Source organism: Hyperolius riggenbachi, chromosome 2 (assembly GCF_040937935.1).
Source record: "Hyperolius riggenbachi isolate aHypRig1 chromosome 2, aHypRig1.pri, whole genome shotgun sequence".
NCBI lineage: Eukaryota > Metazoa > Chordata > Amphibia > Anura > Hyperoliidae > Hyperolius > Hyperolius riggenbachi.
Window position 1 is genome coordinate 564,668,058 of NC_090647.1, and position 72,089 is coordinate 564,740,146.

Below are 72,089 nucleotides of genomic sequence, written 5' to 3' on the forward strand. Positions count from 1 at the left end.
GAGGAAGATAGATTCCGAACTGAAGAAATCTTACGTTTCGTCAGGAAGTGCTTGCAAACCCGCAGTGGCACTAACAGCGGTGGCAGAGGCCTTAAGGGGCTGGACAGAGAACATTGAGGAAGCCTTAAGATCGGACGCAGATAAAGAGATGATCATCGCAGCTCTTGACGATTTTAAGCTAACAGCCGACTTTGTTGGAGAGGCAGCGGTGGATATTCTCCGTTGCTCGTCGAGATTAATGTTGCATTCGGTGGTGTCTAAGAGGGCCTTATGGCTCAGACATTGGTCGGCTGACCAAGGATCCAAGCAGGATTGGTGTAAGATTCCTTACGACAGCAGGAACCTTTTTGGACAAGCTATGGATTCTGCCATCAGTAGGGTAACTGGAGGAAAGTCCGGAATGATTCCTCAGGACCGCAGGGGCAGAAAAACAACCTTAACGCAAAGACCATCTTATCAGCAGAGCAGATTCAGAGCTACTACCGGATATAGAACATCTGTGTAACGATTGTGGAATTCTCTCCATGATCAGCGCACAAGACGTGCGCTGACACTGCGGAAATCCTCCACAAGCGTATAATTTGCGGGAACCCAGCAAAAAAATTCCTGTCGACAGGGGGAGCTGTGGAGTGCAGAGGAACATCCTCTGCCCTACCACACATGCCAGACAGGAATTGTACGAAGGGCAGAAACGCAGGGCAAGATAGCCCTGACAGAGAGAGATCAAAGCGACAGAGGGTATGGGTGTTCACCAAACTAGTCGCCACCCTGCGACGATGAACACACAACCATGAAGACAAAGTGAGAAGGCGATCGCCAGAGATGGCGATTGCTAACAGAGACACAAGACCGAATAAGCACAGGTGAGGTATGTATGTATGTCCCCCAATCTAGCCGCCAACCTGCGACGGTGGACACACAACAGAAGAAACCAAGTGAGAACGCAATCGCAAGAGAAGCGATTGCGGAAGAGAATGAGCACAGGGACAGATTGTATGTGTGTGCACCAAACTTAGTCGCCAACCCGCGACGGTGCATACACAACAGCAGATATGAAGTAGGAACGCAATCGCGTGAGAGGCGATTGCCAGAGGTGACACAAGGCTACAGCAAGGCAGAGCACGAAAGTAGCAAAGGCACAGCAAATCATACAATGAGGAGATACGGAAAATAACAAACGCTAGCTAGACGCGAACACCGCACTCATTCGCAACAGTGCACGCGTTTATGCGTGGTCTCCACGTGATAAGCACAATAGAGACAAGCACGCCTAACTAACCACCAACAGACAAACATGAAACAGAGGACGCGAGCACTTGCTTAACGGTTACTTCAACGAGCCTCCAGCAAGCGTTCGCAGCAGACAAGACAGACACACGAAAACATGAACAAGCGAGAGATAGGATCCACAGCACTAGCGAAAGTGGCTAGTGCGATCCAGGAAGACAGAACAGAAGGATCCACAGCGCTAGCGCAAGATGCTAGTGCGATCCAAGTACAGCAAAAATCAATTAACCCTTCGCACACTCACATGCAAATGTTCAAACAAATGCAGAGTTAGGACACCTATGTTTACCTGGGTACTTCTACGCAGTATAGGTGACTAAGCATAAGAATGCATTCTTCTGTGAACTAAAACCCTGGCTTTTAATTTAGCTGTAGGGATAACAGTTGTGCCTGGATGAGTAAATCTATGAATGCATTTGTTTGAACATTTGCATGTGAGTGTGCGAAGGGTTAATTGATTTTTGCTGTTTCTAGCCACACCCCCTTCAGCACCTCCCTTTCCTTAATAATTTGTTTAATGTCCTAACTAGAGGCGATGTGCCTGGATATATGTATGTTTGTTCTTATCGTTGACCCCTGTGGCTAGGGTCCAATTCGGTGCACTCCCCCCTTCCCCTGTGTGTTTGTCAGCATGCAGACAGCTTATGCTGCTGTATGCGCATGGTGCACATGGACACATAACATTAGCTCCCTTGTGTGATTGGTAAGATGCACTGTCTTTCCCAGGAGAGGAAGTTAGGATGTGTGCTCCTAATCCATTGATAGGTTTGATGCAATGAATGTGTTTGCATGTCTGCACTATGCATGTTACAGGGCCAGAGTTAGGACACCTATGTTTACCTGGGTACTTCTACGCAGTATAGGTGACTAAGCATAAGAATGCATTCTTCTGTGAACTAAAACCCTGGCTTTTAATTTAGCTGTAGGGATAACAGTTGTGCCTGGATGAGTAAATCTATGAATGCATTTGTTTGAACATTTGCATGTGAGTGTGCGAAGGGTTAATTGATTTTTGCTGTTTCTAGCCACACCCCCTTCAGCACCTCCCTTTCCTTAATAATTTGTTTAATGTCCTAACTAGAGGCGATGTGCCTGGATATATGTATGTTCGATCCAAGTACAGAGTAGCAGACCAGAAGGATCCACAGCACTAGCGCAAGAGGCTGGTGCGATCCAGGAAAACAGATCAGAGGGGGCTACCAGTAACAACCGCTGTTCCGGTTAGCACCCAGACATACAGAACGATTTCCTGTCGACCACCGCTGGGACAGGACAATCGCAACAGACAAACAAAACAGATAAGCAATCCTAACTGCACTAGGGAAACCTGCCTAGTGCAGTCCCAGGAATTACTCTAGGCTAATCTTCAAACAAAGAGCAAGGCTGACACTCCAGGCGAGTGTTCCACAGGACTAACTCTTATGACCAGCAACTTACTGTGGGAAACATAGCTCTTTATAGAGCAAGCCCACAAGGGATGTGGCTAGGCAATCTGCATGACAAACGTATGCAAATTTCTCAGCAGCAAGCTGCACAACTGACAAAAGGTCCCTCTTCCAGAGACCTGCAGAATGCAGACCTGAACAGTGGTCAAAAGGCTGCCTGCCTGCGCAGGCAGCCACGCAGATCCTCACAATCTGGACGCTTCAAACGAAATTGGCAGAGCTCACAGACAACCTTGCAAAGACTAAATAAGCAGAAAAAGACCAACCAGGGGTCCAGCCAGCAAAAGTCTTTATGATGTTCAGACCGCTCAGGCATTGCCAGTAGGCGGAAGGCTTCAGGCCTTTGCGAATGTCTGGGCGGACAACATCAAGGAACCATGGGTGGTACAGACCGTAAAGTATGGGCATCAGTGGAAGTTCACCACCACGAATATTCAAATCCACAAACATTCCGGTGTCTCAGGAAAAGAGACACATTCTGATGGACTACATTCAGGGTCTACTAGCCAAGAATGCGATCATTCAGGTTCCTCAAGCAGAGAGAGGAAGGGGCGTCTATTCCCCACTGTTCTTTGTAAAGAAGAAATCTGGAGACCTTCGCCCAGTAATGGATCTAGCAGATTAAACAGACACATCAAGCTAACAAAGTACAAGATGGAAACACTACAGACAATTACAAGGGTTATCCTAAAGAACTATTGGGCCCTCTCTATAGATCTAGAGGATGCCTATCTGCACATTATGATCCACCCTCATTACCAGATATTCCTCACGTTTGCCATTGGCAACCTTCATTTTCAATTTCGCTGTCTACCTTTTGGAATCTGTACAGCGCCAAGAACATTTTCGAAAATACTGCTGTCTCTAGAAGAAATCCTGAGAATACAGGGACTCAGATTGTTCCACTATCGGGACGATCTACTGCTTTTAGAACAAGACAGAGATCAAATTCTACAACACAGACAGACACTATTGTTTCAACTAGAAAACTTCGGGTGGAGAGTAAATCTAATGAGCCAACTAAAGCCGTCCAGGAGGATTGTATTCTTAGGGGCCTTGTTCCAGACTCACTTGAACACTTTAAGTCTTCCTGTGGAGAAACAGGAAAAACTCACCCAGAAGGTGCGGAACATGATCTGTTTATCAGCAGCGTCAGCTACTCAGTGCCTAAGTTTACTTGGAACGATGACATCTACGATCCCAATGGTTCGGTGGGCTCAGTGGCATTGCAGAATGTGGCAGGTTGGATTCCTGGCACAGTGGCACAGCAGGAAAATTTCACAGCAGGTGGTGATATCACAGACAATGAGGAGCAGTCTGTTCTGGTGGACGCACAGGGGAAATCTTTCAGTTCCGTTACAGATCTGTCCACCCTCACCGATCATAGTTACCACAGACGCCAGCCAATCGGGTTGGGGAGGTCACCTCTCAGGAGAGGTGTCGCAAGGTGTCTGGGGTCATCAGGATGCCAGCCTCCCGGCAAACATACTGGAAATACGAGCGGCCTATTTAGTCCTACAGAAGTTCAAAGCACGCCTCAAAGGGAAGCAGGTTCTACTACGGATGGACAATCGCACCGCGGTAGCCTATGTCAAGGCTCCAGGAGACTGCTGCAAGAAGTTGCCCCAATATTCAATCTAGCGGAGGGCCATCTGCTCAACCTGACGGCAACACACATCCCGGGTCTGGAAAATATACAAGCGGATTTTCTAAGCAGAAATTGTCTGGACAACAACGAATGGTCTCTCAACGACAGCATATTTCAAAACATCTGCAGCCAGATAGGAAGGCCAGAAGTGGACCTGATGGCAACCTCAAAGAACACAAAATGCAAGGTTTTCATGTCCAGATGGCAATCCAGGAAAAGCAATAGCAACAGATGCTCTGCTGGCGGAGTGGAACTTCACAGTGGGGTATGTATTTCCCCCAGTGCCGTTAATTCAGAGGCTACTGCTGAGATTACTCAGGGAACCAGTCACTTTAATAGCGGTGATTCCCTTCTGGCCAAGGAGACCTTGGTTTCCGTTACTATGGCGACTGAAAACGAATCAGCCGGTAAGACTCCCACAATGCCGCAGTCTGCTACACCAAGGACCGATCCTCCACCCCAACCCAGACAAACTGGAACTGGCAGTATGGACATTGAGAGGAGGAAGTTGGAGTCGTTTAGACCTCCCAGACTCAGTCATTGACACCATACTGAAAGCCCGGAAACCGTCTACAAAAACATCCTATCAGAATATCTGGCATAGATTTATCACATTTATGAATCAACTACAACTGGACCTCCTCAAGCCTCAGGTGAAGGAGATACTTCATTTTTTACAGACGGGATTAGATAAGGGACTAGGGTATCATTCCCTAAGGGTCCAAGTTTCGGTTTAGTCAGCACTCACGGATTCCAGGTGGGCCCTGCACCCCCTTGTCATATAGTTTCTTAGAGGAGTGATGAAACAGAAACCTCCCAGAAGGAATTTCTTTCCTAAGTGGGACTTACCCCTAGTACTGGAGGTACTATCAGAACCACCATTTACACCAGTTAAAGACTGTGACCTCACACATTTATCATACAAAGCGGTGTTTCTCGTGGCCATAGCATCGGCTAGACGAGTTTCAGAAATTCAAGCTTTAGGTTCGGCTGAATTATCCTTAACTTTCTTTCCAGACAGGATAATTCTGAGACCAATCCAGCAGTTTATTCCAAATGTTGCAACTCTATATCATTTCAACCAAGACTGGACCATACCAACACTGTGGCAGGAGGAAAACACGGTTCCACACGCTCTAGATGTGGGAGCTACCTTGAAAGAATATATTTCAAGGACCGCCTCTCTAAGAAAGTCAGAGAGACTCTTTGTCATATCAGCTGGATATAGAAAGGGCCTCCCAGCATCATCTAGGACGATAGCCAATTGGTTGGTTAAGACTATCCAGGAGGCGTATAGGATACGTAATCTAGTCCCTCCGGAGCAGATCTGTGCACATTCAACAAGGGGACTGGCTGCCTCTTGGGCGGTATTCACTAAGGTGTCACCCGAAAAGATATGTCAAGCCGCAAATTGGAGTTCAATTAACACCTTTATGAGTTCCTCTGTACAATTTGGTACTAAAGTTCTAACTGTAAATACTGTGTGATTGTCATTAAAACTTCTGAATTGCACCTCATCCCTCCCTATGTATTTATTGTCTAGTTATCTCCCTATCATGCTGCCATGGAAACATATGGAATTAGGAAAATTGGATATTTACCTGCCGGTAATTTTCCTTTCCAGATGTGTCCATGGCAGCACGGGGCTCCCTCCCTAGATTCGGTGATTCCGAGTTACAAGACCGGGGAGGGACGCTTAAGGGATTCAATTTATTCATTATTGGTCCTATGGGGTGAAGTGGGTGGGACTTAACCCTATAGTGCTGCCATGGACACATCTGGAAAAGAAAATTACCGGCAGGTAAGTATCCAATTTTTCCCTAAATAGGTTATATAAGGGATGTGCGACGTCACTCTGCCCTGACATATACCATTCAGATTTCAGACTAGGGAAGTATCTCAGGTCTGATCATCCATAGAGGACGCTCTGAGCACGCTGATTGGCTGCGGGGACCACACTGGCCCATTCACTAATGCTGGAGAGCGTACTGACGTCACAATGCTGAGTAATGCTGAGTGATCATCTCTTGCTACATTCTATAACTGCCAACTCCGCCTATCCCGAGCGCTTGTCCCGCCCCCCACAGTGCGGACCCATCAGTGAGCTCCGGCCACGCCCCCATCCGACCGTCTGCAATGGAGAGTCCCCGCCCCGCCTGTCCTAATAGGTCTCCGCCCCACACGGAGGGCACGCCCAGTGCAAAGAGTTTTACGGTGGGAGCGGTGGATTGGTCAGAGCGGAGGGGGCGGAGCAGATTCCTGGCCGCGGAGGCCCTTAGCAGGCTGAGTATACAGGTTCCCTGGCTCCGATCACAGACAGAGGGGCTTCTTCCATCAGCTTCCGCCGTGAGGAGAGGAGTCACTTACCGCTGTTGCATCCCTGTTCCCGGACTCCAGGACTGAGGTCTCCCCTCTATACCAGGACTCTGATCTCTATATACAGGGACCCCCAGGACTGATCTCCATATACAGGACTCTGATCTCCATATACAGGGACCCCAGGACTAATCTCTATATACAGGACTCTGATCTCCATATACAGGGACCCCAAGACTATACAGGGACCCCCAGGACTCTGATCTCTATATACAGGGACCCCCCGGACTGATCTCTATATACAGGGACCCCCAGGACTGGTCTCTATATACAGGACTCTGATCTCCATATACAGGACTCTGATCTCCATATACAGGGACCCCAAGACTATACAGGGACCCCCAGGACTCTGATCTCTATATACAGGGACCCCAGGACTGATCTCTATATACAGGACCCTGATCTCCATATACAGGGACCCCCAGGACTCTGATCTCTATATACAGGGACCCCAGGACTGATCTCTATATACAGGACTCTGATCTCCATATACAGGACCCAAAGACTATACAGGGACCCACAGGACTCTGATCTCTATATACAGGGACCCCCAGGACTCTGATCTCTATATACAGGACCCTGATCTCTATACACAGGTCTCTGATCTCTATATACAGGGACCTCAGGACTGATCTCTATATACAGGGACCCCAAGACTATACAGGACTCTGATCTCTATATACAGGTCTCTGATATCTATATACAGGGGCCCCAAGACTATACAGGACCCCAGGACTCTGATCTCTATATACAGGATCCCCAGGACTCTGATCTCTATATACAGGCTTCTGATTGCTATATACAGGGACCCCCAGGACCATACAGAGACCCCGGAAGTCCTCCTTTTCTCTGTTTTGTACAATCTGCATTCTCTTAGTTTGAGCCCTCTACATACAATACCCAAATCCTGACACATCCCTCTATAGAGCAGTTTTCATATACAGGGACTAAGGCTCTGAATTCTTTAAATATATAGGGACTTCAAGTTCCCTGAGACTGGCCCAGCTGTTGCTTTCTGTATTCATTCTGCAGGGCAGACAGACAGACAGAAGTTTGCCCCCTGGTGTCTCAGCACTACCCCAGGAAGGGGTACCTTTAAAGCCATGGAAGGCCCAGAGCCAGCAGAGGGGGAGAACGTTCTAAACCTGTCCCGTTTGGGCCTGGACAATCTGAACCTGGAGCAGATGAGTGATGAGCGGAAGAAGGACGTTCAACAGTTGCTCATACCTCACAACCGCTTGGTGGTCCTTCCCCCCACTGTGGCCACCTTCTCCCAGCTGCACCTCTTGGACATCAGCAGCAACAACCTGGCCTACATTGGTGAGGAGATCATGCATCTCACCAGGCTGAAGACCCTCCTAGCCAAGAACAATAGACTGGACGAGTTCTCACTGCCCAAAGAGATGGGCAGCATGAAGCTGGAGGTGCTGAACCTGAGTGGCAACCAGTTTGAGGAGATCCCCAGCCAACTCCTTCAAATACAAACCCTCAAGACCCTGTCCCTGGGGGGCAACCGGCTGAAGACCATCTCAGCCGAGATAGAGAACATGGTCAGGTAAGGCGACAGTTCTGGGGTGGTATATGTGTAATGGGATGATCAATATTGTGTTCAGCTAGTGGTGAGGGTACGTTATCAGAAGACCCCCAGTCTATCTAGTGTGATTGCTTGCTTAGTGCTGATCCCATGGCCTGTAGAAGTTGCATCATCTGCTGCAGGTGCTACAGGCTGGAATTTCACATAGCTGAGTTTACTGCCTGGTGACCTCAGACTCTCAACTTCACTACTTCTCTATATCTCCAGCCTGATATCCGTCCATGAACTCACAGCAATGTCCCCAGACGGAAGCAAACCCTCTGCCGTACCCCCAGCTGGCACCGGTCCGGACCCCACAACTTTGTGCATAGAATATTTTACAGAGTAGATGATGAAAGTAGAAATCAGGTGTGCATTCTGGGTGTGAATGTTGAGATGTGACAGGTCCTCTTCATACAGAACTTTAGCTGTAGATAATCTTTACAGCGTCACAGAGTGACATAAGGTTAGGAACTCCATAGGAATAACTATTTGCACTTCATGACTATTTTGTGTCCTCACATTGCCATCATCACTCAGTCCAAGCTGATGGCCAACTTCATATTTGGCAATCTTTCGCCACGCTGTACAGACTGTCAATATTTATTCGCAATTGCAAGAACACTAGCGTTTTGCGGCGACGATTTTTTTATTTTATTTTTTTCTGTGATAAACACATATTTTTCACTGGACATTTTCATGCTTTTTGAGTGATCGCGATTGAAATACATTGCAATAGCTCTAAAATCGTAAAGAAGATGCTGCATGTAGCGCATTTGCGTTTTGTGCAAATTGTCAACAATCGCGGCTGTGAGATTACTGCCATATAGATTGCACTACCGATTGCCGGCGATTAGCGGTAAACGCCCGCTACTTGCCCAAGTGTGAATGAGCCTGCAGAGTTCATGCATACGTGTGACGTTTGGATGTTTGTGGTGTAACCGTACACTCTGTGCATGAGATTGGCTATTAGACTGGATCAATACTATGCCTGATTGGCAACGTGTACAGCCATAGCAGATCGGCTGTAAGGGCCCTTTTCCACCAGCGCGTTTGCGCTGGCTGAATCGCAAAACCGCAAACCGCTAGCGATTTTACAATCGCTACGGTTTGCTTTTTAACATAGGAATCGCGGTAGGTCATTTCCACTACCGCGATTCGCTTTTGTCGGGAACGCGAACGCGCGGCGGAGCGATAATTGCCGCGATTTTGCTATGCAGTGCATAGCATAGCAAAATCGCGGCGGCGAACGTCGGGGAATCGCCGGTAATTGCGATTCAGCAATCGCTAGCGTTCAGCGTGAACGCTAGCGATTGCAAGTGGAAAAGGGCCCTAAGATGTGTCCGTATACATTTTGGTATCATCATTATTATATTTATTTATGAAGTGCCAGCATATTCCGTGGTGCTGTACAGAGTAAGAAACAAACATGGCGTACATAATAATAGTAATGATAGACAGTTGTATACCCCAAATATAGACACTGGTACATAAAACAGAATAGATAGACAGTGTAATTACCATGACAAATGTAACCTGATGAACAAAATGTTTGTGTATACCAAGACACAAAAGGGTGAGTGTGCCCTGCCCCTTGCATGCTTATGAACTAAAAAAAAGGGTTTTTTTTTTTGGGGGGGGGGGGGACGACGACAAAAGGAGGGGGTAGTATACAATATACATGCCTAGAGGCAATGTGTTTTTAGGTCTTCTAGTAAGGAGTACAACTTGGCCAGAGTTTGAAGGAGACAGGCCAAAGTTAAAGTATATACATGTCAGAAAAAGTGGGGTTTGGGAGAGCGCTTAAATATTTCAAAGGTTGGAGAGTGACTTATGAGTTTTGGAAAGAGATTCCAGAGGAGGGGAGAGGCGCATGAGAAATCTTGTGTACGTGAATGCAAGTAGGTAATCCTAGAGGAGGACAGGAGGAGGTTGTGTGCAGATCTGAGATTGCGGTTGGGTTGGTATCTGGAAACTAGTGAGGAGATGTACAGGAGAGAGAGAGATTGTGGAGAGCTTTGTAGATTAAGGTGCGTACACACATATGACCACTATCGTTCGTAGTAAGCAAGCAACAATAGTTAAAATGGAAATCTGTCAAAGCAAACTAACAACTTTAAAAGTGGCCAACGATAGTCATTGAAAAGCAAATGATGCAAAAATAATATACCATTTGTTGTTTTTACGCATGCACTGTGGTTTGTGAACGGCCTTTCCTTAACAATCTCCGCACACACACACAGACTTTTATTAACGATAATCGTTTAAAGAAATCCGGCAGATTGGATCAGGATTTTGGAATGCCTTTGCTCGTTGGTTTTAATGATCGTTTTCTACATTTTTACCAACGATAGTTGACCGATGCCTACTAGAATGATTGTTTCAAACGACTATAGTTGGATGTGTGTATGAGGTTTTGGAGTTAAAGAAAAACCGTGACCAAGAATTGAACTTCATCCCAATCAGCAGCTGATACGCCCTTTCCCATGAGAAATTTATTCCTTTTCACAAACGGATCATCAGGGGGCGCTGTATGGCTGATAATGTGGTGAAACCCCAGTGTGATGTCAGGACCATGGTCCTGGCCGTTTCCTGTCTGTGAACCTCATTGCATTTTGGGCAATAGCTGTTTACAGCCGTTTCCAACTGCCAAAAAGGAAAGCAGCATCTCCTTTTACTGACATCACCTGCTAGCAGTAAAAATGTCACCATGTGATGTCAGAATGTAAATCGGAGAGGAAAGATTTTACAATGGGCAAACACTGACTAAATAATTTATACATAATTATTGTAAAAATGAAGCACTTGTGTCCATTGTGCTTTTTGACAAGGGACAGTAATGCTAAGTACACACGATGCAATGTCCCATCCGATTGACGGGATTGGATGATTATTTCAAACATGTCCAATCTGTTTCTTAATAGGATAAATGTTGCAAAGTTGTCATCAGAAAATTGATCCGTTATCGATCGGGAGTAGTTTGGACATGATCACATAATACCGCTATTGGAGGGGAAATTGAATACAGGGCTGTGGAGTCGGTCCAAAAATCCACCGACTCCTCAGTTTAGGATTCCACCGACTCCGACTCCACGACTCCGACTCCTCTAATTTGCATATTACAATTTTGTTGATTAAAAGTATGTAACATGAAATTCGTCTCTTAACTGCCAACGCTTAGGAATTTTACAAGACAACTGAAGTGAGAAGGATATGTAGACTACTATATTTATTCCCTTTAGACTAAAACTAGTCCTTGGTAAGAGTCAGAGCAGGGACAAGGTCCTCCAGCACCCAAGGCTGAGACACCAAAGTGCGCCCCTCCATCCCTCCCACCCCAGCTGTCACACACTGATTGCTATTAGACTAAGAGGGCCACAGGGCCCACAACCTCCCCAACACGTTAATATCTAGTTATCTGGCTTGAAGTCACTGCTATGTATCCCCTTTTGTTATTTCTTTCTGCTTCATACACAATTAGGAATGACAGCTGAATGAATTGTGCGCCCCCTCCTACACTGCGCCCTGAGGCTGGAGCCTCTCCAGCCTATGCCTCGGCCCGGCCCTGGTAAGAGTACTTGTAAAAGGTACAAACCGGAACAAAGAACATCTATCAGGCCCTAGGCAATGTAAGTGTGGGTACATGTAAGAATGATGTGCAGGTACTCTGCAGGGGAAGGAGGAGATTGTAAACAGACAACACCTCTGTGTTCAATGTGCACAGCATTCTCAGTGGATTCCCTGCAGCTCTGTGGGGAGTGCATATGTAGAGTATAGTACTACTGTGTAACAAAGTAAACCTGAGACAGATGAAATTAAAGTTTTATACATACCTGGGGCTTCCTCCAGCCGCCTTCAGGATAATCAGTCCCTCGTTGTCCTCCTCCACCACCTGGATCTTCTGCTATGAGTCCAGGTACTTGAGCCAGTCAGGCGTAGTGCGCATGCACACACTCCGCCGCCAGGAGCATACTACACCTGTGCAGCACTATTGCGCAGGTGCAGAATGTTCCTGGCTGTGGGAGCGGCATGCGGCTGGACAGCGCTGACTGGCTGAATTACCAGGACTCATAGCAGAAGATCCGGGTGGTGGAGGACAGCGAGGGACTGATTAGCCTGAAGGGGGCTGGAGGAAGCCCCAGGTATGTATAAAACTTTACTTTTCATCCATCTCAGTTACCCTTTAATTTGTAGTCACCAAACCAAATTTTAATAACATATCAAATTATTTGATTTAATGAGCAAAGGGAGTGCATACATTTGCATAAATCAGCATCAATGCAGAATTATTTCCATCTCATTGACCATCTCTATTAGTGACACAGCTACACATCAGGCTTTATTCTTACAGCATAGATGTTATTTAGTATATATAAGAGATTCCTGTGTACACATCATATATACAGTCACAATCAAATATGTATATCTGACCTTAAAAATACGGGGACTGCTTTATTGAAGCAGCACAAGTAACTAATTTTGATTGGTTTATTTCATTTTTGAGGGTACCCTCTGCTCTGTCTGATGTGACCAATAAAGAAGCTTTAATTCATTATATTGGTGCCTGCAAAACCTGTGTTCCTGTACTCGACAGCTCCAGTGGTGTGGAAGACCGACTGCCTGGGCACATTATCTCCTATACATGGGTGCTGTCCCAACCACACTTCTTGGATTACAGCATAGATGTTATTTAGTATATATAAGAGATTCCTGTGTACACATCATATGTACAGTCACAATCAAATATGTATATCTGACCTTAAAAATACGGGGACTGCTTTATTGAAGCAGCACAAGTAACTAATTTTGATTGGTTTATTTCATTTTTGTGGACTAAGCACAGCTATTACTGTATATATACTGTATATATACATTATTTTTAATCACTATTATCTGAAAAATAGAAAATTTTATCATATTTTCTATTTTAATTACAGTTACAAATTCATTAGGAGTCGGTGCATTTTTTTCCGACTCCGACTCCAGGCACCCAAAATTGCCCGACTCCACGACTCCAACTCCACAGCCCTGATTGAATAGTGTGTTTCCAGAACATCTATTGGCCAAGGCTGACCAATTTTACCACCTCCATGTTGTTATAAACTGTTCTAATCACCTTTTTCCGGCACCAGCAACTCATCAGCAAGAGTTGCACACACGACTCATCACAGCAAGCAGGAGATAGACTTTCTCAGGCTTCTTCAATATTCACGTTATTTATTCAGGAAACAGAAATACAGATAGATACAGTTCATTATATCCTAGCCACGCCAATCTTCATGTTGCGTTACAAGCTTCTTGATTAAACTTCCTGCTGAAGTCAATCAGGTACCTTCTTTCTAAACTACGTTACACTAGACTACCTATGTACAGCATACATTATATCAGATTACATATAGAATGAAAATACTTAGAGGTTCCAGTCAGCATTTAGAACTAGTGTGAAAGTAAGAAGCAGAGACAGCTCTGATCGCCCACCTGGGTTTTAATACCGACTAGGAAAGTGTTAAATGTGACATCATCTTCGCCATCCCCTAGACCAGACTATTGGTTGAGCCCCCTCGTGATGTTATAATACCCACCTACTCGATTAATATTCAATGTTACCTTTGCTTTACTTACTGGAATTTGGTATTTTGGTAAACACGGCCTATGTTGATGGTTCCTGTGGTGTACGTGTTGAGGTCAGAGTAGGCCGGTGGCCTTCTTTTAGGAACATGTTCTCAGTATCTGCGTGTATCCTCTGCTACACGCAGACCCTGAGATGCCTCCTCCATGCATCACAAGAACTCTATTTATTTTAAAGGCATACACTGCGGACAAGCCTATTACATAAAACTCAGGCCAAGTAACTGAGGCCTACTTAAATTCTAACACATGTAGTATGGAGGCCAACAGACTGAATACTGTGAACAAATTGATTACCGGTGTATTGCAGGTGGGGCGTATGTGACGTGACGTCACACACTTGTCTCACGTGCTATAATGCTGGTAACCACATGGGGCGCCAATGTGGAAGTGCAGTGCGGACCACAGGGAGACTGTGTGACTGGTAAAGTATTAATGCATGGGCACTGTGGGGAACATCTAACATTGGGGGGCATCAAAAGACAGATTCCTGAAAAATGTAATGCTGAAATCAATTGGGAATCGTCCTGTGGCTTACAGCAGCCAACAGATCTCGATCAGTGAGAGATCCAGGGATGTGGAGTTGGAGTCGAGGAGTCGGAGCAATTTTGGGGAGTTGGAGTCGGTGATTTCATAAACTGAGGAGTCGGATGATTTTGTACAAAATCCACAGCCCTGGCAAGTATTGGACTAAGGAGTCGGAGTTATTTTGGACTCCTGGAGTCAGTCGGCGGTTTCATAAACTGAGGAGTCGGAAGATTTTTGTACCGACTCCACAGCTCTGGAGAGATCTGTCTCTTGGTCAATTGGCTGCCAAAGTCGCACCTCTAGAGCCTAAAATGCAATTGCCAAAAAATGGGAAACGTATTGCAAAGTCGCTACTTGTGATTGCGATATTTGTTTACGGTGGTGAAAGAGGCCTAGCGATTATCTATTCACATTGTTGGGTTGTTTTGGCCTTGGAATGTTTGTTTATCTGGGGCTGAGGTTTGGGGATGACCAGAGAGATATTTGTATTACAGCTTCAAGGACAGTTGATGATCTTTTTGCAGAATGGAATTTGCCCTTCTTGTGAACACAGGTGGGACGTCCGTACACCGCAGTCTATGCCGGTGACACTCACACATTACTGATAGAAATAAGGGCCCGTTCTCACTAGGGCGATTAGCAGGTGATTACCTTTTTAAAGCGCTAACGTAATAGAAATTTAAGTGCAGTGACCTCACTGGCTGTTTCGCGATTAGCCGCAATCGCCAAACGCGTTTCCTGCAGCATTTTTGGGTGATTTGGGAGCAATCTCGTTTACCATATATAGAAGCTCCAAGAATGCGTATTTGTCCAGTGATTTATTTATTTTTCCTCCCCCCCCCCCCCCCCGCATTAAATCATGTAAAAATCACCCGCACAAAGCGGTAGCGCTGAGCGTGTTAATGGGCCCTAAGGCCTTGTTTCCATCTGTGCGCTTCTGTCCGCTTTTTATCAGCACATCAATGTTACAGATTGATACATGTTGCTGAAAAGCAGACCAGATGCCTTTGTTCAGCGCATGCTGGAGGCCCTGCCTCTTTGGAAGGTTTTGAAGACCCGGCGTCCCTTCCTCAGGCATGACACAGAAGCTGATTGGGTTACACAGTCTATTGCATCACTGTGAGTGATTTTACTGGTCATTTCTGTGCGTGTTTATAAGGCTGAGCTGACAATGCTGTGAGTCTGGAAAAGTGGCACTTTATCTGTGTGTGTGTGTGTGTGTGTGTGTGTGTGTGTGTAGGCGGCGACCGACGCCTGATGTTTGCTGTAGCGGTCAGTGGCCACTTCCCCTTCGGTCTAGCCTGTGATTCCTCCTATTTCCAGAGTCTTTCTGCAGTCCTGGGTGCTATATAGACCGATTTTGCAGATCTTTGTAAACAAAAATATTACCCAAGGTTGCCTGTTTTTTTTTTTTTTATCGATTTTTCGTTCAGTTCTATAAACATCGATCAAAAAAAAATGGAAAAGACGGTTAACGATTGGAAAATCATTCAAAGATCGATCGAAATTTAGATCAGACATGTTGGAAATAATCGATCTGGCAGGTAAATCTGCCAGAAAATGTATGGTGAGGTACTGGCATTAAAGTGCCCTTATGCTAGGTACACACCATACAATTTTCTGTTATGCTGAGATTACACATTACGTTTTTTGCAGAGAATTGTTCCAATAGATGCCTTCGATGATAAAATTCCGACATGTCCGATTCTCCGCTCGATTCTTTTCCGCTGGATTTCTCATAGATGTGAATGGAAAAAAGATAAAAACGAGCGGAAGATAAGAGGATTGAATGGCAAATAGATCGCGCTGAGAATCAAACGCAAAGAACGGAACGTGTATTCCCAGCATTAGAGGGTTCGATAGATAATTTCCATCATGGTTAATCTTATTTTGGATCGTTTTTCTGGTCGATATCTCATAGAAGTGAATGGAAATCAATTTTAAAATCGATCGGAAAATTGACTGGCAGATGGCCAGAAGATTTGCCCATCGATCTCTCTTGGATCAAATCTACACCGATTCAGAAATCTGATTTCCATGAGATTTCAGCCTCCGCCTTCTGAGCCCTCCCTTATGTATAGTGTTTCTACACGAAACAGATTTCCGTATGATTTGGAAATCGGCTAAAAAAAAAAAAGGGTCCAAACACTAAACTGACAAATGGCGCAATAATCTACTGCACTTACATCATCCTGTGTTGCTGTGGCGCAATCATCAGAGCTGTCGGGGATTGGGCAATCTGCACACAGACACCTCCGGCCACAGCTTCCGTGTTGATTCTGAACCGCGCAGGAAAGGGTTGGGGGCGTAAATGAGGTTGTTTCTGCTGTCTGTGTTCCCACTGAGCCCCGTTCCCCTCACTTCCTGTGTGTGTGTTCCCATTGAGCCCTGTTCCTCTCACTTCCTGTGTGTGTGTTCCCACTGAGCCCCTTCTCACTTACTGTGCATGTTCCCACTGAGACCGTCCCCCTCGCTTCCTGTGTGTGTTCCCACTGAGCCCGTCCCCCTCGCTTCCTGTGTGTGTTCCCACTGAGCCCCGTTGCTCTCACTTCCTATATGTGTTCCAACTGAGCCCCGTTCCTCTTGCTTCCTGTGTGTGTTCCCACTGAGCCCCGTTCCTCTCACTTCCTATGTGTGTTCCCACTTAACCCCGTTCCTCTCACTTCCTATGTGTATTCCCACTGAGCCCAGCTCCTCTCACTTCCTGTGCGTGTTCCCACTGAGCCCCATCCCACTCGCTTCCTATGTGTGTTACCACTGAGCCAAGTTCCTCTCGTTCCTATGTGTGTTCCCACTGAGCCAAGTTCCTCTCACTTCCTGTGTGTGTTCCCACTGAGCCCCGTTCTGCTCACTTCCTGTGTGTGTTCCCACTGAGCCCCGTTCCGCTCACTTCCTGTGTGTGTATACCCACTGAGCCCCATTCCTTGCACTTCCTGTGTGTACCCACTGAACCCCGTTCCTCTCACTTCCTGTGTGTGTTCCCACTGAGCCCCGTTCCTTCTCTAACAGGAAGAGATGGGCAGAGCTTTCTATTAATGCGAAAAACGCATTTTTTGCTAAGTTTTTTCTTGTAGTTTTTTCCCCCCTGTGAGGGCGAATGGTCCCTGCAGTGAAGAACATTGTGTTTCGTGTACACTTTACACCATTTCCTCTTGTGTGGGAGCAGTTTCTCGTGCCCAGCATTGGTCGGTGGCCTCATTGGTTGCTGAGGTTTGTTTACACTGTCTGATCGTGTGTGTTGTGTCACTGGAGCTCGGATGTCAAGGGGATGCGTGGTTCTCAGTGTCACGTATGTAGGGAATGGGTCACACGTGTGTGTATCTGTATCACCCATCGTGCTGTTTCCTGTGAATCTGTCAGTGATCTGGTCTGGGGGAATGTAATGTGTGTCGCACACAGAGATCAGGCCTTGCACCGCATGAACAGTCAATACACAGAAATCCTCCCCACCCCCTCGCCAGGCCCAGCTGCTGCTGGCAGGTTCACAGAGTCCAAAGTTAAGTGTGTATAAAGTTCAGGAGGCGTATTATGAGCCACGCAAAGGAATCCTTTCCCTGCAAGTTCCAAGAATTTCAATTCCTGGTACTGACTACAGATGACTCTGCCTCCAGCATTTTATACAGCATTTCTCCACCTGTTCTTACACTGCTCCGTATATAGCTAGTGGCTGCCGTAGTTCTTTCCTTTTAAAGCATACATGTCAAACTCAGGCTTGTGGGCCAAATCTGGCCCTCAGAGCCATTAAATTTGGCCCTCAAGTGTTTTCCCCACTTTGCGTTATGTTTGGCCCACTCTAGACCACCAGGGAAACTATATTGGAGCAGGTGAAGCCCTAGATCAGGGAAGCCATGTGGGGAGGTAGGGGGAAAGCACTAAACACTAGGGAGCTGTATAGGGGAGAAAGGGAGGACCACTAGACACCAGGGAACTCTATAGGGGTTGGAGGGGGGCAATTAGACACCAGGGAACTGTATATTGGGAGGACCACTAGACACCAGGGAACTCTATAGGGGTTGCAGGGGAGCCATTAGACACCAGGGAACTTTATAAGGGAGGACTGTGGCCAGTAGACATTGAGGTTTGGCCTGTTACTAGGTTTCAGTGTTCAATTGTTGCTCACTTTGCATTTGAGTTTGACACCCGTTTTAAACAACCAGTTGTCTGGCAGTCCTGCTGATCCTCTGCCTCTAACACTTTTAGCCATAGCCCCTGAACAAGCATGCAGCCGATCAGGTGATCTGACTGAAGTGTGGCTGGATTAGCTGCATGCTTGTTTCAGGTGTGTGAAATCTGGAAGTGTACCATTTATATTTTTGTAGTTCCTGTGTGAGAGCGGCTTCAGCAGACTAATGTGAGGACAACTACGAGGCTCTGCCCCCTGACTTGCCAGCCGCAAGGCCCTGCCCCCGAACCACCCTACCTCGTGGTTCTGCCCCATGACTGTCCATCCGCAAGGCCCTGCCCCCTGACTACCCTTCCTCGAGGTTCTGCCCCCTGACTGCCCATCCGCAAGGCCCTGCCCCCTGACCACCCTTCCTCGTGGTTCTGCCCCACGACTGCCCATCCGCAAGGCCCTGACCACCCTTCCTCGCGGTTCTGCCCCCTGACTGCCCATCGGCAAGGCCCTGCCCCCTGACCACCCTTCCTCGTAGTTCTGCCCCCTGACTGCCCATCCGCAAGGCCCTGCCCCCTGACCACCCTTCCTCGAGGTTCTGCCCCCTGACCACCCTTCCTCGTAGTTCTGCCCCATGACTGTCCATCCGCAAGGCCCTGCCCCCTGACTACCCTTCCTCGAGGTTCTGCCCCCTGACTGCCCATCCGCAAGGCCCTGCCCCCTGACCACCCTTCCTCGTGGTTCTGCCCCATGACTGCCCATCCGCAAGGCCCTGACCACCCTTCCTCGAGGTTCTGCCCCCTGACCACCCTTCCTCGAGGTTCTGCCCCCTGACCACCCTTCCTCGCGGTTCTGCCCCCTGACTGCCCATCCAGAGGCTCTGCCCTCTGCACAGTCTATTCTAATTTGTATTTTTCCATTACAATTTAAATGTATTTGGAGTTGGAGACGGTACATTTTGCTGACTGACTCCAGCTACCCAGTAATTCCACCACCGTGCTCGCTGATAGAGGTGATCTAACGCAGGCAGTGTGCAGTGCTGGTAGAGGGGATATAATGCAGGCAGTGTGCAGTGCAGGTAGAGGTGATATAATGCAGGCAATGTGCGGTGCTGGTAGTGGTGATATAATGCAGGCAGTGTGCAGTGCTGGTAGAGGGGATATAATGCAGGCAGTGTGCAGTGCAGGTAGAGGTGATATAATGCAGGCAGTGTGCAGTGCAGGTAGAGGTGATCTAATGCAGGCAATGTGCAGTGCAGGTAGAGGTGATATAATGCAGGCAATGTGCAGTGCAGGTAGAGGTGATATAATGCAGGCAGTGTGCAGTGCAGGTAGAGGTGATATAATGCAGGCAATGTGCAGTGCAGGTAGAGGTGATATAATGCAGGCAGTGTGCAGTGCAGGTAGAGGTGATCTAATGCAGGCAATGTGCAGTGCAGGTATTGGTGATATAATGCAGGCAGTGTGCAGTGCTGGTAGAGGGGATATAATGCAGGCAGTGTGCAGTGCTGGTAGAGGGGATATAATGCAGGCAGTGTGCAGTGCAGGTAGAGGTGATATAATGCAGGCAGTGTGCAGTGCAGGTAGAGGTGATCTAATGCAGGCAATGTGCAGTGCAGGTAGAGGTGATATAATGCAGGCAATGTGCAGTGCAGGTAGAGGTGATATAATGCAGGCAGTGTGCAGTGCAGGTAGAGGTGATATAATGCAGGCAATGTGCAGTGCAGGTAGAGGTGATATAATGCAGGCAGTGTGCAGTGCAGGTAGAGGTGATCTAATGCAGGCAATGTGCAGTGCAGGTATTGGTGATATAATGCAGGCAGTGTGCAGTGCTGGTAGAGGGGATATAATGCAGGCAGTGTGCAGTGGAGGTGATATAATGCAGGCAGTGTGCAGTGCAGGTAGAGGTGATATAACTCAGGCAATGTGCAGTGCAGGTAGAGGTGATATAATGCAGGCAGTGTGCAGTGCTGGTAGTGGTGATATAATGCAGGTAGTGTGCAGTGCTGGTAGAGGTGATATAATGCAGGCAGTGTGCGGTGCTGGTAGTGGTGATATAATGCAGGCAGTGTGCGGTGCTGGTAGAGGTGATATAATGCAGGCAGTGTGCAGTGCAGGTAGAGGTGATATAACTCAGGCAATGTGCAGTGCAGGTAGAGGTGATCTAATGCAGGCAATGTGCAGTGCAGGTATTGGTGATATAATGCAGACAGTGTGCAGTGCTGGTAGTGGTGATATAATGCAGGCAGTGTGCAGTGCTGGTAGAGGGGATATAATGCAGGCAGTGTGCAGTGGGGGTGATATAACGCAGGCAGTGTGCAGTGCAGGTAGAGGTGATATAACTCAGGCAATGTGCAGTGCAGGTAGAGGTGATATAATGCAGGCAGTGTGCAGTGCTGGTAGTGGTGATATAATGCAGGCAGTGTGCAGTTCTGGTAGAGGTGATATAATGCAGGCAGTGTGCGGTGCTGGTAGTGGTGATATAATGCAGGCAGTGTGCAGTGCTGGTAGAGGTGATATAATGCAGGCAGTGTGCAGTGCAGGTAGAGGTGATATAACTCAGGCAATGTGCAGTGCAGGTAGAGGTGATATAACGCAGGCAGTGTGCAGTGCAGGTATTGGTGATATAATGCAGGCAGTGTGCGGTGCTGGTAGTGGTGATATAATGCAGGCAGTGTGCGGTGCTAGTAGTGGTGATATAATGCAGGCAGTGTGCAGTGCTGGTAGAGGTGATATAATGCAGGCAGTGTGCAGTGCAGGTAGAGGTGATATAACTCAGGCAATGTGCAGTGCAGGTAGAGGTGATATAACGCAGGCAGTGTGCAGTGCAGGTATTGGTGATATAATGCAGGCAGTGTGCAGTGCAGGTAGAGGTGATGTAACACAGGCAGTGTGCAGTGCTGGTAGAGGTGATATAATGCAGGCAGTGTGCAGTGCTGGTAGAGGTGATATAATGCAGGCAGTGTGCAGTGCTGGTAGTGGTGATGTAACACAGGCAGTGTGCAGTGCTGGTAGAGGTGATAAAATGCAGGCAGTGTGCGGTGCTGGTAGTGGTGATATAATGCAGGCAGTGTGCAGTGCAGGTAGAGGTGATATAATGCAGGCAGTGTGCAGTGCAGGTAGAGGTGATATAATGCAGGCAGTGTGCAGTGCAGGTAGAGGTGATATAATGCAGGCAGTGTGCGGTGCTGGTAGAGGTGATATAATGCAGGCAGTGTGCAGTGCAGGTAGAGGTGATATAATGCAGGCAGTGTGCAGTGCAGGTAGAGTGATCTAATGCAGGCAATGTGCAGTGCAGGTAGAGGTGATATAATGCAGGCAATGTGCAGTGCAGGTAGAGGTGATATAATGCAGGCAGTGTGCAGTGCAGGTAGAGGTGATATAATGCAGGCAGTGTGCAGTGCAGGTAGAGGTGATATAATGCAGGCAATGTGCAGTGCAGGTAGAGGTGATATAATGCAGGCAGTGTGCAGTGCAGGTAGAGGTGATCTAATGCAGGCAATGTGCAGTGCAGGTATTGGTGATATAATGCAGGCAGTGTGCAGTGCTGGTAGAGGGGATATAATGCAGGCAGTGTGCAGTGGAGGTGATATAATGCAGGCAGTGTGCAGTGCAGGTAGAGGTGATATAACTCAGGCAATGTGCAGTGCAGGTAGAGGTGATATAATGCAGGCAGTGTGCAGTGCTGGTAGAGGTGATATAATGCAGGCAGTGTGCGGTGCTGGTAGAGGTGATGTAACGCAGGCAGTGTGCAGTGCTGGTAGAGGTGATATAATGCAGGCAGTGTGCAGTGCAGGTAGAGGTGATATAATGCAGGCAGTGTGCGGTGCTGGTAGAGGTGATATAATGCAGGCAGTGTGCGGTGCTGGTAGAGGTGATATAATGCAGGCAGTGTGCAGTGCAGGTAGAGGTGATATAATGCAGGCAGTGTGCAGTGCAGGTAGAGGTGATATAACTCAGGCAATGTGCAGTGCAGGTAGAGGTGATATAATGCAGGCAGTGTGCAGTGCTGGTAGTGGTGATATAATGCAGGTAGTGTGCAGTGCTGGTAGAGGTGATATAATGCAGGCAGTGTGCAGTGCTGGTAGAGGTGATATAATGCAGGCAGTGTGCAGTGCAGGTAGAGGTGATCTAACGCAGGCAGTGTGCAGTGCAGGTAGAGGTGATATAATGCAGGCAGTGAGCGGTGCTGGTAGAGGTGATATAATGCAGGCAGTGTGCGGTGCTGGTAGAGGTGATATAATGCAGGCAGTGTGCAGTGCAGGTAGAGGTGATATAATGCAGGCAGTGTGCAGTGCAGGTAGAGGTGATATAATGCAGGCAATGTGCGGTGCTGGTAGTGGTGATATAATGCAGGCAGTGTGCGGTGCTGGTAGAGGTGATATAATGCAGGCAGTGTGCGGTGCTGGTAGAGGTGATATAATGCAGGCAGTGTGCAGTGCAGGTAGAGGTGATATAATGCAGGCAGTGTGCAGTGCAGGTAGAGGTGATATGATGCAGGCAGTGTGCAGTGCAGGTAGAGGTGATATAATGCAGGCAGTGTGCAGTGCAGGTAGAGGTGATATAATGCAGGCAGTGTGCAGTGCAGGTAGAGGTGATATAATGCAGGCAATGTGCGGTGCTGGTAGTGGTGATATAATGCAGGCAGTGTGCAGTGCTGGTAGAGGTGATATAATGCAGGCAGTGTGCAGTGCTGGTAGAGGTGATATAATGCAGGCAGTGTGCAGTGCAGGTAGAGGTGATATAATGCAGGCAGTGAGCGGTGCTGGTAGAGGTGATATAATGCAGGCAGTGTGCGGTGCTGGTAGAGGTGATATAATGCAGGCAGTGTGCAGTGCAGGTAGAGGTGATATAATGCAGGCAATGTGCGGTGCTGGTAGTGGTGATATAATGCAGGCAGTGTGCGGTGCTGGTAGAGGTGATATAATGCAGGCAGTGTGCGGTGCTGGTAGAGGTGATATAATGCAGGCAGTGTGCAGTGCAGGTAGAGGTGATATAATGCAGGCAGTGTGCAGTGCAGGTAGAGGTGATATGATGCAGGCAGTGTGCAGTGCAGGTAGAGGTGATATAATGCAGGCAGTGTGCAGTGCAGGTAGAGGTGATATAATGCAGGCAGTGTGCAGTGCAGGTAGAGGTGATATAATGCAGGCAATGTGCGGTGCTGGTAGAGGTGATATAATGCAGGCAGTGTGCGGTGCTGGTGGAGGTGATATAATGCAGGCAGTGTGCAGTGCAGGTAGAGGTGATATAATGCAGGCAGTGTGCGGTGCTGGTAGAGGTGATATAATGCAGGCAGTGTGCAGTGCAGGTAGAGGTGATATAATGCAGGCAGTGTGCAGTGCAGGTAGAGGTGATATAATGCAGGCAATGTGCGGTGCTGGTAGTGGTGATATAATGCAGGCAGTGTGCGGTGCTGGTAGAGGTGATATAATGCAGGCAGTGTGCGGTGCTGGTAGAGGTGATATAATGCAGGCAGTGTGCAGTGCAGGTAGAGGTGATATAATGCAGGCAGTGTGCAGTGCAGGTAGAGGTGATATGATGCAGGCAGTGTGCAGTGCAGGTAGAGGTGATATAATGCAGGCAGTGTGCAGTGCAGGTAGAGGTGATATAATGCAGGCAGTGTGCAGTGCAGGTAGAGGTGATATAATGCAGGCAATGTGCGGTGCTGGTAGTGGTGATATAATGCAGGCAGTGTGCGGTGCTGGTGGAGGTGATATAATGCAGGCAGTGTGCAGTGCTGGTGGAGTGTTATATCGCAGTGTATGTGGATGATGGAGTGACGCTAATATCACTTGTCTCGTCTTTCTCTTCCAGCCTGGAGTTCCTTTACCTCGGTGGAAACTTCATCTCCTACATCCCCCCGGAGCTCGCCAACCTGCCGTATCTCAGCTGCCTGGTGTTATGTGACAACCGCATCCAGAGCGTGCCACCGCAGCTCGCCCAGTGAGTACAGCCAATGGCAGCAAATGCTTACATCCCCCACTGCAGCGGCAGTTCAGACACCAGATCAGTTCCCCCTGCGGCAGATTAGACCCCGGCAGCAGACTAGACCCCGGATCAGTCCCCCTGTGGCGGATCAGTCCCCCTGCGGCGGATCAGTCCCCCTGCGGCGGATCAGTCCACCTGCGGCGGATCAGTTTCCCTGCGGCGGATCAGTTTCCCTGCGGCGGATCAGTTTCCCTGCGGCGGATTAGTCCCCCTGCGGCGGATCAGTCTCCCTGTGGCTGCGGCGGATCAGTCTCCCTGTGGCTGCGGCGGATCAGTCTCCCTGCGGCTGCGGCGGATCAGTCTCCCTGTGGCTGCGGCGGATCAGTCTCCCTGTGGCTGCGGCGGATCAGTCTCCCTGTGGCTGCGGCGGATCAGTCTCCCTGTGGCTGCGGCGGATCAGTCTCCCTGTGGCTGCGGCGGATCAGTCTCCCTGTGGCTGCGGCGGATCAGTCTCCCTGTGGCTGCGGCGGATCAGTCTCCCTGTGGCTGCGGCGGATCAGTCTCCCTGTGGCTGCGGCGGATCAGTCTCCCTGTGGCTGCGGCGGATCAGTCTCCCTGTGGCTGCGGCGGATCAGTCTCCCTGCGGCTGCGGCGGATCAGTCTCCCTGCGGCTGCGGCGGATCAGTCTCCCTGTGGCTGCGGCGGATCAGTCTCCCTGCGGCGGATCAGTCTCCCTGCGGCTGCGGCGGATCAGTCTCCCTGCGGCGGATCAGTCTCCCTGCGGCTGCGGCGGATCAGTCTCCCTGCGGCTGCGGCGGATCAGTCTCCCTGTGGCTGCGGCGGATCAGTCTCCCTGCGGCGGATCAGTCTCCCTGCGGCTGCGGCGGATCAGTCTCCCTGTGGCTGCGGCGGATCAGTCTCCCTGTGGCTGCGGCGGATCAGTCTCCCTGTGGCTGCGGCGGATCAGTCTCCCTGTGGCTGCGGCGGATCAGTCTCCCTGTGGCTGCGGCGGATCAGTCTCCCTGTGGCTGCGGCGGATCAGTCTCCCTGTGGCTGCGGCGGATCAGTCTCCCTGTGGCTGCGGCGGATCAGTCTCCCTGTGGCTGCGGCGGATTAGTCCCCCTGCGGCGGATCAGTCTCCCTGTGGCTGCGGCGGATCAGTCTCCCTGCGGCTGCGGCGGATCAGTCTCCCTGCGGCTGCGGCGGATCAGTCTCCCTGTGGCTGCGGCGGATCAGTCTCCCTGCGGCGGATCAGTCTCCCTGTGGCTGCGGCGGATCAGTCTCCCTGTGGCTGCGGCGGATCAGTCTCCCTGTGGCTGCGGCGGATCAGTCTCCCTGCGGCTGCGGCGGATCAGTCTCCCTGCGGCTGCGGCGGATCAGTCTCCCTGCGGCTGCGGCGGATCAGTCTCCCTGTGGCTGCGGCGGATCAGTCTCCCTGCGGCGGATCAGTCTCCCTGCGGCGGATCAGTTCCCCCAGCAGCAGCAGGTCAGTTTCCCTGTGGCGGATCAGTCTCCCTGGGGCGGATCAGTTTCCCTGGGGCGGATCAGTCTCCCTGGGGCAGATCAGTTTCCCTGGGGCGGATCAGTTTCCCTGGGGCAGATCAGTTTCCCTGGGGCGGATCAGTTTCCCTGGGGCGGATCAGTTTCCCTGGGGCGGATCAGTTTCCCTGCGGCTGCGGCGGATGAGTCTCCCTGCGGCGGATCAGTCTCCCTGCGGCTGCGGCGGATGAGTCTCCCTGCGGCGGATCAGTCTCCCTGCGGCTGCGGCGGATCAGTTCCCCCGGCAGCATCAGGTCCGTTTCCCTGTGGCTGATCAGTCTCCCTGCGGCGGATCAGTTCCCCCAGCAGCAGCAGGTCAGTTTCCCTGTGGCGGATCAGTCTCCCTGCGGCGGCAGGTCAGACCCCAGTAACATGACAAATTCTAGTAACAGATCAGACCCGGATGGCAGACTCCAGTATGAGATGGACATACCCCAGTGTATACTGATTGATATCCAATCATATAGTTGTGTGAATCTCCGCAATTCTGTGAGGTCAGATATCCAGTCATTGTTCCTAGAACTATTCTGGATGACTTTTGGATGTTCTCCTGTTTATATAGTATGTAAAATATATGAAGAGGAATCAGGAGGGGGAGGGGTGTTAAGCTGAGAATTTGGGTACAGAGATCTCCCCGGTAAAGTCTCTGGGGCTTACTAGAAAGCTTCCGGTGGTTTTGCTCTCTTGCCTCCACAAAACACTGAAATTTCTGCACTTAGTGGAGTGTCCATTTAAATAAGGATAAGGCTGCTGCTATGTGAATAAGGCTATGGCTGCTGCTGCTGCTATGTGTATTAGAACATTTGATGTGAATCGCTGACATCAGGACTTCTCTTCCAGAGTTCACTCGCTGCGCTCCCTCAGCCTCCACAACAACCTGCTGACTTACCTGCCCCGCGAGATCCTGAGCCTGGTGCACCTGCAGGAGCTGAGCCTGCGGGGGAATCCCCTGGTGGTGAGGTTCGTGCGGGATCTCATCTACACCCCGCCCACACTGTTGGAACTCGCTGGGCGCACCATCAAGAGCCGCGGAATCCCCTACACCCCCTGGGAGCTTCCAGAGAGCCTTGTCAGATATCTGGATCTGTCCAGCAAGTGTCCCAACCCGAAGTGTGCAGGTGAGAGGGACCCCCGTAACACCATACTGTGCGGTCACATGACACAGATCACACTCCTATTACTGCTCACATTCCCCGCTCCATACTGTGCAGTCATATGACACACATCACACCCCTATTACTCCTCACATTCCCCGCTCCATACTGTGCAGTCACATGACACACATCACACCCCTATTACTTCTCACATTCCCCGGTCCATACTGTGCAGTCACATGACACACATCACACCCCTATTACTTCTCACATTCCCCGCTCCATACTGTGCAGTCACATGACACACATCACACCCCTATTACTTCTCACATTCCCCGCTCCATACTGTGCAGTCATATGACACACATCACACCCCTATTACTCCTCACATTCCCCGCTCCATACTGTGCAGTCACATGACACACATCACACCCCTATTACTTCTCACATTCCCCGCTCCATAGTGTACAGTCACATGACACACATCACACCCCTATTACTTCTCACATTCCCCGGTCCATACTGTGCAGTCACATGACACACATCACACCCCATTACTTCTCACATTCCCCGCTCCATAGTGTACAGTCACATGACACACATCACACCCCTATTACTTCTCACATTCCCCGCTCCATACTGTGCAGTCACATAACACACATCACACCCCTATTACTTCTCACATTCCCCGCTCCATACTGTGCAGTCACATAACACACATCACACCCCTATTACTGCTCACATTCCCCGCTCCATACTGTGCGGTCACATGACACACATCACACCCCTATTACTTCTCACATTCCCCGCTCCATACTGTGCAGTCACATAACACACATCACACCCCTATTACTGCTCACATTCCCCGCTCCATACTGTGCAGTCACATGACACACATCACACCCCTATTACTCCTCACATTCCCCGCTCCATACTGTGCAGTCACATGACACACACCCCTAATACTTCTCACATTCTCCACTCCATACTGTGCAGTCACATGACACACATCACACCCCTATTACTTCTCACATTCCCCACTCCATACTGTGCAGTCACATGACACACATCACACCCCTATTACTTCTCACATTCCCCACTCCATACTGTGCAGTCACATGACACACATCACACCCCTATTACTTCTCACATTCCCTGCTCCATACTGTGCAGTCACATGACACACATCACACCCCTATTACTTCTCACATTCCCCACTCCATACTGTGCAGTCACATGACGCACATCACACTCCTATTACTCCTCACATTCCCCGCTCCATAGTGTGCAGTCACATGACACACATCACACCCCTATTACTCCTCACATTCCCCGCTCCATAGTGTGCAGTCACATGACACACATCACACCCCTATTACTTCTCACATTCCCTGCTCCATACTGTGCAGTCACATGACACACATCACACCCCTATTACTTCTCACATTCCCTGCTCCATACTGTGCAGTCACATGACACACATCACACCCCTATTACTTCTCACATTCCCCGCTCCATACTGTGCAGTCACATGACACACATCACACCCCTATTACTCCTCACATTCCCCACTCCATACTGTGCAGTCACATGACACACATCACACCCCTATTACTTCTCACATTCCCCGGTCCATACTGTGCAGTCACATGACACACATCACACCCCCTGCTCCATACTGTGCAGTCACATGACACACATCACACCCTCTGCTCCATACTGTGCAGTCACATGACCAGGGCTGTGGAGTTGGAACAACTGTTTTTCTTTTAATTCTTAGAATATGAGGTAGTGAAAAATTATATCATGAATTAGAAACCAATACTTTAACAAAAAAAAAGCTTTGTTATTAAGAATTTGTTTAAAAAAATACATCAGTGTACATCAGTGGTGCAATATTCAAGTTATTCAGAACAGATCCAATCATAAAAATCCACTGGGCAGATCGGCACATCAGCTGCTTTATTCGATCAACTGTCCAACTTTATGATCCTTTAATATGTTATTTTTAACGAGCAGAGTTCCCACTTTAATTTCTTTGTATTATACTTGGTTATAGTTTTCTTATCATGCATTATATTGAAACTCATTGACTGTTTTCTCCTCTTCTTTGTCTTGTTCTCTCCTCCTCCTCCTCCTCCTCCTCTCCCGCCTCTTCTTCTACTCCTCCTACTTCCACTTTCTTCCTCCTCCTTCCTCCCCCCTCCGCTCTGTATTCTCCTCCTCCTCTTCCTCCCCTCTACGCTATTTCTGCTCCTCCCTCCTCCTCCCTTTCCCCTTCTTCCTCCACTCCGCCTTCCCCGCTCTCCTCTCGGCAGGTGTGTACTTTGACTCCTGCGTGCGGCAGATCAAGTTTGTGGATTTCTGTGGGAAGTACCGCCTCCCGCTGATGCACTATCTCTGTTCTCCTGAGTGCTCCTCCCCCTGCAGCTCCGTCTCCTCACAGAGCGAATCGGATTCTGAGGATGAGGCCATGGCGGCAGCACGCAGGATGGCAAAAGTTCTTTTGGGCTGAGCAGCAATGGACAATCTCAGCACCAGGACTCATCTGTAGTGGATTAAACCATTAATTTTCATCATGGACAACTAGACCCCTCCAAACTGGACTAATGGAGCAGCCATGCTGTAGCTGCGTCAGCCAGAAGGGGGCATCGTCTGGGCTCTTTGCCTGCTGAACCTTCATCATGATCTGAGGTTTATCTAACCATGTACTGGAGATCAGCCATCTTGTCTTGGGGGAGGGTCGGCCATCTTGTCCTGAATGCTAAAGGAGGGTCGGCCATCTTGTCTTGACACCTGCAGAGGACCAACCACCTTGCCTTGACGCCGGGGCAGACTCCACCATCTTGCACCTACACTGGGGCAGGGTCGGCCATCTTGTTTTGGGTGCGGTACTCTGACATCTTGTCACAATGCCTGTAACAAACTGCAGTATCGTTTGCAGATGAAGATGACTCTTCTGTCTCCATTAAGGTGCATGGCTGCAAGGCAGAAGATTATTGCAGGAGTCAACTCGATTGGATGATCGAGTAAGATTTCAAACTTAAGCGTCCTCACATTTCATGCTACAAACGTTTCTTGTTTTGTTGGATCCCACCCCATGATGTATAGACTTGGTGTGACGCCTGTGCAGTGCAGCAATGGTACTGCTGTGGAGGAGGGGCCATGCGGCAGCCATATTGTTGTAGCCCTGGACACTATCCTTTCAGTGCAGAGGAAAAATGGGCACTTTTCCTTTGACGGGCCACAAATCGCCATGACTGTGCCTTGGACTATACAGAGGACTGTAGCTTTAACCTTATTAATAACCGGAGAGCACGTCACCATTTAATGCCTTATTTTACATTTTGTAAAAGAGCAGCCAAGTGTGCCTCTGAGGTTTTGGTTAATAACATGATTTGTTAATAATAATAATAATAATATAATAATAAAAGCAAATAGTTACTATTTTATGTCACCGTCCTCAATGGGTATAATTTAAAAGGATACAATGTGTTTAGGAGGGATAGAACAGGGAAAAAAGGTGGAGGGGTTTGTCTCTTTGTTAAGAATTCTCTTACAGCTGTCCTCAACGATGAGATGGAGGAAGATTGCGAAGATGTGGAGTCCGTTTGGGTAAATATTCATGGTGGAAATAAAAGTTGCCAATTGCTTATTGGGGTATGCTACAGGCCACCTCTTATTAATGAAGCTGCAGAACTGCGATTACTACAGCAGATTGAAAAAGCTGCAGGTAAAAATGAGGTCATAATTATGGGCGACTTCAACTTTCCAGACATTGACTGGGGTATTGAGGCTACCCATTCTGGTAAAAGCAGCAGATTTCTGGCAGCACTACAGGACAATTACTTGACTCAAATGGTAACTGAACCAACTAGGGGGAATGCGTTACTGGATCTGATCATTTCTAATAGACCAGATAATGTATCAAATGTGCAGGTTCAAGAACATTTGGGAAATAGTGATCACAACATGATAACGTTTGATCTGGTGACTGATAGGCCACGGGGCAGCGGGACCACTAAAACTATGAATTTTAGAAAAGCAAAGTTCAATCAAATTAGGCAGGCACTAAGTTTGGTGAACTGGGATAATGTACTACAAGGGGACGACACTGAAGGGAAATGGCAAGCTTTTAAACGTATTCTCAATCAATATTGTAGTATGTATATCCCATATGGAAACAAAATGTCTAGGAATAAAAAAAGGCCTCTATGGATGAATAGAAAGGTTAAAGATAAAATGAAGAGGAAAAAGAATGCCTATAAGGTCCTAAAACAGGAGGGGACCGAGGCTGCACTAAGCAATTATAAGGAGTGCAATAAAAATTGTAAAAAAGAAATTAGGCTGGCAAAGATCGAAGCTGAAAATCAAATCGCTAGGGATATCAAATCTAACCCAAAAAAGTTTTACAAGTACATCAACTCTAAAAAAAGAAAGGTTGACTGTATAGGAATCCTAAAGGATGAGGGTGGGAACTGAATGGTGGACGACCAAGGTAAGGCAGAGTTATTAAATGCTTTCTTTGCTTCTGTCTTCACAAAGGAAACAGCACTGTTGCAAATTACAGAGGCAGAAGAGTCTCAATCTTCTAACTGTAATATTAAATACTTAACGCAGGAAGAAGTGAAGGCAAGACTAAATAAATTAAAAATAGACAAGGCACCTGGCCCGGATGGCATGCATCCTCGGGTCCTAAGAGAATTAAGTTCAGTTATAGCTAAGCCCCTTTATCTTATCTTTTGTGACTCTCTTGCAACTAGCAGAGTCCCAGTGGATTGGCGTACAGCCCACGTTTTCCCATTATTTAAGAAGGCCAAAAAATCTGATCCAGGAAATTATAGACCTGTAAGCTTAACATCAGTTGTATGCAAACTATTTGAGGGGTTACTAAGAGATACTATACATGACTTCATAGTAGAAAATAATCTTATTTCTCAGCATCAACATGGGTTTACTAAAGACAGGTCCTGTTTGACTAACATGCTCAGCTTTTATGAGGTAGTGAATGCTAATATGGATATTGGGAATGCTGTAGATGTGATATACTTGGACTTTGCAAAGGCCTTCAACACTGTTCCCCACAGAAGTCTGGTGCAAAAGTTGAGGATGCAAGGACTGGGGAAGAGTTTGTGTGCATGGATAGGGAACTGGCTAATGGACAGAAAACAAAGAGTTGTGGTCAATGGATCGTACTCAAAATGGGAGACTGTTAGCAGTGGGGTCCCACAGGGGTCTGTACTGGGTCCAGTGCTCTTCAATTTATTTATTAATGACCTAGTAGATGCAGTAGTGAGCAATGTTGCTATTTTTGCAGATGATACAAAATTGTGCAGAATCATCAACTCTCAGGAAGATAGTGTTATATTGCAACAGGATCTGGATAGGATGGCTATATGGGCACATACATGGCAGATGAAATTCGATGTTGACAAAGTCATGCATTTTGGTCGTACCAATGGGTCTAGCACCATACAAAATAAATGGGATACAGTTGGGAACATCAAACTTGGAGAAGGACTTAGGAGTACTCATCGACAACAAGTTAAATAATCGTACTCAATGCCAAGCCGCTGCAGCTAAAGCGAACAAAATTTTGGGATGCATTAAAAGGGAAATAAAAACTCGAGATGCTAGCATAATATTGCCCCTGTTTAACTCTCTAGTAAGGCCACATCTGGAATATGGAATTCAGTTCTGGGCACCACATTACAAAAAAGATATTGCAGTTTTAGAGCAGGTGCAGAGACGAGCTACAAAATTGATACGTGGGATGGAAGGTCTCGCTTACCAAGAAAGGTTAGATAAACTGGGTTTATTTAGTCTAGAGAAAAGACGCCTTAGAGGAGATCTAATTAACATGTATAAATACATTAGAGGGCAATATAATAGCTTGGCGGATGAGCTTTTTGTCCCTAGGCCTTCTCAAAGGACTAGAGGACATGAGCTGCGCATGGAGGAAAAACGTTTTAGCCATTTATTTAGGAAAGGGTTCTTTACAGTAAGAGTGGTTAAGATGTGGAATGCATTGCCACAGGAAGTCGTTATGGCAAACTCTATACCTGCATTTAAAGGGGGCTTAGATGCTTTCCTTGCGTTGAAAGACATCCATGGCTACAATTACTAGGTTATGCCTAATGATGTTGATCCAGGGATTTTATCTGATTGCCATCTGGAGTCAGGAAGGAATTTTTCCCATTTGGGGCTAATTGGACCATGCCTGGTGGGGTTTTTTTCACCTTCCTCTGGATCAACAGGGGTATGTGGGGGACGGGCTGGAGTTGTACTTTGTACTGGTTGAACTCGATGGACGTATGTCTTTTTTCAGCCAAAATAACTATGTAACTATGTAAGGTGAACCTGATACTTCCTATCCCAGAATACAGGAATCTTTTTACCCACAATTCTCCTGGTTCTCCCTCCCAGATTTCATACAGCGATTCCTAACACTTTTACATTCAGAAAATTAGGCACATGACCCAGAGTCAGTCACCTGAACTCAGAACTTCCTCTCTGCTCTAAAAGATAAGCAACAGCATAATGACCTTTAAAGAAAAACATTTCTTTGTTACAGCTGATACAAATCCTGCAATAAATCTGCAGTGTGTCTACTTCCTGCTTTCATGGAAGCAGACATATTAACAGCCTGTGTTTACAGATTAGCTGTTCTGCCATGGCAGAGAAGAATCCTGAGCTGACACAACTGAGAGATCAAATTACAAATTGTGCATTGTCACAGATAAGGGGGTAGTGACAGGCGAAACTCTCTATATACATACAGGGTGCATTTCTCTGTTTTCCTTCTGTCCTGTGCATAGGTTAAGGCCCACTTTATCTGAAGCTCCTGACCTGTATCTGCATGCTTATATACTGGCATGTGGTTGGCTGATTGGATGTTCTCAGTAAAGTGCTCTCCTTCCTGGTGGTTCTGGGCCACCCTGAGCTGCTTGGGTATTCTGTAGTGAAGTGCTCAGTAAGCATACAGAATAGCTCTACAAGGGACAGATATGTCCTCTGCTTCCCCCTGTGGTCAGAAATAGGTAAGACAGCGAATTTTCCATACAGCAACATTACAATACAGAAATTTGCTGCGATAACAGTGGGTTAAAGTGACATTATTCTGATATTGCTCATTACACAACTGGTCAGGTTACTTGTTACAGTCACTCTGACTTGTGTAAGGCCTGGTTCACACTGCACGGGCTTTTTTAGCGCTAGTGATTTGAAAAGCTCTTACTAATGTTATGCTGTGGGTGATTTTTTTTTTTTTTTTTAATTAAATCGTATCAATCAAGTAAAATCACACACATAGCATGACATTACCAAGCTCTTAGAAAAGGCCCTTGCAGTGTGAGCCAGCCCTGACACTTTCAGAGTCATTTGCCTCAGCTAGATTTTACAATCAAGAATCACAAATATCTCCATCCTCCTGTTGTTCTCAGATGATATTTGGCACGTTTTTTCAAATTTAGAATCCCCATGATGTAGCTTGTCTTACCTGCAGCTGTGCACCTCTCCATGCAGGCTTCATGCCTCTCCTGTCTGTAGGTTCCTGTTAGCATACTTAGGTCACACAAGTACTTCCTGGGCACCACATGTCCCGCTTCCGCAGAGAGTACTTCCTGTGCACCACATGTCCCACCTCCCCAGAGAGTACTTCCTGTGCACCACATGTCCCGCCTCCGCAGAGAGTACTTCCTGTACAGCACTTGTCCGGCCTCCGCAGAGAGTACTTCCTGTGCACCACATGTCCCGCCTTCCCAGAGAATACTTCCTGTGCACCACATGTCCCGCCTCCGCAGAGAGTACTTCCTGTGCACCACATGTCCCGCCTCCCCAGAGAGTACTACCTGTGCGCCACTAGTCCCGCCTCCCCAGAGAGTACTTCTTGTGCACCACTAGTCCTGCCTCCCCAGAGAGTACTACCTGTGCACCACTAGTCCTGCCTCCCCAGAGAGTACTTATTGTGCACCACATGTCCCGCCTCCCCAGAGAGTACTACCTGTGCACCACTAGTCCCGCCTCCCCAGAGAGTACTTCCTGTGCACCACATGTCCCGCCTCCCCAGAGAGTACTACCTGTGCACCACTAGTCCCGCCTCCCCAGAGAGTACTTGTGCACCACTAGTCCCGCCTCCCCAGAGAGTACTTCCTGTGCACCACGTCCCGCCTCTCCAGAGAGTACTTCCTGTGCACCACATGTACCGCCTCCCCAGAGAGTACTTCCTGTGCACCACATGTCCCGCCTCCGCAGAGAGTACTTCCTGTGCACCACATGTCCCGCCACCCCAGTGTACATCCTGTGCACCACATGTCCCGCCTCCCCAGAGAGTAGTTCCTGTGCACCACTAGTCCCGCCTCCCCAGAGAGTACTTCCTGTACACCACAAGTCCCGCCTTCCCAGAGAGTACTTCCTGTGCACCACATGTCCTGCCTCTGCAGAGAGTACTTCCTGTGCACCACATGTTCCGCCTCCCCAGAGAGTACTTCCTGTGCACCACATGTCTCGCTTCCCCAATGAGTACTTTCTGTGCACCACTAGTCCCGCCTCCCCAGAGTACTTTCTGTGCACCACATGTCCCGCCTCCACAGAGTACTTCCTGTGCACCACATGTCCTGCCTCCCCAGAGAGTACTTTCTGTGCACCACATGTCCCGCCTCCCCAGAAAGTACTTCCTGTGCAGCACATGTCCCGCCTCCCCAGAGAGTACTTCCTGTGCAACACCAGTCCCGCCTCCCCGGAGAGTACTTCCTGTGCAACACCAGTCCCGCCTCCCCGGAGAGTACTTTCTGTGCACCACAAGTCCCTCCTCCGGAGAGTACTTCCTGTGCACCACAAGACCCGCCTCTCCAGAGAGTACTTCCTGTGCACCACAAGTCCCGCCTCCTCATGCACAGAATATGTTTTCTATGAACAAGGCACACCTGTTAAGTGAAAGCCATTCCAGGTGATTCCTGAATATCAGTGACAGTATGAAGAAGAGCGCAGGGCTGGCGTCACCGCAGAACGCGGCAACTATGAGGAGGCTGATATATAAAACCTATTCTGGCTTAACACCTTATTTCCTATTAAACAATACCAGTTGCCTGGTAGTCCTGCTCATCTCTTTGGCTGCAGTAGTGGCTGAATCAAACACCTGAAACAAGCATGCAGCCAATCCAGTCTGACTTCAGTCAGAGCACCTGATCTGCTGCATGCTTGTTCAGGGGCTGTGGCTAAAAGTAATAATGGCAGTATTTGTATAGCGCCTTTCTCCTGTCGGACTCAAAGCGCTTGCGAGGCAGCCACCAGAGTGCACTCAGTAGGCAGTAGCAGTGTTAGGGAGACTTGCCCAATAAACTCCTTACTGAATTACTGGCTTACTGAACAGGCAGAGCCGAGATTCGAACCCAGGTCTCCCATGTCAGAGGCAGAGCCCTTAACCAGTACACCATCCAGCCACTGCTAAGTATTAGAGGCAGAGGATCAGCAGGGCAGCCAGGCAATAACAGCCCATTCCCACTGAGTGCAATGTTGCAATGCAAATATTTGCATTAACACTGAAGCCAATACAATGTAGTCGTTTCTATTGAATGTGTTTTCAAATGCGGTGCGATGCAAATTTCTGTACCACGCCCTGCCCTGCATGCGAATCGCGATTAAGGAAAGTAAATTGTCTTCCATGCAAGAATAATTTTCCTGTGTAGTCACAGTGATGTCATGTTGGGCCCCCAAAACAAATAAATATGGCAGCTTCCTTATTCTTCTCACTTCAGGTGGCAAATTTGAAAAAAAACTTGTCCTCCACAGGATGCCACCCCAGCCATGTTCTGTACACACTGTGTCCTCACGCCTCGGGTTCCCCTTCACTAATAATCTGCAGTGCAGAAAATAATCATCAATAAAAGAAAAACAAAAGTTTGCTTTCCTAAAACAGAAAGAATTTGTGATAATTCAGGTTGGAGTGAGCTTGAGATGTCTCCCAGAGCATCACTGTTGAATATATGCAAATTAACCATTGTTACCCTTAGAAGCTAAACACACCTCCAGAACCGCTGGAATGCAATGATGTGTCAGTTTGTTAATTTGTACAGAGCCATAATAATCCAACATGCATACAGACTGTTTCGGATTGTTTGATCCTCATCAGTGCATGGCATGGATTAATTTGGCTCTATGCAGTAGAGCTTGTAACACCGAGAGGTACAGACTAACCAGCAAGCTCATGGTGACCCAGAACTCATTGGAGTGTGTAAGGGACTACAATGGTCCTAAAAGCCCCCTTACTAAGATGTTAAGAAAAACAAAAGTTTGCCAATAAACGAAAGTGGGTTCACATGTTTGGCTGCTGCTGTATAACAGGACTACATTACAGTGCCAAGTACAGGTAGTAGGTGCCATGGTGCCCACTCCTTTGTGTCTTGGGGGGGGGGGGTAAATAAAGGTATGCATGGCTCCCAGTGTAGCCCCACACATGAAACTCCTGCCCTGGCATATGCATAGGACAGTTATGGCACCCTGTGTGGCTGCATATACCCCACACATGAAACTCCTATCCTGGAATAGACATAGGACAGTTATGGCACCCTGTGTGGCTGCATATACCCCACACATGAAACTCCTATCCTGGCATAGACATAGGACAGTTATGGCACCCCGTGTGGCTGCATATACCCCACACATGAAACTCCTATCCTGGCATAGACATAGGACAGTTATGGCACCCCGTGTGGCTGCATATACCCCACACATGAAACTCCTATCCTGGCATAGACATAGGGCAGTTATGGCACCCCGTGTGGCTGCATATACCCCACACATGAAACTCCTGCCCTGGCAAATACATAGGACTGTTATGGCACACCGTGTGGCTGCATATACCCCACACATGAAACTCCTATCCTGGCATAGACATAGGACAGTTATGGCACCCCGTGTGGCTGCATATACCACACACATGAAACTCCTGCCCTGGCATAGACATAGGACCGTTATGGCACCCCGTGTGGCTGCATAGGCCCCACACATGAAACTCCTATCCTGGCATAGACATAGGACAGTTATGGCACCCCGTGTGGCTGCATATACCCCACACATGAAACTCCTCCCCTGGCATAGACATAGGACAGTTATAGCACCCTGTGTTGGTGTCTCTGGCGGTGTGTGTGGGGTGGTAGTGTGTGTCTGGGTGGTGCGGTCTCTGCGTGGCGGCCGTGTAGCTGGCGGTGTGTGGGGCGGTGTGATGTGTGGCCTGTTTGGGTGGTGAGGTCTCTGTGTGGCGGTCATGTCCCTGGCGGGGTGTGTGGGGTGGTGGTGTGTGTCTGGGTGGTGCGGTCTCTGCGTGGCGGCCGTGTAGCTGGCGGTGTGTGTGGCGGTGTGACGTGTGGCCTGTTTGGGTGGTGAGGTCTCTGTGTGGCGGTCATGTCCCTGGCAGGGTGTGTGGGGTGGTGGTGTGACGTGAGGCATGTTTAGGTGGTGGGGTCTCTGGCAGTCTCTATGTGGTGGTGTGTATGTGGGGGGGAGGGGGGGTGACGTGGTATTTTTGGGTGGTGGCGTCTCTGGCGGTGTCTGTGTGGCGGCTGTGTCACTGAAGGTGTCTGTGGGGTGGTGCTGTGACGTGTGGCATGTTTGGGTAGTGAGGTCTCTGCATGGCGGTGTCTGTGTGGCGGCTGTGTCACTGAAGGTGTCTGTGGGGTGGTGCTGTGACGTGTGGCATGTTTGGGTAGTGAGGTCTCTGCGTGGCGGTGTCTGCGGGGTGGTGGTGTGGCATGTCTGGGTGGGGAGGTCTTTGTGTGGCGTCCGAGTCACTGGCGGTGGGGGTGTTGCTGTGTGTGGGGTGGCGGTGTGACATGTTTGGGTGGTGAGGTCTCTGCGTGGCGGTATCTGTGGGGTGGCGGTGTGATGTGTGGCATGTTTGGCGGATTGTGTGTGTGGCATGTTTTGGTGGTGTGGTCACGGCGTGGCAGCCGTGGCGGTGTCTGTGGGGTGGCGATGTGACGTGTGGCATGTTTGGGTGGTGGGGTTACGGCGTGACAGACGTGGCGGTGTCTGTTTGATGTGTGGCATGTTTGGGTGGTGGGGTCACGGCGTGGCAGCCGTGTCGGTGTGACGTGTGGCATGTTTGGCGGATGACTGTTCACCTTGCGCTCTCTGTTACATCTTATCCAGTAATGACACCTCATGACAGACGAGCTTTGCTTTATCCCGGGATATACCACAACAGAGAGACACAAAGAGACTGAATTGTTTCTGTACAAGTCAGTAATTCCGGGAGCTGTTCTCAGCACGCGATGCTGCGGCCTGACAGCTGCTGGGAGGAGGAGCTCTGCCTTATCGCCACTTACTGCTACCCTGTCTCCCCCAAAATAAGCCCCAGCAAGACTGTTCAGGAATTTTGAAGAAGCTCGAAATATAGAAGCCTTACTCCAAAAATAAGCACTAATTACAGTTCATAGAGTAACCATAACTAGTGTCCAGACACCAATGCTATACATGTTAAAAAGTATAATGAATTGGCAATAAATGCTCAGATAGACCCTTCACTAGCAGACAACCCCCCCAAAAAAATCGCACTCAAGAAGACCTAAAACAATAAGGGATGGCAAGTACCGGGCTCTCGATCTATGTAGATTGGTTTACGTGGGAAAAGTCGCAAGACATTTATGATGGAATTCATGGGCAGCACGGTGGCATACTTGATAGCGTTCTCGCCTTGCAGCGCTGGGCCCCTGCTTCGAACCCCAGCCAGGGCACTATCTACATGGAGTTTGCATGTTCTCCCGTGTCTGCATGTGTTTCCTCCAGGCACCAGGGGTCTATCTGTCCTATCGCCCCCAAAAATACAGATAAGTTAATTGGCTTCCCCCTAAAATTGGCCCTAGACTACGATACATGCACTACATGATATAGACATATGACTATGGTAGGGATTCGATTGTGAGCTCTTCTGAGGACAGTCAGTGACATGACTATGTACTCTGTAATGTGCTGCAGAAGATGTCAGTGCTATATAAATACATAATAATAATAATAATAATATGGTAGGACATTAGACTATGACTATGGTAGGATTAGATTGTGAGCTCCTCTGAGGACAGTCAGTGACATGACTATATACTCTGTAATGTGCTGCAGAAGATGTCAGTGCTATATAAATACATAATAATAATAATAATAATAATATGGTAGGACATTAGACTATGACTATGGTAGGATTAGATTGTGAGCTCCTCTGAGGACAGTCAGTGACATGACTATGTACTCTGTAATGTGCTGCAGGAGATGTCAGTGCTATATAAATACATAATAATATGGCAGGACATTAGACTATGACTATGGTAGGATTAGATTGTGAGCTCCTCTGAGGACAGTCAGTGACATGACTATGTACTCTGTAATGTGCTGCAGAAGATGTCAGTGCTATATAAATACATAATAATAATATGGTAGGACATTAGACTATGACTATGGTAGGATTAGAGTGTGAGCTCCTCTGAGCACAGTCAGTGACATGACTATGTACTCTGTAATGTGCTGCAGGAGATGTCAGTGCTATATAAATACATAATAATAATATGGTAGGACATTAGACTATGACTATGGTAGGATTAGATTGTGAGCTCCTCTGAGGACAGTCAGTGACATGACTATGTACTCTGTAATGTGCTGCAGAAGATGTCAGTGCAATATAAATACATAATAATAATATGGTGGGACATTAGACTATGACTATGGTAGGATTAGATTGTGAGCTCCTCTGAGGACAGTCAGTGACATGACTATGTACTCTGTAATGTGCTGCAGGAGATGTCAGTGCAATATAAATACGTAATAATAATATGGTAGGACATTAGACTATGACTATGGTAGGATTAGATTGTGAGCTCCTCTGAGGACAGTCAGTGACATGACTATGTACTCTGTAATGTGCTGCAGAAGATGTCAGTGCTATATAAATACATAATAATAATATGGTAGGACATTAGATTGTGAACTGCTCTGAGGACAGTCAGTGACATGACTATGTACTCTGTAAAGTGCTGCAGAAGATGTCAGTGCTATATAAATACATAATAATATTATGGTAGGACATTAGAATGTGACTATGGTAGGATTAGATTTTGAGTTCCTCTGAGCACAGTCAGTGTCGTGACTATGTACTCTGTAATGTGCTGCAGAAGATGTCAGTGCTATATAAATACATAATAATAATATGGTAGGACATTAGACTATGACTATGGTAGGATTAGATTGTGAGCTCCTCTGAGGACAGTCAGTGACATGACTATATACTCTGTAATGTGCTGCAGAAGATGTCAGTGCCATATAAATACATAATAATAATATGGTAAGACATTAGACTATGACTATGGTAGGATTAGAGTGTGAGCCCCTCTGAGGACAGTCAGTGACATGACTATGTACTCTGTAATGTGCTGCAGAAGATGTCAGTGCCATATAAATACATAATAATAATATGGTAGGACATTAGACCATGACTATGGTAGGATTAGAGTGTGAGCTCCTCTGAGGACAGTCAGTGACATGACTATGTACTCTGTAATGTGCTGCAGGAGATGTCAGTGCTATATAAATACATAATAATAATATGGTAGGACATTAGACTATGACTATAGTAGGATTAGATTGTGAGCTCCTCTGAGGACAGTCAGTGACATGACTATGTACTCTGTAAAGTGCTGCAGAAGATGTCACTGCTATATAAATACATAATAATAATATGGTAGGACAGACTATAACGGTGGTAGGATTAGAGTGTGAACTCCTCTGAGGACAGTCAGTGACATGACTATGTACTCTGTAATGTGCTGCAAAAGATGTCAGTGCTATATAAATACATAATAATAATATGGTAGGACATTAGACTATGACTATGGTAAGGATTAGATTTGGAGCTCCTCCGAGGACAGTCAGTGACCTGACTAATATACTCTGTACAGCGCTGTGGAAGATGCTATCGATATATATGTGAGGGAGGGTATGATTGACTGTATTTGAATAAATGTTGTTTTTTTAATCAAGAATTAATGTAGATGATTGCTTATGGCAAAATAAGACACTCTGTTTTCATGATAGGCTGTGAGTCAGCAGGGAGGGAGGTGGGGCTTAAATCCCCCCTTCCCCCTGCTCTTCATGACCAGAAGGGAGTGTTTAAGGGCTCATTTCCACTATAGCGAATCCGCATGCGTTGTCCGCATGCGGATTTGCACAGCCAATACAAGTGCATGGGCCTGTTTCCACTTGTGCGTTGTACGGAGCGTTTTTGTGTGCGGGGAAAATCTGCATGGCAGAGCCGTCAGAATTCGCTCCCCGCACACCGCAAAGCGAATCGCATACAATGTATCTAATAGGGAAATCGCATGCGATTTTGGCATGCGTTTTTCCCCGCGATTTCGCATGCGATTTCGCATAGGAGGTGATGTTAATTTACACAGGCAGTGACATGGTTAAAATCGCCCACCTACTACCCTATGCGAAATCGCATGCGAAATCGCGTGAAAAAACGCATGCAAAATCGCACCCGCATGCGATTTCGTCTGCGGTGATTTCCCGGCGATTCCGCACCGCACAAGTGGAAATGCAGCCTTAGGCTTTCTGGGCACAGGCAGGCAGCTGTCAGTTCATCAGAATCTATGAATGGGTGCTGCTGGTAGCTTTCTTTTTTATTTTTTGCAAAAGCTGTGTTTTTTTGTACTAAATATTTTCATTCAGAACTAACTGAGTTTGTTTAAGGAAGGGGAAATGTGTTTTTTCAGAAAGATGACGTTTATTTTTAGGACAGAGGCAGGTAGGATAACTATATCGGCAATAAGGTGTTGGGAGACGGAATTCTAAAAGGGTGCAAAGGGTTAATATGCGCATGTTTATATTGCTGTCAGTATTTTCCTCCACTTCCTGTCAGTGACCCTGGTACAGGAAGGGTACAGATTTCTCACAGGAAGTAAAGACAGTTAGAAAAGTCTCCTGGAGGGTTCCTACACTTCTTCATGCATATTGCTGTCTGTGTCCCCATTGCAGAGATCTCTTATAACTTTCCAGTCTCAGGGGCAGAGGAGAAGGGGAAAACTCCCTCACTGGAGTCCTGGGGCGACAGCAGTTACCGTCTATGTAGATGATGTTGCTATAAATCGTTAGTACCGACACAATGGCAAACAATCTATTCAGAAGACTCACATGTTGCGAATTGCGGGTCCCCATTTTCACGTTGCTAGTAGCGATCCGTTTGGGAGACCATTGTTGTGGTGTCTCTGTTTTCAAAGCTGCGCCAATTTTGTTCGCTAGTCACTAACTGCCGAGGATCGCTCATTTTCCGACGACCACGATTGCATATGTGTGTGGAGCTGCAGAGATAATCAGGGTGTTCCTCAGCACAATGGAAAATTGGGAACTTGGGATCTTTCTGTACACCAGGCTGTGTCCTGTTGTCATGGTTGCAAGGAGACATATAATGCTTCATCTATCAGGGAAATCCTTGCTGGTTGCAGATTGAGACAATAGTCATTTACACCAGTAAAGCAGTACTATGGTCTGACCTGCAGATGGCGCTGTGCAATTCATATCTAGAGACATTGCAGAGATAGTCTGTGAAAAATGCTAATAATGTTAGGCCCCGTTCACACTTGCGGTTTTGTCAAAACCGCACCGGATGTCCGGACCGCACCGTATCCGGACCGGACCTGATCCGTACGGTTCCTATCCGGATCCGGTCCGGATCTGGTCCGTTTGCATCCGGTTTCCGTGCGGTGTGTGAACACGGTTGCGGTCCGGATCCGGTTTCTTAAGGAGATAACAACCTGTAAATACCTGGGGTCTGGGAGGTCAGCAGAAGGGTCTGGGGTCATTGTTGGAGACAGGTGGACGTGTGGAGACCATCCGTGGATACAGAGACTGCAGTTGGGACCATGGATCCAGGCATTTTTCGTATACCTGGGAATTCTCTGTTGTTCGCCTCCTCGTTATCAGACTTATATCAGACATGTTGCTGCCTAGAGCTCCAGCATGAAATCGCTGCTGCCCCACTCTGTGAACTCCATGTGGTCCCCATCCAAAATGCATAGGAAGTGGGGTAGAACGTCCGGTTTTTGTAGCCAGTGTGTTGTGCGCTCTCCGGTTCTCATTACTTTGTATTGGCCGGATGGTGCAGTCCTGCTCCGCCCCGGATACGGCTGCCGGAGGAGCCGGACCAAAAAATAGCGCATGTTGGAACGGACGCCGGAGTCCGGATCCGGTCCGGATCCGGTCCGGCTCCGGTCCGGCAGAATGGACGCATGTGAACGGACGCATAGGCTTTCATTGCTATTGCCGTGCGTCCGTTCCGTCCGTTCTGCAAGCGGTCCGGCTCCGGCACGGCGATTCCGGACGGCCACCGCTAATGTGAACCGGGCCTTAGTGTATGCAAATGCAATGCAAACCTGTATGTAGCTTGGACTGAATAACTTGAATTAGACTGGGAGATTTTACATAGCTCGTTTCTGACTGATCCATTCACCTGCCAATAACTTTATCACTACATATCACACTGAAATGATCCATAGCTTGTTTTTTCAACACAAAGTAGGCTTTCTTTGGGTGGTTCTTTTTGCTAAGAATTATTTAATTCTAAATGCATTTTAAAGGGAAAAATACAAAAAAAATTAAAAAAATTCATTATTTCTCAGTTTTCGGCCATTATAGTTTTAAAATAAAACATTCTAATGGTGGCCATACATGGTACAATTATTACATACAATCTTACCATTTCTATGTAATATAAGGGAACTGCACAAATTATCATTTCAGTATATTCACTTAATTTACCCTTATGCTGCATAGAAATGGTAAGATTGTATGAAAAAAATTGTACCGTGTATGGCCACCATAACTGTGGATAAAACCCAGCACACATTTTATTTGCCCATGTGTCCCGGTTATTACAACATTTAAAATATTTCCCTAGTACAATGTATGGTGACGATATTTTATTTGGAAATAAAGGTGCATTTTTCAGTTTTGTGTCTATCACTAATTACAAGCCTGTAATTTAAAAAGTAACAAAGAGTTACTTAAAAAGTAACCCTCTTGACATACATATTAAAAAAAAAAAGTTCAGCCCCTAATGCTAAGTACACACATGCGACAACGATCGTTCGTTGAGAACGACGAACGAACTTTTAATTGATGAAAGAACGACCTAAGTAAAGATAGTTTTAAAATGTGTGTAACGATCTGATCGTTAGAACGAACGTTACATCACGTAAAGCAACTATTGCGCCTGCGCATAAAAATGAGAAGTTTCACTGAGAAATTGTGAAATGCGCATGTCAAGCCTAGTACGAACGACCGTTCTCCAACGATGTACTACTTTTGCAAACGATCGTCGTTGGTTAAAATCCGCCGAGACAGAACTTTCTTTTGTAACGATTTGGCTCGTTCGTCGTTTGCCTTAATAGTCGGTGGTTCGTTTTTTGTAACGATCGTCGTTGGTAAAGATCGGGGAACGATCGTTACAAACGACTATAGTCGCATGTGTGTACACACCTTTAGAGGACTATTTATGCATTTTTTTAATTGTATTTTTTTTTATAACAAGTTTTATTTGGGTAACTATGGTTTACCTACACAATCTGCGTTTAATATTAAATAGCTGTTAACTCTCATACTATACGGCGGTAATAAAATTGGTCAGTGATTGGTCAATCATAATTGAAAGTGTGTACCAGGCTTAAAGCGTACTACACATATCCAACTGATTGGCCAATTTTACAACTTCTGTGTAGTATGAGCTTATCTGCATAATTTGCTCATAGTATTCACAATCTGTTGGCCCTCATATAGCTGTACCCAGTGTACCCAGGGTCTGCACACAATAGAGTAGCAGCACATTGTGCTATGTTTGATGCCTGCAGTGTCACTCGGTTACCTGGACCTGCTAGACAGGAACGTGTCTGTCACTAGCCTCATCCCTGTCACCAGCAGCCTCAGGTGGGTGACAGTCAGGTTTCCAGGGCGACACCCGTGCGTCCCTCCCGCAGGTAGCAGGGTGTGTCCGGCAGGTGGATTTGGGCTGGAGGAGCAGCGAGTGTGGGTTGGATGGGAGAAGACGAGAGGTTTCAGCTTACCTGGCCACACGCTCGCCTGTAATTCTATACGTTACCGATATCCTCCTCCGAAAACCGCGGCGAACAATGGCGAGTCCCTAACAAAGGCTGAACGACACCCAATAGGACCTGTCAGAGCGATGAACCACTGTGTATCGCCGCAGAGCCGCGGTCTGTACGTATAACTGCGAATTATATCCCGACACCACTCATCACCGCGCCGGAGGGGAAATACGCAGAGAGGTGAGTGGACACTGCGTGACCTTTACTGCCTCTTCAGTTACTAAGGGTACGTTTCCACGAGAAGCATGCAATTCGATTACGATTTTTTGGGCTTGAAATTCTCATGCGAAAAAAACATACCGATGTCTGCGATTTTTACTTGTGGATTAGCATGCACTTTCGCATATAATTTTTTGTAGGATTTTTCCAAAAAAGAAAGTTCTATTGCTTCTATTGATCACATATGCAAAATTGCACGGAAATGCAATAATCACATTACACAAAAAAATCATTGCAGTGCAAATTTGTGTGTCCCGAAAAAACGCACAACTTCGCACCTAGTGGAAACAGGCCCTTGTACTTCTGACATATTCCACAGTGTTGTACAAATAATTATTTGTATCATTATTTTATTGTTTGTGCTTAGGGCTCTTTCACATCAGAGCTGGTGTTGGAGAACGCTCAAAGCATACGTTTTGTTGTGTGCGTTTTGATATGCGTTTTGCACTGCAGTGTGCGTTTTCAATGCGTTACAGCACATAGGAAAAGGCAGGTAATTTTTTTTTCTTTTAGTTTTCAACTTTCTACATTGTTCCTCTGTTGCATTCTGGGACTGATTTCCTGCGTTAACGTTTTAAAAACGCGCATAGTGTGCGTTTTACATTGACTAACATTGTAACGCATAAAGCTAGCGTCGGCCGAAAAACTGCGACTGGGTGCGAGTGTAACGCAACGCACAAAAAGGCTGCGTTATATGTGAAAGCTAAAATGAAAGTCTATGGACTTCATTTCACCTTGGGTAACGCAAACTTTACCCGTTGCGTTGAAACGCAGAAAATCTGCCCTAATGTGAAAGAGCCCTTAGGGTGCTATTTATGAGCAGTAAAGATAGTTTTGGTTTGCTATGTGTCACCTTATTTACTACCAACAGCCAGATGATGAGGCCCAGACCCAGAACCCCCTCAAATGCAAATGAAGATTTTCACAGCGGCTGGGAACACACTAGGCGTGTGTGAAAGGTTGCGTTTTGCTCCATATGCGTTTGTGCATTTTGTGTGCGTTTGTGTTTTGCACATATGAATCAAAAGTGCGTTTCTGTGCGTTTTGTATGCTTTTTTTAAATGCGTTTTATGCTTATCACTAGGAAGTCAACAGCAAGTGGAAATACATCAATAAATGTCTTTAAAAAAAATGCATACAAAAGGCTATACCTCTGCATCACCATTGACATACATTATGTGCATGTAAGATGCATTTTGGAAAAATATGCAGCAAGCTCAGCGTCTTCAAAAATGCACATTGCAGAACGCAAACTATTGCGTTTTTTCATGCAGCCCATTGACTTACATTATGCACATTAACGCTAGCGTTTCTGCCTAGTGTGTTCGTACCCTGAGCAATCTCCACAACCTCCCCTCCCCCCATATATATAAGGTTTAGAAAAGGTAAACCCACCAGTGAGCATTCGCTGACTGTTGCTCCACCAATCAGAGTCGCTTCTTGATGCAGTTACAGTTCTGCAAGTGTGTGTGTGTGTGTGTGTCTGTGTGTGTGTGTGTGTGTGCGTGCGTGCGTGCGTGCGTGCGTGCGTGTGTGCGTGCGTGTACAGTGTGTGTGTGTGTGTGTGTGTGTGTGTGTGTGCGTGCGTGCGTGCGTGCGTGCGTGCGTGCGTGTACAGTGTGTGTGTGTACACTGTGTGTACACTGTGTGTGTGTGTGTGTGTGTACACTGTGTGTGTGTGTGTGTGTGTGTGTGTACACTGTGTGTATGTGTGTGTGTGTGTGTGTGTGTGTGTGCGTGCGTGCGTGCGTGCGTGTACAGTGTGTGTGTGTGTGTGTGTGTGTGTGTGCGTGCGTGCGTGCGTGCGTGTGTGCGTGCGTGTACAGTGTGTGTGTGCGTGCGTGCGTGTACAGTGTGTGTGTGTACACTGTGTGTACACTGTGTGTGTGTGTGTGTGTGTACACTGTGTGTGTGTGTGTACTACCTGGGATGATATGTTCTGGGGGTTTAAACACACCTGAATTCAATATATTCACAACTAAGTACCCTTTTGGAGGAAACAAGAAAAATAAAACGTAGCTTTTAATTATTAGTTAAAAAAGATTAGGCGCAGACATTACTAATAGTGAACATGTGAAGCAATTGGGTTGGCGGACAAGGAATAGTTGTCACTTGTGATAGGCTGTGAACTGGGGGCCATATTAGCCACTACTCTAATAGGTGTATCATGTGATTGTTAATATGTCTTTATTATTTTAGCACTTTGTTTGGCACTCTAACACTTTATTACTGTTCACTCCTGACGAAGTTTGTAATTTAATGAAACGAAACATGTAGGGTTTCTGGGTGTAGGGGTTTAATAATTTCATAATTGGGAACTTGGCAGGCCTTTCCAAGTGACAACTATTCCTTGTCCGCCAACCCAATTGCTTCACATGTTCACTATTAGTAATGTCTGCGCCTAATCTTTTTTAACTAATAATTAAAAGCTACGTTTTATTTTTCTTGTTTCCTCCAAAAGGGTACTTAGTTGTGAATGTTCTGGGGGTCTCAACTTCAAGTCCCCCCTGCACACCTGGGCGGAGCTACAAACAGCCAATCAGATTTCACCCATTCATGTCAATGGAAAAAATGTAAAAGGCTGCCATTCTCACAGTAATCAAGCCAGAGACCCCACACTTGGCACAGTTGGTCACTTGGTGACCGAGGTTACAAATCCAGGAAAGGGGGGCGGAGCATTAAACAGCCATTCAAATTTCAGCCATTCATTTTAACCACTGCTGGGGGGGTCTGATCGCCGCCGGCTAGGAAATCGCAATCGCAGGACATACAGCCTTTTGGGAGCGTTTCTATTCTAATGAATTGTATAGGAGCAGGGAAATCGCTCTCAAAATGCTATCACAAATTGAAAGCGATTGTGGTAGCATTTCGCGCTTTCTTGCAGGCTCAAGGCCTGACACTGCAGGGTGGCCTCTTGAGCGCTTTGAGTCTGACAGGAGGAAAGTGCTATACACATGTTCGGATTATTAATAAGAGAGTTCAAAATCTGATTGCATATAAGAATCAGTAATCTGATTGTTCCCAGAGACGATCAGTTCTGTTTATCATCAAAGTTTAAAGGGACTCCGAGCAGTAAATCAAATCAAAATCTGAACTTACCTGGGGCTTTCTCCAGCCCACCGTAGGTCGGGAGGTCCCTTGACATCCATCTGGCTCTTCTCCCAGGGCCTGCTCAGAAATGGCTCCTGGCGGCTCCCGGCCACACTGGGCCCGAGTGTCGGGCTCCTCTTCCTGAAAGCTGACGTCAGTCATCACCACGCCGGACGCCTTGCGTCATCACAGTGGCCGGCGTGACAGTACTGCGCATGCGTGGTTTAATCGCCGGGGTGCCATTTCTGACCAGGCCATGGGAGAAGAGCCAGATGGACGTCGAGGGACCTCCCGACCTACGGTGGGCTGGAGAAAGCCCCAGGCAAGTTCAGATTTTGATTTTAATTAGAGCTCGGAGTACCTTTAAGGGGAACCTGAAGTAAGAGGGATATGGAGGTTGACATATTTATTTCCTTTTAAACAATGCAGATTACCTGGCAGCTCTGCTGATCCTCTGCCTATAGTACTCTTGGCCATAGACCCTGAACAAGCATATGCAGCAGATCAGGGGTTTCTGAATGACGTGAGACTGGATTAGCTGCATGCTTGTTTCAGGTGTGTGATTCAGACACTACTGCTGCCTAAAAGATAAGCAGTACTGCCAGGCAACTGGTATTGTTTAACAGGAAATAAACATGGCAGCCTTCCTATCGCTTGCAGTTCAGGAGGTGAACTTTAAAGTCTTCAATATGCTCCGTCAGAAGGCGGAGCTGAAGTTACTTTTAAAACACTGTGATTCAGCCGCCAGCTATAGCTGGAAGCCGAATTACATAATTCCCTACCATCCACATGGACCTGGAGGGGGAATAGTAATTACCGCCGCCGGGACTTGTGCAGAAGCAGGGTAAGCCGTATACCGGCCGTATCCTGCGCCCAAGTCTCCTGGCGGTGATTCCTCTCATACTCAAGTGACGACTGGCGGGAAACTGGCGATCCTGGAAATTGACAAATCAAAGCAGGAGCTGCATCTCTGCCATCTGAATAAATACTTTCATAAAATAAATAACATGACAGAACAGACGTATATAAGTATACAGCTGGGAATACCTGTAACCTACGTGGTGTTTGTGATATATGGTGTGCCAGGTATACTCGGGGCTGAGTCCCACCTCCACAACTTTAACCCCCTAAATATTTGAAAAGAGCCAGACCTGCCAATAAGCCCTCGTTTCCCCTTGTGAAGGACGGCATTGGATGTGTGTGTGTGTGTGAGGGGGTATTCTGCAATAAAGTCGCCCAGCGAGACGTGGTCCCTGATACAGAGGCGGAGCTAGGGGTTTCCAGCACTCGGGGACAAAGCCGGTTTTTGCGCCCCCTGGTGACAAGGTGTGAGCCATAAGGGGGTCCGTCATGCTTTCCTAGAGATGTTTGAGTTTTAGAATAATTTCCTGCATGTCCGATCTGCACCTGATTAAGAACAGGATCGATTTTCAGATCAGCACTGCACAAAATCCATCTTGTTCTCCATCAGTACCAGGTCGGACATGCCGGAAATGATCGATTTGACCCATCGATCTGGCAGGAAATTGCATTGTGTGTACCAGGCATTAGAGAGTTGGGAGATATGCAGAAATACACATCATCTACTTTGCTGATGCAGCAGGGAGATAAAATAGAAAAACTCCGGGGCACAGAGCAGGAGGTAGAAGGGAGGAGATTGGATCCTTCCACCGTCTTTCATAGACTCCTCAACGGGGATGCATCAGGGAAAGTAAAACCTGTAACTGCGCCCCCCAGATGCTGCGCCCGGGGACAGATGTACCTCTCCTCCCCCCCCCCTCCCCCATAGCTACTCCTCTGCCCTGATACCTCGGGAGACAATGCAGGGTCGGCGCTGTACAGACGCAGCACGGGCCCACAGCACATGCAATCAAACATTAATCAAGGGGGCGTCATTTTTAAAAAATATATATATTTTTGTTATATAATGAAATGTGTGCCTGGCATACAGCGGAGTATAGATGTGAGATGGTTATAGATTCAGAGGATCAATAGTGATCTTTTCAGGTGATATTTACAGAATGATGGCTGCACTGGCATGTTGCTGGGCCGTCTAGCAGTCTGTTCCATAGTATGGGGGGCGGTAAAAAATGACGTCAAGTGAAATGACATCCAAGTAGGATCCAACCTGTCGGATCACTGAAGGAAACCCAACAAATTAAAGGGAACACATGTGATTGAGGACAATGTTCACCTGACACAATCATGAATCGTGAGAGATGAAAATCTAATTTAAAGGGAATCTGAAGTGAAAATAAACTTATGATATAATGAATTGTATGTTCGGTACTGCTAAGAAATGGAACTTTATTAGCACAGATATGAGTCTCATATTGTTTCCAGTACAGGAAGAGTTAAGAAACTTCACTTGTAATCTATGCAAAAGAGCTGCTCTGAGCTCTCTGACCCAACTCTGGTCGGCTACAGTGCTGTTTTCTGAAGCACTTATCTCAACCTGTCTCTCACTGTTTTTTGTCTGTTTAAAGGGAACCAAAGGCCCCAGGAAAAAGATTCTATACATACCTGGGTCTTCCTCCAATCCCATACGCACGGATGGCTCCCACGCCGCCGTCCTTTGCTGCCTGGATCCGCCGGTACCGAGTCCCGTCATGGCCGCCAGTCGGCCGGCAGACGCGGCCAATTGTCCACATCACACGGGGCTCCCTCCATATACGTACGCGTGAGGCTGCTTACTGCGCAGCCGCATGCGTACGGGTATGGAGGGAGCCCCTGTGATGCGGACAATTGGCCGCGTCCGTCGGAAGTGACGGGACCCGGTACCGCCGATCCAGGAAACGGAGGATGGCGGCGTGGGAGCGATCCAGGCTTATGGGGCTGGAGGAAGCCCCAGGTATGTATAAAAGCTTTTTCTTTTTTTTCCCTCTCTGGTTCCCTTTAAGGCTTTACTGCAGGAAAGTTCAAAGGTTAATTAGCGCTGCTCTGTTTCATAGTTTAAAATACACAGTGTAGTGTGTAAACTGCAAATATTAGAGAATGATGCGATGTTATAAAAATAAAGCTAAATAACTGAAAATACATTTTCAGTTATTTTCTTTTGCTAATAATGTTCTATGCATTATCCGTACTACACACACATTTCATTATATCATAAGGGTTTTTTTTTTTTCGCTTTAGTGTCACTTTAAAAATGTAGCTGTTATTGGGATGTAATAAGGTACAGTGCACAGAATTCTGTCCCATTCTCCCAGGCTGAGCTCTCTCTTGTGCTGGACGTTGGATGGCCAGCAGGAGGGGACAGCGTAGTGTCTCTCTGAAGGACAGTTGTGCTCTGGTCGGTGACCGAGGCAGATGCGTTTTACCCGTAGACTATATCGGAAATGCATCCACTCTCCTGAGAAAATAACGGATAGCACAAAAGTGCGCTCTGCTAACCCCAACCCATCCAACAGAGCTAGTTTTTTTTATGGGGTAAAATGGACGAAAAACACCAGTTTTCCGCTATAGTGAGAACATAGCCTTAAGGTGGCCACTAACGGCCCAATTTGTAGCGAAAAATTGTTTGAGCAGTCAGAAATTCTGATCAGATTGGTGGTAAATAATCTTCGTTGATGGCACAGTCAATTGCGAATGATTATAAATCAGTCGTCCAAGTGGATTTTCGTCTAACCAAAATGTGGATTTTCTGGTTGGTTGTGATAGATAGGAAGCAAAGATTGGTTCATTGATGGTATAGTAAACGATTTTTCTTCCAATCAGAATTATCTGATCGATTAGAATGATTTTTCAGTAGAAATTGGATCGTTAGTGGCCACCTTTGTTGGGAGCTGCCTATAGGCAGAGATCTGACCGACCTCTAAGCGTTACAAGGAGGTGACACTTTACAACTCAAACATGTATTTGTGAAAGATGATGAATACAAAAAGATTGGAATAAATCAATGAATATAACTGACCTTCACTGCCCCTCCTCCTCCCGGTACCTGGACTGGCCACACATCACTTGCTGGGATCAGGTGGATGCGGATCGCATATCAGGCAGCGTTGTGTCATGTCTCAGATTATATTACACATGTGGTGCGGCTGCTCCTGTCTGTGACTGCTGACATATCACATGTCAGAGAGATTACTAGTGGTAGGCCAGAAACCCACCCACTGAGCCAATCGTATCACTCACCAACCTAAGCCAATCGTATCACTCACCGACCCTGAGCCAATCATATTACTCACCGACCAACCTTTATAGGGGCCACACAGCCTAATGATGACCTTCCCAAGTATGAGACATTTTGGTGAGAATAAAACCAGTGGCGTAGCAATAGGTTATGCAGAGGTTGCGACCGCCCTGTGGCCCCTGGACCAGAGGGGCACACTACAGGCCCTCCTTCAGTCATTGTATTAGATTTGCATTGGTGCTATGCTGGTAATGAACACATCTGTATGTGGTAACCCTTTACAAACTGTTTCCTTACGCTGATTACACCTCTCTGACACTGCAGCTGTCCCCTCCCCTGCTTACACCTCTCTGACACTGCAGCTGTCCCCTCCCCTGCTTACACCTCTCTGACACTGCAGCTGTCCCCTCCCCTGCTTACACCTCTCTGACACTGCAGCTGTCCCCTCCCCTGCTTACACCTCTCTGACACTGCAGCTGTCCCCTCCCCTGCTTACACCTCTCTGACACTGCAGCTGTCCCCTCCCCTGCTTACACCTCTCTGACACTGCAGCTGTCCCCTCCCCTGCTTACATCTCTCTGACACTGCAGCTGTCCCCTCCCCTGCTTACACCTTTCTGACACTGCAGCTGTCCCCTCCCCTGCTTACACCTCTCTGACACTGCAGCTGTCCCCTCCCCTGCTTACACCTCTCTGACACTGCAGCTGCCCCCTCCCCTGCTTACACCTCTCTGACACTGCAGCTGTCCCCTCCCCTGCTTACACCTCTCTGACACTGCAGCTGCCCCCTCCCCTGCTTACACCTCTCTGACACTACAGCTGTCCCCTCCCCTGCTTACACCTCTCTGACACAGCAGCTGTCCCCTCCCCTGCTTACACCTCTGACACTGAAGCTGTCCCCTCCCCTGCTTACACCTCTCGGACACTACAGCTGTCCCCTCCCCTGCTTACACTGCAGCTGTCCCCTCCCCTGCCTACACCTCTCTGACACTGCAGCTGTCCCCTCCCATGCTTACAGCTCTCTGACACTGCAGCTGTCCCCTCCCCGCTTACACCTCTCTGACACTGCAGCTGTCCCCTCCCCGCTTACACCTCTCTGACACTGCAACTGCCCCCTCCCCTGCTTACTCTTCTCTGACACTGCAGCTGGCCTTGGCAGGTTATTACGCGCCATATCAATAGAGTGCTTGGGGCCCCATGTAAAACTCGCACCGGGGCCTCAAGCTCCTCGCGACAGGGTGAAACAGTTACCCTGGCAATAGCGTAGGAAGGAAATCTTGGGGGGGGGGGGGGGGGGGGAGGGGATGTATGGGCAGCACAGTGGTGTAGTGGTTAGCGCTCTCGCCTTACAGGGCTGGGTACCCGGTTCAAATTCCAGCCAGGTTAACATCTGCAAAGCATTTGTATGTTCTCTCCGTGTCTGGTTAGGTTACCTCCGGGCACTCCGTTTCCTTCCACATCCCAAAAACATACAGATAAGTTCATTGGCTTCCCTCTAATATTGGCCCTAGGCTATGATACAGTACATACACTACATGATACATACATAGACATGTGACTATGGTAGCCAATTGTACCCAAATGGTGCTCGTGGTCGGCAGACGGGTTATGAACAGCCCGATAAGTGCGCAGTTCAGCCTCCTGCCTAAAAGGCCTTACATTTACACATTTACAAAATACACAAACGAGCGCGCATAGTATTGGGAAGATTCATGTGCAGAAATATGTTTGTTGTTTCCGCGCCGCGGAGGTGCCCTAGGCATGTGCCTCACTGCCTGTACAGCGCACAGCACAGTGTGGAGTTCTGGGTGGACTGGAGTCAGTGTAGCAGTTTTCCACGGAGCTACTGACGTGCTGCTGGCTATTGTGTCTGGCAGGTGGCTGACTGAAGGCTGTAATGAGATAGGAGCTCTGCTGTAAACAATACTATTGGAATGTGCCCTGGTCAGGGTTGCTGGGAGACCCAGGCAGAGGGCTGCACACTGCCCCGGCAGGGACGTACATGGGGGGGGGGGGGCTGCAAACTGCCCTGGGAGGGTCGCCAATGCCCCAGGAGGGTAGCATTCTGCCCTGAGGCCAGACAGTCTGTTTTTTGTGCAGCTAGTCCTAATAGCCAGGCAGCCCAGCCAGGCACCGCAGCCAGCAGCCCAACCACGCCAATGCCATATATATATATATATATATATATATATATATATATATATATATATATATATATATATATATACATATACACAGTATATCTGTATATCGTATGAAGACTGTCGTCCATTGGGATCCAGACTCCACCCCTCAGAGGACAGTTCAGGGAGGAGTTTACAGACGTGTCACTGGCCCAGAGGCTGGTGACGCATCTGTGGCTACAGAAGCAAGGACGCCATGCGGCTTCTGGATGGAGGGACAAGTGCTGAGTAGTGACGCTCCTAATAGGTCAATTACGATTATGCAAAATTTTGCGTAATTTTTCGCAATTACTCATTGCATAATTGTGATTACGTTGCGTACAGCATACTAAGTTTGCGAATCCTAATTAGGCCTGTAATTACGCGTTATCTGCATTTAATGCGTAAAAATATTCACATGTATTCGCTAGTGTACTGTGCATGGATGGCTATTAGTTAAATATTCAGTGTGAAAAATGCATTCGTATGAGAAAAAAAATGGCGTTCATCAGCTACTGCACATGTGTGAATATTATTTAAATATTCAAATCGAAATGCGTAAAAACATTTGCGTCTGACCATACGCAAAAATTAGATGTGTAATGATGGTTAGCGATTACGTTTACATGCAATTTTTTTACATGCAGTCTGCAAATTTCACATTAGTATTATGATGCGTAATTATGCATATGCAACATTTCTGCCCACCGCTAGTATTCAGAACAATTTGCTCTGGAGTCACTAGAGATCCCCCATGCTGCTGCTTCTCCTTGCAAATCTCTGCATTGGCTCCTCCCACCACTCCTCATCTGCTGCTCCTCTCTGCAAATCTCTGCATTGGCACCTCCCACCACTCCTCATCTGCTGCTGCTTCTCATTGGAAATCTCTGCATTGGCTCCTCCCACCACTCCTCATCTGCTGCTCCTCTCCGCAAATCTCTGCATTGGCTCCTCCCACCACTCCTCATCTGCTGCTGCTTCTCATTGCAAATCTCTGCATTGGCTCCTCCCACCACTCCTCACCTGCTGCTCCTCTCTGAATATCCCTACACTGGCTCCTCCCACCGCTCCTCATCTGCTGCTCCTCTCTGCAAATCTCTGCATTGGCTCCTCCCACCATTCCTCATCTGCTGCTGCTTCTCATTGCAAATCTCTGCATTGGCTCCTCCCACCACTCCTCACCTGCTGCTCCTCTCTGAATATCCCTACACTGGCTCCTCCCACCGCTCCTCATCTGCTGCTCCTCTCTGCAAATCTCTGCATTGGCTCCTCCCACCACTCCTCATCTGCTGCTGCTTCTCATTGCAAATCTCTGCATTGGCTCCTCCCACCACTCCTCACCTGCTGCTCCTCTCTGAATATCCCTACACTGGCTCCTCCCACCGCTCCTCATCTGCTGCTCCTCTCTGCAAATCTCTGCATTGGCTCCTCCCACCATTCCTCATCTGCTGCTTCTCATTGCAAATCTCTGCATTGGCTCCTCCCACCACTCCTCACCTGCTGCTCCTCTCTGAATATCCCTACACTGGCTCCTCCCACCACTCCTCCTCAGCTGCAAATCTCTGCATTGGCTCCTCCCACCACTCCTCATCTGCTGCTCCTCTCTGCAAATCTCTGCACTGGCTCCTCCCCCACTCCTCATCTGCTGCTGCTCTCTGCAAATCTCTACAGTGGCTTCTCCCCCACTCCTCATTTGCTGCTCCTCTCTGCAAATCTCTACAGTGGCTCCTCCCCCACTCCTCATTTGCTGCTCCTCTCTGCAAATCTCTCCTCTCGCTCCTCCCCCACTCCTCATCTGCTGCTCCTCTCTGCTAATCTCTGCACTGGCTCCTCCCACCACTCCTCATCTGCTGCTCCTCTCTGCTAATCTCTGCACTGGCTCCTCCCACCACTCCTCATCTGCTGCTCCTCTCTGCTAATCTCTGCACTGGCTCCTCCCACCACTCCTCATCTGCTGCTCCTCTCTGCAAATCTCTGCACATACAAATTCTTTGCAGTGGCTGGTATATGGCTTTTTTATTCAAGTGAAAATTCTGATCGGATTTTTTTTTTTCTAGATCGGGAGTGGCGGAAATTTCTGATCAATTGTTTGCAAGATTGTATGGCATGTGGTAAATTGACATTCTCATAATGTAGAGACGTAAGCAATTATTTCAGAATTCTCTATCATTTTTTTCAATATTGGGAAAAAATTGAACATAGGTGTGTGGTACATTGGTCAGATTTTTCAAATGTTACAATCACCCAGAAAAACTGATTGTAAATCTTGAATTAAAATCATTTTGCAATCTGTTTGTTCTTAAAAGCAATCCGCTGATTGTATTATATTTTTGTGCCCAGATTAATGTTTCGGATTGATCACTGATTGGAGATTGTACCGTAATTGGCACGTTACATCAGCCCATAGTACCAGCCGTGTGTATGGTTACAGATTGGTGTATCCGGTGAGCTCCGTGGTGACGGCGTCATTAGTGTGGACCCCCGCGGGCGTCACATTATATAATAAGAAGCCCCCCGTGTGGAGCTGCGACTGTCTGGACATGTGATGTGTCAGCGTTACGGAGCCGCGTCTGACTGACCCCCCTGCTGGCAGTTATATCAACTCAACGGGACCTGTCAATCACCGCAGAGGCCCCCCCCCCTCCCCGCCCCCCCAGAGACCCCCAGAACAGGCTGATGCTCGGTGCCCACTGTGTCCAGACAGACCGGCCGGAGAGAGAGCCAGAGACGTCCGTCCAGCAGAATCTGCTGATAAATCACCGGAGACAGACACAGAGGTAAGGATTAAATGTATACAAATACTGCAGTAATCATATATTATAGTGTGTGTGTAACAATAGCTTGTCACTGCCATTGCACTGGAGGTAGCAGAGATCAGCACACACCTCAGCTAGTTTACTATCAGTACTGGCACAGAGTAACAGCTTACTTATACTGTACATACTGGGTGTAGCAGAGATCAGCACACGCTGCAGCTAGTTTACTATCAGTACAGGCACAGAGTAATAGCTTATACTGTACATACTGGAGGCAGCAGAGATCAGCACACACTGCAGCTAGTTTACTATCAGTACAGGCACAGAGTGACAGCTTAAACTGTGCATACTGGAGGTAGCAGAGATCAGCACACACTGCAGCTAGTTTACTATCAGTACTGGCACAGAGTAACAGCGTATACTGTACATACTGGGGGTAGCAGAGATCAGCGCACGCTGCAGCTAGTTTACCATCAGTACTGGCACAGAGTAACAGCTTACACTGTACATACTGGAGGCAACAGAGAAAAGCATACACTGCAGCTAGTTTACTATCAATACTGGCACAGAGTAACCGTTTATACTGTACATACTGTGTGTAGCAGAGATCAGCACACGCTGCAGCTAGTTTACTATCAGTACAGGCACAGAGTAACAGTTTATACTGTGCATACTGGAGGCAGCAGAGATCAGTGCATGCTGCAGCTAGTTTACTATCAGTGCAGACGCAGAGTGAAAGCTTATTCTGTACATACTGAAGGTAGCAGAGATCAGCACACACTGCAGCTAGTTTACTATCAGTACTGGTACAGAGCAACAGCTTATACTGTACATACTGGAAGCAGCAGGGATCAGCACACACTGCAGCTAGTTTACTATCAGTACTGGTACAGAGTAACAGCTTATACTGTACATACTGGAGGTAGCAGAGATCAGCACACAATGCACCTAGTTTACTATACATACAGGCACAGAGTAACAGCTTATACTGTACAGACTGGAGGTAGCAGAGATCTGCACACCCTGCAGCTAGTTTACTATCAGTACAGGCACAGAGTAACAGCTTATACTGTACATACCGGAGGTAGCAGAGATCAGCACACACTGCAGCTAGTTTACTATCACTACAGGCACAGAGTAACAGCTTATACTGTACATACTGGAGGTAGCAGAGATCTGCACACCCTGCAGCTAGTTTACTATCAGTACAGGCACAGAGTAACAGCTTATACTGTACATACTGGAGGTACAGAGATCAGCACACACTGATCAGCACACACTGCAGCTAGTTTACTATCAGTACCGGCACAGAGTAACAACCTATACTGTACATACTGGAGGTAGCAGAGATCAGAGCTCACTGCAGCTAGTTTACTATCACTACAGGCACATAGTAACAGCTTATACTGTACATACTGGAGGTAGCAGAGATCAGCACACACTGCAGCTAGTTTACTATCAGTACAGGTACAGAGCAACAGCTTATACTGTACAGACTGGAGGTAGCAGAGATCTGCACACCCTGCAGCTAGTTTACTATCAGTACAGGCACAGAGCAACAGCTTATACTGTACAGACTGGAGGTAGCAGAGATCAGCACACACTGCAGCTAGTTACTATCAGTACAGGCACAGAGTAACAGCTTATACTGTACAGACTGGAGGTAGCAGAGATCTGCACACCCTGCAGCTAGTTTACTATCAGTACAGGCACAGAGTAACAGCTTATACTGTACATACTGGTGGTAGCAGAGATCAGCACACACTGCAGCTAGTTTACTATCAGTACATGCACAGAGTAACAGCGTATACTGTACATACTGGAGGTAGCAGAGATCAGCACAAACTGCAGCTAGTTTACTATCAGTACAGGCACAGAGTAACAGCTTATACTGTACAAACTGGAGGTAGCAGAGATCAGCACACACTGCAGCTAGTTTACTATCAGTACAGGCACAGAGTAACAGCTTATACTGTACAGACTGGAGGTAGCAGAGATCTACACACCCTGCAGCTAGTTTACTATCAGTACAGGCACAGAGTAACAGCTTATACTGTACAGACTGGAGGCAGCAGAGATCAGCACACCCTGCAGCTAGTTTACTATCAGTACTGTCACCGAGTAACAGCTTATACTGTACATACTGGAGGCAGCAGGGATCAGCACACACTGCAGCTAGTTTACTATCAGTACAGGCAGAGAGTAGCAGCTTATACTGTACATACTGGAGGTAGCAGAGATCAGCACACACTGCAGCTAGTTTACTATCAGTACAGGCACAGAGTAACAGCTTATACTGTACAGACTGGAGGTAGCAGAGATCAGCACATACTGCAGCTAGTTTACTATCAGTACAGGCACAGAGTAACAGCTTATACTGTACAGACTGGAGGTAGCAGAGATCAGCACACACTGCAGCTAGTTTACTATCAGTACAGGCACAGAGTAACAGCTTATACTGTACAGACTGGAGGTAGCAGAGATCTACACACCCTGCAGCTAGTTTACTATCAGTACAGGCACAGAGTAACAGCTTATACTGTACAGACTGGAGGCAGCAGAGATCAGCACACCCTGCAGCTAGTTTACTATCAGTACTGTCACCGAGTAACAGCTTATACTGTACATACTGGAGGCAGCAGGGATCAGCACACACTGCAGCTAGTTTACTATCAGTACAGGCAGAGAGTAGCAGCTTATACTGTACATACTGGAGGTAGCAGAGATCAGCACACACTGCAGCTAGTTTACTATCAGTACAGGCACAGAGTAACAGCTTATACTGTACATACTGGAGGTAGCAGAGATCAGCACACACTGCAGCTAGTTTACTATCAGTACAGGCACAGAGTAACAGCTTATACTGTACAGACTGGAGGTAGCAGAGATCTGCACACCCTGCAGCTAGTTTACTATCAGTACAGGCACAGAGCAACAGCTTATACTGTACAGACTGGGAGTAGCAGAGAGCAGCACACACTGCAGCTAGTTTACTATCAGTACAGGCATAGAGTAACAGCTTATACTGTACATACTGGAGGTAGCAGAGATCAGCAGAAAAAAGGATTTTTTAAAGCGGATCTCCAGCCTAAAGTAAAAATCTAGCAGGGTTCCTGTAAAAGAAAGTTATAGTTACCTGCGCTGCCTTGTCCTGCGAAGCTACTATCCCAAAGACCCCGCCTCATCTGACTTCTGGCACATGGCCCCGCCTCCCCTCTCTCCTCGGAGAAAAACACTAATATGTTTGGCCCCTTTTCCACTACATCAGTTGCTGTCAGGTATAACTGAAGGGACAACTGATGTGCAAGGTAATGTCCATGTTTCCATATGGCTCAAGTGATATTAATGGTTAAAGGAGTGCTGACCTAGAAGCTGTAATGGCAGCATAACAAACAAACTGGATACAGGAGAAGAGAAAGAGATTGAGGAGTAGACTACACAGGAGGTAAGTATGATTTGTGTACGTTTGTCTTGCTTTTTATTTTTCAGTTCAGGTTTGTAAAGCAAATAAAGCAGAGAAAGTTCTTTGCTTCCCTCCTGGATACAGCAGATTTTCTTCTTTGTTTACTCTTTGATATAAAGCTTGATATAATCTGATAATTTTGGAACAGCTGTTTTATCAATTAGCTTCTAACTGAAGTGGCAGTTTGAAAATCAACCCTTCCTGTTACTTGCAGACCAGTCATGTCTTTTTTCCTCTTCATTTTATGCTGTGTTTATTGTTTTAGACCAGTGTTTCTCAACATTTTATTGGTATGTACCCCTTTTAAAACCCTGTACTCACTGAGTACCCCCTAGCATAGTAAACATTATCACAAGTACCCCTTACAAAATATATATTTAATCATAGTACATGATAATTGGTTCTAAACAATTTCCAAGCATTTACTATTGCTTTTAATTAGCTAAAATACTAACTTGGTGTTGTTTAAATAAGATTTATCTTTTTCTAAAACTGTAAATTTGATATTCTTGGTTAAGTATATCAAGCCCAAGTACCCCCTGGAACCATCAGAAGTACCCCCTGGGGTACGCGTACCACGCGTTGAGAACCTAGGTTTTAGACCAAAGATCAAATATAGAGAGTTTATATATCTTCAGAAACCAGAACAAAAACAAGAGAAAATACAGTGGCTTACAAAAGTATTCGGCCCCCTTGAAGTTTTCCACATTTTGTCACATTAGTGCCACAAGCATGAATCAGTTTTATTGGAATTCCACGTGAAAGACCAATACAAAGTGGTGTACACGTGAGAAGTGGAACGAAAATCATACATGATTCCAAACATTAAACAAAACAAAAATAACTGCAAAGTGGGGTGTGCGTAATTATTCAGCCCCCTGAGTCAATACTTTGTAGAACCACCTTTTGCTGCAATTACAGCTGCCAGTCTTTTAGGGTATGTCTCTACCAGCTTTGCACATCTAGAGACTGAAATCCTTGCCCATTCTTCTTTGCAAAACAGCTCCAGCTCAGTCAGATTAGATGGACAGCGTTTGTAAACAGCAGTTTTCAGATCTTGCCACAGATTCTCGATTGGATTTAGATCTGGACTTTGACTGGGCCATTCTAACACATGGATATGTTTTGTTTTAAACCATTCCATTGTTGCCCTGGTTTTATGTTTAGGGTCGTTGTCCTGCTGGAAGGTGAACCTCCGCCCCAGTCTTAATGGGATACTGTAGGGGGGTCGGGGGAAAATGAGTTGAACTTACCTGGGGCTTCTAATGGTCCCCTGCAGACATCCTGTGCCCGCGCAGCCACTCGCCGATGCTCCGGCCCCGCCTCCACTTCACTTATGGAATTTCAGACTTTAAAGTCTGAAAACCACTGCGCCTGCGTTGCCATGTCCTCGCTCCCGCTGATGTCACCAGGAGCGTACTGTGCAGTGACATCAGCGGCAGCGAGGACAGGGCAATGCAGGCGCAGTGGTTGTCAGACTTTAAAGTCTGAAATTCCAGAAGTGAACCGGAGGCGGGGCTGGAGCATCATTGAGTGGCTGCGCGGGCACAGGATGTCTGCTGGGGAACATTAGAAGCCCCGGGTAAGTTCAACTCATTTTCCCCCGACCCCCCTACAGTATTCCTTTAAGTCTTTTGCAGACTCCAAGAGGTTTTCTTCCAAGATTGCCCTGTATTTGGCTCCATCCATCTTCCCATCAACTCTGACCAGCTTCCCTGTCCCTGCTGAAGAGAAGCACCCCCAGAGCATGATGCTGCCACCACCATATTTGACAGTGAGGATGGTGTGTTCTGAGTGATGTGCAGTGTTAGTTTTCCGCCACACATAGCGTTTTGCATTTTGGCCAAAAAGTTCCATTTTGGTCTCATCTGACCAGAGCACCTTCTTCCACATGGTTGCTGTGTCCCCCACATGGCTTGTGGCAAACTGCAAACGGGACTTCTTATGCTTTTCTGTTAACAATGCCTTTCTTCTTGCCACTCTTCCATAAAGGCCAACTTTGTACAGTGCATGACTAATAGTTGTCCTATCAACAGATTCCCCCACCTGAACTGTAGATCTCTGCAGCTCTTCCAGAGTCACCATGGGCCTCTTGACTGCATTTCTGATCAGCGCTCTCCTTGTTCGGCCTGTGAGTTTAGGTGGATGGCCTTGTCTTGGTAGGTTTACAGTTGTGCCATACTCCTTCCATTTCTGAATGATCGCTTGAACAGTGCTCCGTGGGATGTTCAAGGCTTTGGAAATCTTTTTGTAGCCTAAGCCTGCTTTAAATTTCTCAATAACTTTATCCCTGACCTGTCTGGTGTGTTCTTTGGACTTCATGGTGTTGTTGCTCCCAATATTCTCTTAGACAACCTCTGAGGCCTTCACAGAGCAGCTGTATTTGTACTGACATTAGATTACACAAAAGTGCACTCTATTTAGTCATTAGTACTCATAATGCAACGTATATGGGCAACTGACTGAACTCAGACCAAAGGGGGCTGAATAATTACACACACCCCACTTTGCAGTTATTTATTTGTAAAAAATGTTTGGTATTATATATGATTTTCGTTCCCCTTCTCTCGTGTACACCACTTTGTGTTGGTCCATCATGTGGAATTCCAATAAAATTGATTCATGTTTGTGGCAGTAATATGACAAAATGTGGAAAACTTCAAGGGGGACGAATACTTTTACAAGGCACTGTGTATGTGTGTGTATATATATATATATATATATATATATATATATATATATATATATATATATATATATATATATATATATATATATATAAAAATTTTTTTTTTTTTTTTTGAGAAATGAGGGTACAGCTCCAAACTGTTCTTTATTTTTTCACCTATATATAACTGATCGCTAATAATAACAATACTCATTGATAAAAATCTAAATAAACTCTGATTGTCCCAATCTGGCTGGAAGTAACTAACTATCGTCTCCTTGTGTTTCAGAACCAGAAGAGCTGACAGTTCCATCAGCACCGGACTCTCTCCAATTACACAGCGTGGCATTTCCGTGCCTTGGGCTGCCATCTTGTGGTCGCTTTGGAGTACTGCATCATCATGAAAGCCTTATCTGATCAATAGGCAATGGACAATCTGCTACTTGTTCTGGGTGTTTCAGGCAGTAGCTCAGGCTCCAGTGTCAGAGAAAGGAAGGGCACTTTGTGAATATAACTGACTGAGTGTATTTGCAGATTGGCCCACTGAGGGTCACTGATCCATCCAATGACAGGGAATATGTAGGGTAGCCCTGACCTCTGCCTTATGGTGGGAACAGCCCTGACCTCTTCCTTGTGGTGGACACAGCCCTGACCTCTGCCTTGTGGTGGACACAGCCCTGGCCTCTGCCTTATGGTGGACACAGCCCTGACCCCTTCCTTGTGGTTGACAGGGCCCTGACCTCTGCCTCGTGGTGGGAGCAGCCTTGACCTCTGCCTTGTGGTGGGAGCACCCTTGACCTCTGGCTTGTGGTGGGCACAGCCCTGACCTCTTCCTTGTGGTGGACAGGGCCCTGACCTCTGCCTTTTTGTGGGAACAGCCCTGACCTCTGCCTTGTGGTGGGCACAGCTCTGACCTCTGCCTTGTGGTGGGCACAGCCCTGACCTCTGCCTTGTGGTGGACACTGTCCTGACCTCTGCCTAGTGGTGGGAACAGTCCTGACCTCTGCCTTGTGGTGGACAGGGCCTTGACCTCTGCCTTGTGGTGGACACAGCCTTGAGCCCTGCCTTGTGCTAGGGACAGCCCTGACCTCTGCCTTGTGGTGGACAGGGCCCTGACCTCTGCCTTGTGGTGGACACAGCCCTGACCCCTGCCTTGTGCTGGGGACAGCCCTGACCTCTGCCTTGTGGTGGACACAGCCCTGACCTCTGCCTGGTGGTGGGAACAGTTCTGACCTCTGCCTTGTAGTGGACAGGGCCCTGACCTCTGCCTTGTGGTGGACACAGCCCTGACCCCTGTCTTGTGCTGGGGACAGCCCTGACCTCTGCCTTGTGGTGGGAACAGCCCTGACCTCTGCCTTGTGGTGGGAACAGCCCTGACCTCTGCCGCCTTGTGGTGGGAACAGCCCTGACCTCTGCCTTGTGGTGGGAACAGCCCTGACCTCTGCCTTGTGGCGGGCACAGCCATGACCTCTTCCTTGTGGTGGGGACAGCCCTGACCTCTGCCTTGTGGTGGGGACAGCCCTGACCTCTGCCTCGTGGTGAAAGCAGCCTTGACCTCTACCTTGTGGTGGACAGGGCCCTGACCTCTGCCTTTTTGTGGGAACAGCCCTGACCTCTGCCTTGTGGTGGGCACAGCTCTGACCTCTGCCTTGTGGTGGGCACAGCCCTGACCTCTGCCTTATGGTGGACACTGTCCTGACCTCTGCCTGGTGGTGGGAACAGTCCTGACCTCTGCCTTGTGGTGGACAGGGCCCTGACCTCTGCCTTGTGGTGGACACAGCCTTGAGCCCTGCCTTGTGCTAGGGACAGCCCTGACCTCTGCCTTGTGGTGGACAGGGCCCTGACCTCTGCCTTGTGGTGGACACAGCCCTGACCCCTGCCTTGTGCTGGGGACAGCCCTGACCTCTGCCTTGTGGTGGACACAGCCCTGACCTCTGCCTGGTGGTGGGAACAGTTCTGACCTCTGCCTTGTAGTGGACAGGGCCCTGACCTCTGCCTTGTGGTGGACACAGCCCTGACCCCTGTCTTGTGCTGGGGACAGCCCTGACCTCTGCCTTGTGGTGGGAACAGCCCTGACCTCTGCCTTGTGGTGGGAACAGCCCTGACCTCTGCCGCCTTGTGGTGGGAACAGCCCTGACCTCTGCCTTGTGGCGGGCACAGCCCTGACCTCTGCCTTGTGGCGGGCACAGCCCTGACCTCTTCCTTGTGGTGGGGACAGCCCTGACCTCTGCCTTGTGGTGGGGACAGCCCTGACCTCTGCCTCGTGGTGAAAGCAGCCCTGGCCTCTACCTTGTGGTGGGAACAGTCCTGACCTCTGCCTTGTGGTCAGAATTGGAGATTCCATGGTTTGTGGGGGACATCGGCTGCTGGATGTTACCAGGTGATTCTGCAGGAGGGTCCGGCCATGCAGCCCCCCTTGAACTGTAGTTCGCTCTCACAGAGTCACATAGAGACCACCATGGACAGAACGGAGGCTCTAGGGGTGCTGGAGGAGTTGTGTCGCCGCTCCAGGGTGAGTACCAACCTGCTCTCATGCATTAATGATGGCTATTTCCACCTGTGTATACAAATCAGCATCATTACCAGATTACAGTAGGATGTGTAACTATTTAAAGGACAACTGTAGGGAGAATATGGAGGCTGCCATATGTATTTCCTTTCTAGCAATATTAGTTGCCTAGCTGTTTAGTTTAGGCTAAATCCTGATGTCATTTCTGCCCTTCACTTTTTTCTTTTCTCCTCCAATCGCTGAGTCACCTCAGCCTTGCTTGTAAACACAAGTGAGCAGAGGATCATGTTTCAGCTAGGCAGGGAAATAAATGGAAGAGGAGGAATATATAATAGATAAAAAGAGCCCCCAGCATGCAACTGTTTGGCAATGGCAAATAAAGGGTCAGTGCTCCTTAAGTATGTGATAACTCCAAATCATAACAGCAGAAAACGTTTTGAATGCAGGATTAGCATCTTTATCACTTAATACACTCAGACCAGTTGCTGTTGAAATTTTATTTTTATGGTGACAATACCGCTTTAACTAAGAACTAGGTATCCGTGTGCAACACCCCCTCCCCCCCCCCCCCCCTCCCAATATCAGGATTAGTACCTATATATCCCCAGCTCTGTCTTACATCTTCCCTATGCTGTGGGGAAGGGGGGATATGCAGCGGATAATAAGCAGTACAGAGTATTACAGCAATGGCTTGTGGGTGATATAAATCAACTCATATTTCTGTATTAAAGGACACCTGAAGTGAGTGGAATATGGAGGCTGCCATATATATTTCCTGGTAAACAATACCAGCTCCCGGGCAGCCCTGCTGATCTTTTTGGCTGCAGTAGTGTCCGCATCACACACCAGAAAAAAATTGTTTAGGGTTTATGGATAAAAGTATTAGAAACTGGGGCTCAGCCAGGCAATGTGCATTGTTCACAAGGAAAGATATATATGTCATCCTTCATATCCCTCTCACTTCCATTAAAGGAGAACTGAAGTGAGAGGGATATGGCGGCTGCCATAGTTACCTCATTTTAAGCAATACCAGTTGCCTGGTTATCCTGCTGATCCTCTGCCTCTAATACGTTTAGCCATAGCCCCTGAACAAGCATGCAGCAGATCAGGTGTTTCTGACATTATTGTCAGATAGGACAAGATTAGCTGCATGCTTGTTTCTGGTGTGATTCAGACACTACTGCAGCCAGGGAGATCAGCAGGACTGCCAGGCAACTGGTATTGTTTAACAGGAAATAAATATGACAGACCTCCACATCCCTCTCACTTCAGTTGTCCTTTAAGGAATGGGGACCAGCAGTAATAGAGGCACATGAACCTTAATGGACCTTACAGCATCAGTCCCCTTGCTTGCTATGTGGTGGCAAAAAGTGTTAATGCCCAGCCTGGGTTATATCAGATCATAGTAAAGACAAATTAAAAATGTTATCATTATGGCAATTTGTTATATAGGCAGGCCAGGGTTGCTGGATCACCTATGTTCTTCAGGCCAGGATGACCGTAGTAATTCACCTGTGTTGTTGTATAACATATTTCTGTGCGGTTGATATTTTCATATGTGAGGTTGTTAGTGATGCTCAGTGTCGCCCCCTGCAGGCCTCAGACTCAGCACACATCTCCACTGCTGTGCAGGGCATCCTGGGATCGCTGCTCACCTGCGGACTCCTCCTCTCTCTATTCTTCTTCATCTTCACTGTGCGCTTCCGACAAAACAGGTACTGTGTCCGGCCTTGTGCACATGGCCCTTTGTGATCAGTTTCATGTCAGTTTTGTGTCAGCGTTACTGCAGGCAGATTGATCAGTATGTGTTCAGTGTGAGTTCAATATGACGCCAGGTTGACCGCAGTTTCTAATCCACTCTAGGTGATATCAACCTAAATGTGACCTGTAAAGGTCCGTGCACGCCAGCCTTTAACTACTTTACCACCACCAGATAGAGTATCTAGCCCCTGTGTTTACACAAATATAAACCAATAATAAACACTTGATTCTGTTTCTATTTTTAGAACACACTAACTCTGCATCTCCATCCTGTGGCCAAAAAGTAAAACCACATCCAAATACCCTATTATACACCTTCCCATAGAAAATGAAATACATTTTCATTATTTTTAAAAACCCTTGGAGGTCAAGTGGTTAAGACTTATACACAGCATGCAATTTTTTTGTAAAATTCTATTTGCGCAATGGATCAGATCGATATGCGGAGCCGACAGCGATTGGTTTTAGAAGAAAGCTAGCATAGACACGCATGCGATTTTTCCAAATTCTGCTAAGATTTCTGATCATTTTTCCCACTGGATGCCCAATCCAATCTTTCTCTCAATCAGAAGTTGAATATGAAAAATAGCATGATGTGTACTCACTATTACAAGAGGTGGCAGCACCGGAGAAACCTTGTTTTACAATCTGAGCTGAGGAGTAATATAAATGAATGACAGGGTCACTTGTCTCTGCATTTTGTTAATATTTTCCGTGTGCTTTACAAGATAATAATGCAACTTGAATTTACTAGTTCCACGTAGACATCATCTGTGAACAATGTGTTGTAGGATAGTGAAGATGTCCAGCCCCAACCTGAACCTTCTGATCCTGGCAGGCAGCTTCCTGATGTACATCAGCGCCTTCATGTACGCCGCGCCAGAGAACGCCTTCTCCATGCCCGCCATTATCCAGGTGAGTCACGCCTGCGTCTTCATGTAGGATCATTGCAGCTCGGAATTGAAACAGGAAAATTGGGTGCCTGGGGCTAATGGCCTATCAGCTATTGGGCGGGGTGTTAGGGTTAGGCACCACCAGGGGAGGTCTTAGGGTTAGGCATCACCAGGGGTGGTCTTAGGGTTAGGCCCCACCAGGGGGCGGTCCAAGGGTTAAGCACCACTGGGGAGGGGGGGCTTAGGGTTAGGCACCACCAGTAGAGGTCCTAGGATTAGGCACCCACCAGGGAGCACAGCTGGGACAAGGCCCTCCAACACCCAAAGTGAGACACCAAAGTGCGCCCCTCCATCCCTCTCACCACAGCCGTCACACACTTATTGCTATTAGACTAAGAGGCGCCCCAGGGCCCCCAACACCTTATTTTCTAGTTATCTGGCTTGCAGTCACTGCCATGTATCCCCTTTCCTTATTACTCTCTGCTTCACACACAATAGGGGAATGATAGCTGAGTGAGTTGTGCGCCCCTTCCTACACTGCGCCCTGAGGCTGGAGCCTCTCTCGCCTCTGCCTCGCCCTGCGCCCCTCCTACACTGCGCCCTGAGGCTGGAGCCTCTCTCGCCTCTGTCCCGCCCTGCCAGGGAGGGTCTTAGGATTAGGCACCACCAGGAGGAGGTCTTAGGGTTAGGCACCACCCGGGGGGGGGGGGGGGATCTTAGGGTTAGCACCCCACCCAATGAGGTAGCCAGAGATGCCCCCTAAAATTGTGTAGCCAGAGTTCCCCCCACCATATGAGGTGGTCAAAGATTCCCCCTAGTGTTAAAGGGGAACTTCAGCCTAAACAAACATGCTGTCATTGAGTTACATTAGTTATGTTAATTGAAATAGACAGGTAATATAATCACTTACCCACCCTGTTTTAAAAGAACAGGCAAATGTTTGTGATTTCATGGGGGCTGCCATCTTTTTGGTTGAAGGGAGGTGACAGGGAGCATGACACACAGTTCCACCGGTTCTGTGTCCTGATCACCTCTCCAAGCTGCACACGCTAGGCTTCAAATCTCAAATTCAAAAAAAAAAAAAAAAATGTGCACCAAAACAGCAGAACGAGAACAACAACATCAGAAATCCCATCATGCTTTGCACAGCATCAGGGGAAAAATGCCCAGTCAGTTTTCTTCTGTGCAGCTAAAAATGAGGCTTGGGTAGGAAAAACAAAGTTCTGATGCTGTGAAACTGTGAAAGAAACACCAAGCCTTTTCTGGAGGTTCACTTTAAGTAGCCAGAGGTGCCTCCAGTATTAAGTAGCCAGAAATGCCCCCCCAAAAAAATATGTAGCAAGGGGTGCCTCTTGTATTAGGTAGCCAGATATATACCTCAATATTAGGAAACCAGAACCCCCCTCCCCCATATTAGGTAACCAGGTAACCAGAGGTGCCTCCTAGTATTAGGTAGCCATGGGTGCCCCCCAATATTATGTAGCCATGGGTGCCCCTAGTATGAGGAAGCCAGAGGTGCCCCTAATATTAGGTAGTCAGATATAGGGGAAATTACCCACTGCCGTTTGCCAAGGTGGTGCTAAGTTTAGGTAAACCTTTAAATACAGGTTATTTCTGTGCTCTCCTAGGAAAAAAATTAGCTACATACCAGTACTTTGTCTCTGTGAAGTCCCATTCCTCAGATATTCTCACTGGCTGTGTATAGACAAACTGTTAACGGTACAAGCTGAAGAGCAGGACTTCATAGAGACAAAGTAAAGGTATGCAGATAATCATGCTTCAGTGGAGAACACACAATTACTTTTTATATAAAAATGATTTAAAGCCTGAACTTCCTTTGTCAATGAGACCAGAAACCGTGCTGCAGTTCTCCACTATGTGGCGCTGCTATGGTGGTAGTGATTGGTGTACTGTATGATTGATCTGTGTATGGGGATGTCTGTGCCCTCAGGTGCGGATCAGCCTCCTGTATGTCGGGGCGTCTCTGGTATTCGGCCCTTTGCTGGGGAAGAGTTGGCGGTTACACCGAGTGTTCACTCACCGCGTCCCCGACAAACGAGTGGTAAGTCCTGTGCATAATACTCTACAGAGGGTCACTTACTGCACATAGAGTCACTGCTTCCTGTACTGACCCCAATA

The 72,089-nt window shown here is 47.6% G+C and overlaps 2 protein-coding genes across 2 annotated transcripts in view; both read left to right on the plus strand.

Moving 5' to 3' along the window:
- The first annotated feature begins 6,609 nt into the window (after positions 1 to 6,609).
- On the plus strand, positions 6,610 to 30,611 carry LRRC58 (leucine rich repeat containing 58). Its single transcript, XM_068270963.1, has 4 exons — positions 6,610 to 8,311; positions 24,413 to 24,541; positions 26,906 to 27,183; positions 29,478 to 30,611. The coding sequence occupies exons 1-4, from the start codon at positions 7,860 to 7,862 to the stop codon at positions 29,672 to 29,674; spliced, it is 1,056 nt and encodes a 351-aa protein (XP_068127064.1). The 5' UTR covers positions 6,610 to 7,859; the 3' UTR covers positions 29,675 to 30,611.
- Positions 30,612 to 67,191: 36,580 nt separating this feature from the next.
- The window catches only part of GPR156 (G protein-coupled receptor 156), a 21,151-nt gene continuing 16,253 nt past the window's right edge, over positions 67,192 to 72,089 (plus strand). Inside the window, exons 1-4 of the mRNA XM_068266420.1 lie at positions 67,192 to 67,299; positions 68,893 to 69,011; positions 69,849 to 69,972; positions 71,902 to 72,012. Coding sequence (XP_068122521.1) covers positions 67,192 to 67,299; positions 68,893 to 69,011; positions 69,849 to 69,972; positions 71,902 to 72,012 — 462 coding nt within the window. The remainder of the gene's footprint in view (positions 67,300 to 68,892; positions 69,012 to 69,848; positions 69,973 to 71,901; positions 72,013 to 72,089) is intronic.

Coding starts and splice junctions, on each gene's coding strand:
- LRRC58 (XM_068270963.1), top strand. CDS start 7,860: ATGGAAGGCCCAGAGCCAGCAGAGGGGGAGAACGTTCTAAACCTGTCC. Junction 8,312..24,412: donor GAGATAGAGAACATGGTCAG/GTAAGGCGACAG, acceptor TTTCTCTTCCAG/CCTGGAGTTCCTTTACCTCG. Junction 27,184..29,477: donor TCCCAACCCGAAGTGTGCAG/GTGAGAGGGACC, acceptor TCCTCTCGGCAG/GTGTGTACTTTGACTCCTGC.